Source organism: Bos javanicus, chromosome 15 (assembly GCF_032452875.1).
Source record: "Bos javanicus breed banteng chromosome 15, ARS-OSU_banteng_1.0, whole genome shotgun sequence".
NCBI classification, from domain to species: Eukaryota; Metazoa; Chordata; class Mammalia; order Artiodactyla; family Bovidae; genus Bos; species Bos javanicus.
Genome location: NC_083882.1, coordinates 48,697,391 through 48,769,479, shown reverse-complemented (window position 1 = coordinate 48,769,479; position 72,089 = coordinate 48,697,391). Strand labels below are relative to the sequence as shown.

The 72,089-nt window shown below is 38.9% G+C and overlaps 5 protein-coding genes and 3 pseudogenes across 5 annotated transcripts; all 8 read right to left on the bottom strand.

Annotated features, from left to right (window-relative positions):
• LOC133260985 (olfactory receptor 52A5-like) overlaps window positions 1–2,791 on the bottom strand; it is a 3,386-nt pseudogene extending 595 nt beyond the window's left edge.
• A 3,709-nt stretch (window positions 2,792–6,500) lies between these two features.
• On the bottom strand, window positions 6,501–7,440 carry LOC133261291 (olfactory receptor 52A1-like). Its single transcript, XM_061439794.1, has one exon. It carries the CDS (start codon window positions 7,438–7,440, stop codon window positions 6,502–6,504), a length of 939 nt encoding a protein of 312 aa, XP_061295778.1. The 3' UTR covers window position 6,501.
• A 6,336-nt stretch (window positions 7,441–13,776) lies between these two features.
• On the bottom strand, window positions 13,777–16,076 carry LOC133260984 (olfactory receptor 51I2-like; annotated as a pseudogene).
• Window positions 16,077–18,711: 2,635 nt separating this feature from the next.
• On the bottom strand, window positions 18,712–19,761 carry LOC133261290 (olfactory receptor 52Z1P-like). Its single transcript, XM_061439793.1, has one exon. The coding sequence runs from the start codon at window positions 19,759–19,761 to the stop codon at window positions 18,802–18,804; it is 960 nt and encodes a 319-aa protein (XP_061295777.1). The 3' UTR covers window positions 18,712–18,801.
• A 12,298-nt stretch (window positions 19,762–32,059) lies between these two features.
• On the bottom strand, window positions 32,060–33,061 carry LOC133261289 (olfactory receptor 51V1). Its single transcript, XM_061439792.1, has one exon. The coding sequence runs from the start codon at window positions 33,050–33,052 to the stop codon at window positions 32,108–32,110; it is 945 nt and encodes a 314-aa protein (XP_061295776.1). The 5' UTR covers window positions 33,053–33,061; the 3' UTR covers window positions 32,060–32,107.
• A 10,227-nt stretch (window positions 33,062–43,288) lies between these two features.
• LOC133226754 (hemoglobin fetal subunit beta) lies at window positions 43,289–44,914 on the bottom strand. The gene is made up of 3 exons (XM_061380628.1): window positions 44,766–44,914; window positions 44,122–44,344; window positions 43,289–43,542 (listed from the first exon to the last, which is right to left on the bottom strand). The coding sequence occupies exons 1-3, from the start codon at window positions 44,849–44,851 to the stop codon at window positions 43,414–43,416; spliced, it is 438 nt and encodes a 145-aa protein (XP_061236612.1). The 5' UTR covers window positions 44,852–44,914; the 3' UTR covers window positions 43,289–43,413.
• Window positions 44,915–53,270: 8,356 nt separating this feature from the next.
• Window positions 53,271–61,518, bottom strand: LOC133226752 (hemoglobin subunit beta-like; annotated as a pseudogene).
• A 6,473-nt stretch (window positions 61,519–67,991) lies between these two features.
• Window positions 67,992–69,405, bottom strand: LOC133260983 (hemoglobin subunit epsilon-2). The gene is made up of 3 exons (XM_061439600.1): window positions 69,314–69,405; window positions 68,966–69,188; window positions 67,992–68,120 (listed from the first exon to the last, which is right to left on the bottom strand). The coding sequence occupies exons 1-3, from the start codon at window positions 69,403–69,405 to the stop codon at window positions 67,992–67,994; spliced, it is 444 nt and encodes a 147-aa protein (XP_061295584.1).
• Window positions 69,406–72,089: the final 2,684 nt, after the last annotated feature.

The window sequence follows — 72,089 nt, the reverse complement described above, 5'->3', positions numbered from 1 at the left end:
AGGGCCATCACCAGTAAGACACCTGATTTAGTTCCCTGGAATGAATGAAGAAGCCACATTTGTAGAAGACAGGTTTCAAAAGAAATTTCTGTCAACTGAAACCAGAAGATGCCTAACACTGGGGAGAATAAAGTGCTAAGTGCATGCCTGTGGCTCCCAACATGGCTAATATATATATATATATATATATATATATAGAGAGAGAGAGAGAGAGAGAGTCTGTTTTTATATTTGATTATCACTGTAATTAGGAAATTCCCAATCACAGCCACAAGGTACATAACACAGAATGAACCCCGATCTAACAGTGCGCTGACTCCAGGCCAAGAATCCCAATGAGTGTTAGTACAGAGGGCATTCAGACTGAGCCATTGGATATGAAATATGAGCATAATGACTTGTTTAGTAGATTTAAGAAGTGATATGGTACTTAGCAGAAGGAGCAGCATGGTGTGTCATCTTCTAATTCCTGTCAAAAAGTGATGAATTAAAGAGAAGAAGAAATTCATTTATTTTAGCTGAACATACTTAAGATTAGGGTTATACTTCCCTTGTAGCTCAGTCTTTAAAGAGTCTGCCTACAATGTGGGAGACCTGAGTTCGATCCCTGGTTCAGGAAGATCCCCTGGAGAAGGAAATGGCAACTCACTCCAGTATTCTTGCCTGGAGAGTCCCATGGACAGAGGAGCCTGGCAGGCTGCAGTCCTTGGGGTCACTAAGAGTCGGACACGACTGAGCGACTTCACTTTCACTTTTCACTTTCATGCATTGGAGAAGGAAATGGCAACCCACTCCAGTGTTCTTGCCTGGAGAATCCCAGGGATGGGGGAGCCTGGTGGGCTGCCGTCTATGGGGTCGCACAGAGTCGGACATGACTGAAGCGACTTAGCAGCAGCAGCAAATCCAAACTACAAACACCCACAAATATTCTCCCTCTATGAATTCTCTGACATTCCCTCATTGAGCTCAAGTCCTCCACTGATAGAGAACTCTGTTTCCTGAGATAGCTTGCCATGTGGCAAGAACTCCAAATATCACATAGGCTGTCTTTACATTGAGTACCAAAATGTCTCCTTCTTAATTTTTCATAAAAATCCAGAATCCATCTTCCAAAAAATACCATCAACCATGGATCATGATGATTTATTGAATGGGATCTGAAATTAGTCAAGAGAGTTTAAATCCTGGATGCCACTACTTACTTTGCAAAATCTACAGCCAGTTATAGAACTTAACTTCAAATTGTCTCCATTTTTTTGTTGCTAAAACAATGCTCACAGATTGAAATACATTCTAATGTGATTACAAGGAATCAATGACTTAGTTCATGTAAATAATTTGTAAAATATATAGGAGAATGTATTTTTCTGTCACTAAATGCCAAATGCTAATCCATAGAAGTTCATCCTCTCTTTCCCATAACTTTAGATACATGATGAGCATGTCACATGAATGACTTCAAGGGCCTCCTTCCCCGTGAATCTTTCCTGGCCTAAATGGGTATTATTTGCTAACCTGTTAACAAATAAGCTTTTCATCCATTTATCTGCCCAGAATATTTTCTAGAGGTCCTCCCAGTTGTCAACCTCATTAAAATGTAACACCCATTATGTCATTAACTGATTTAGAAACCTTCTGGAAATCAGGAGACTCAGTCTTCCTAGGTTTGAACACTCAACTGAACTGTAATATTCTACAGATATTTTAAAATCATCTTGGCTTTTTATTGGATCACATGGTATTTGTGTTCTCCATTTCCCAACACTCAGTGCAGAGTTTCAAGCCCAAAGACTTACCAATTATCACCTGTGGTAATACCCATAGAAGTAATAGAGTCAGAAACTTTTTGCTGCTTCAGCTAGTAAAGATGAATATTTCATAGTACATGGTGTACCTGGACAATTCGTTTCACAAATTCCTGGTGAGTTCTTAGGTTCACCTGTGAAAAGGGTGAAAAAAAGAAAAGCATCTTATGGTTCAGAATATACAAGATTCATTATCAGTGTTTGTGTCTCTAAAAAAGAAATTCTTAAACTTTGCTTTCACTTTGGAACTGGGAACCAAAATGATCCCCCTTTTAAAATTTTCTAAAAGAAGACAGTGCCCCAGGAGAGGACAAAACAAGTCAATGGTACTTATTTATAAAAATAATAAACCAATATAGGAACATAAAAACATCTTGAGATATACAGACTACTCAGTATAGACCTGCTGACCGAGAAAAAAGGAATATTTCTGTAATTTAATTCCAATCTGAGAAGCACTCATTTTTAAGTTTTGGACCCATGAAAAGGGATGACTTGGGAAATTTCACCTCAGAACCCTCAATCATCTGTTGTTTTCTGAGAATCTTCCATGTGAATTTGTTGAAACGAGTCGTTCCTGTATCCAAACCAGCCCTCATCCAATTGCCTCAGTTATGTTCAGAATTATCATGAAATGTTGATATACATTTTCAAGGATTTTAAGATCATTTGCAATATCTATAGTAACTTCCCATTGGGATCTATTGTTCATGGCAGGTATTTATTTAGTTGAGTTAAGGCACAAAAGAGTGTGCCTTAGATAAAGGATTTTAAGATTTAGTAGCTAGAAGATAAAGGGGGAAACCTCCCGTTCTCTATTTCATACAAAGAAAAGTCTCACAAGACTGTATTATTTGTGTTTACCTGGGGGCCAGTGTGATTTTTCTTGAAGTCACACTGGATTTGTTCTGTGTAATTGGGTCTGGCCCTGTTTCATAGTCCTGTTCTGTTTCCATTGACAAAGGCTCTGACCCCATCTTATCCATAATCCGTCCTTGAAATAGTGTAGCATTGAGGATATTTACATGTGAGGCTAGCTCACCCTGCATTAGGAGAGCTGGTTGTGTGCATCTTTTCCCAGCTGGGCCCATGGTGATTCAGGTCAGCTGATTGATATCAGCGAACAGGAAAAAAACAATGTGTATCACAGTGTCAACCACCCACCAAAGTAACAGAGTTGCCCTTAGAAATAACTACATTCAAAGGCTTTTGCCACTTTAACAAGAATTTAAATTTTTAATTTTTACTCAAATATTTTAAAATAAGATTTTGCTTCTCATTACTTATTTTGGTGGAAATATGTCCCTTTGTCCTTAGTATTTTTACAAAAGTGGGTTAGAGGCGTAAACATTTAGACATGAGGCCTTTCTAAGTATTAAATTTGTTTTTATGTGAAAGTAAGTGATCTGAATCTTTGTGGTTTTCCCTCTTACCGCAGCACTGTATAGGGATATGCATTGAAAAAGCAGTTGGTCTCAGGGGTTGAACAAATAGACAAAGCAATTAATAAATGACAAATGTTACATGGGAATCTGACTTTAATAGAAAAGGATTAGTATACCAAAAATAACGTGAAGGTAGGAAAAACAGCAGTGGGAAGCACAGTGCATCAATGAGAGAGGAGGCATGCAGAGGATGGGTAGTGTGTGCAGTAAACGGTCACGTTAATGTTAACAGGTCAGTCTGTCAAGTCTTTCCTTAAACGTTTCCTCCTCCTACAGGTAAAGGCCCTAAAATAATCCAGGAATTCTAATACTATCAGAAGATAATGTAAAAGTTAATGGCAACTGTTTAAGAACAATGCAAGCCCTGACTTAAACATTATTGTATATTACCCTCTAACAGCTCAGGAGACACTATCTCAGGAATGATTCCACAGAAGATCATAGTTTTGTGACTTACTTAAGTTTTCAGAGTTAATGGAGTCAAGATGGACTGGCTGAGTTCATCTCAAATAGTCTTGTCAAAGTCCATCTAGGCTCTTATTGTGAGAAATTGTTTGATTATAATGTTTCTGTATGCAGATGAATGATAGTTGTTCGCCTCTGGATTTGGCTGAAAACAGCAAATTTGGAACCATAAAATATCAAGCATCAAAAGTCAAATGATTTCACTTACTCTGACATAAAAACTGTTCTGGAACAGTTGTATTATGGTTCTTTACTATGATAGGATGGACATTTTAAGGCTGATATTAGTGTTTATTTCATATACAAGAGAGTGTAGAATTAGTGCCTTCCTGATGTCTCCTCATATTTTGTTTTTTTGAGAATTCTAATATAGTCTTTCGGCAATTTTAGAAATTATACATAGAAATGGAGATGGAAGACCAAATGTTATCTCAATTTTTATTGACGTATAACTCACATATAACACTACGGTGTACAATTTAGTGATTTGATATTTAAATGCATTGTGAAATGACCTCCATGATAAATCTAGTAATCATCTGTCCCCATATAAAATTATTAAAGTGCTACTGATTATATTCCTTACACTCTATATTACATCCCATGACTTTATTCATTTATAACTGGATGTTTCTATTTCATTATTCCCTTTATCTATTTCATCCAACCCCCTAATCCATCTCCTCTGGCAACCACCAGTTTGTTCTCTGTATCTATGAGTGAGTCTGTTATTGTTCTGTTCTGTTTGTACATTTCTGATGCTTTTTTGATTCCACATATGAATGAAATTATACAGCAGATATCTGTCTCTCTGACTGTATTTCATCTAGCATAATATTCTCTGGGTCCAGCCATGTTGTCACAATTAGCAAGACTGCATTTTTTTTTTTTTGTCTGTATCTTTATACTGTTTAAGTGTAAGGATATAGCTTAGTATGAAAGCAAAATGGACCTGCTCACTAAATCCCAAAAGAGGCTGATTTTCCCATCAAACCAGGATGATATGAATGTCAGGACAACTTTCCCTGACAACTTTCCCAAGTTGTCAGGACAACTTTGGAGTACATACCATGCCAAGAGGGTCAACACAAAAGATCTGAAGCCTATGGACGGTTCTCTACCAAGAAGAAGAAGAGGGAGGAGACATGCCAAATATTATTATTCTCAAACTGAACATTTAGCTGAGGAACTGCAAATAGCCAGAAGGGTCAATGTATTTTGCTACCTTACCTGAAAGCCTCCACCAAGTGACAGAAGAAGCAATTCTTGCCACTGATGGCTGAAAAATCACCATCATCAGATCTCTTCCTCTATCTGAATTCAATCCTACCAGAAAATACCCAGGGCCTACTAGAAATGTTGTCTCTTGTGGAGTCCTGAGTAACAAAACCCATAAAAATATTAATGCCAATTACAAATTCACGAAACTGAAGCACAGTGTAAATTTACCATTATGCCACTCTTCTCTACCATAATACTTATCATATGGTAGGTGTTGGATAATCCAGTGAATTAAAAGATAACCTTAGAGGGCTCAGAAAAATGATTGATATGTAAAATATAACCCCTGAGTTTTCATGTTTTTCATCACTCCTGAGTAACTCTGAAAATTCATTGAAATTTTAAACATCATAATCTCATCATATCCATAAAATTTGTTTTTATTTTGTTTTTGGTAAAGAACATGTTAAGATACACTTTCTCTGATTTTTTATGACCGACATCTTCAAGAAACAAGAGTAGACAACTTGTTTTCACTGAGTACCTAGACACTATAGAACACTAATACTTGGGTGTATTTAAATTCTGTGATAAATGCATAATTTTTGAATTATCTGGAGAAGACTTCTTAGAGGAGGAACCTCATCCAGAGTCTAAAAGGAAAAAAAAGAAAAAAGAAAAGGAAGTAAAATATTGTTCATTATTTTGCACTTTCTACACTTCTCATTCTTACTACCCTGATAGGATCCATAATCCTATTCATTGATAGTTTTCATGGGCTATGAAGATGTGAGAACTAGCTGTCACCCTGGCAGATTTCATAAGACAACTTTTGATAAAACTTAAGCATCTCAAATTACATGCTTTTGTTTTATTTTTATTTGAAGTAACACAGATGGGAAAACAGTGGAAACAGTGTTAGATTTTATTTTTGGAGGCTCCAAAATCACTGCAGATGGTGATTGTAGCCATGAAATTAAAAGATGCTTACTCCTTGGAAGGAAAGTTATGACCAACCTAGATAGCACATTAAAAAGCAGAGACATTACTTTGCCAACAAAGGTCTGTCTAGGCAAGGTTATGGTTTTTCCAGTAATCATGTATGGATGTCAGAGTTGGACTGTGAAGAAAGCTGAGTGCTGAAGAATTGGTGCTTTTGAACTGTGGTGTTGGAGAAGACTCTTGAGAGTCCCTTGGACTGCAAGGAGATCCAACCAGTCCATCCTAAAAGAGATCAGTCCTGGGTGTTCATTGGACTGACTGATGCTGAGGCTGAAACTCCAATATTTTGGCCACCTCATGTGAAGAGTTGACTCGTTGGAAAATACCCTGATTCTGGGAGGGATTGGGGGCAAGAGGAGAAGGGGACAGCAGAGGATGAGATGGCTGGATGGCATCACTGACTCGATGGATGTGAGTCTGAGTGAACTCCAGGAGTTGGTGATGAACAGTGAGGCCTGGCGTGTTGCAATTCATGGGGTCACAAAGAGTCGGACATGACTGAGCGACTGAACTGAACTGATGGTACAAAGAGGAAACAACAAAACTATAAATTATGGTGAATTTTAAGAAGAGAACATTTTTACCACATGAATGCGAATCTGCTTGGTTTTTGCACCATAGACAAGTGGATTGAGAAATGGAGGGACCAGCAAGTAAATGCTAGAAAAGAGGATGTGGATGTAAGGGGGGATGTGAGAACCAAACCTATGTGCAAAGAAAGAGAAGAAGGCAAGGAGGTAGAATTGGAGGAAGACACAGATGTGAGCGATGCAAGTATTGAATGCTTTCAACCTAGCCTCCTTCTGGGGCAAACGAAAAACTGTGGTAAATATCTGTACATAGGACAATGAGATGCATATGAGGTCAAACCCAGCAACAGTGAAAGCCACAAACAAACCATAGATTTTGTTGACCCTGGCATCTTCTGCAGCCAGTTTCACAATGGCCATATGCTCACAGTAGCAGTGGGAGATAACTTTTGTATGAAAAAAGTGCAGCTGGTATTTTATCAGTACTAGGCTGGGGGTCACAAAAATGGTAGCCCTGAGTGTTACCATAGCTGCTATTTGGGTGACTAGCTGGGGGGTGAAGATGGAAGCATGTCTCAGTGGATAACAGATGGCCACATAGCGGTCGAGGGCCATGGCCAGGAGGAAGCCTGACTCAAAGCCTTCAAATGTGTGAATGAGCCACATTTGAAGCAGGCAAGAGTCAAAATATATCTCTGGTATATGAAACCAGAAGATTCCAAGCATTTTGGGCACAATGCTGGTGCTAAGAGCAATATCTGTGACTCCTAGCATGCCCAGGAAAATGTACATGGGTTCATGGAGGCTGGGCTCCGATTTGATGATGATCAGAAGCAAGGCATTTCCGATTACAGCAGTGAGATACATGGCACAGAATGGAATCCCAATCCAGCACTGCACAGACTCCAGGCCTGGGATCCCTATTAGCGTGAACACAGAAGGCATGAAGACTGTGATGTTGGAAATGGACATAGTGTCTTTGCATTTCCAGATGCAAACAAATTAGTCTGTGCTATTGTACTATCTATTTTTATGCCAAGTCTTCATATTTTCTGATTTTAGCTGAACTCTGAGATCATATCATCCATCTCCTTCATATAAGTGAAGGGAAAATACAGATTCACAAGCCACATCACTGTTTAGGAAGTCCATCCACAAACACTACACCACAATAAGACGTTATGTTCATGGCCAGCCAACCTCAGTAGCACCAACCAAATCACATGGGTAATGGAATAAATTGCTGACTTGTTTTTTTCTTTCCAGACCTGTGGACAAAGAAAAAATAATAGACTTGTTCATTTTGTTTGTAGATTGCATTTTAATCAGTTTGATGAATCCCTCCATACTGTACATTCTAGCTACTGCTCAATCACTCTATTATCCTCAATTGTCTTTAAGTCAGGAACAGTTTGCATGAACAGATTCTCAGACTCTGATTAGTATTTTATTTTAAATGGCTCCTTGTGAAAGAAAAATAGAGATAAAAACAGTTGACATCAATGAGCATAATGTACTTAGTTATTTATATTATCTCTTCTGTATAAGACTGGATGATTTTTCAAAAGAATGTAAAGAGTTAGAAAAGACCATTCAGATTCACATATTTGTGGCAATCCTGGTCAAAGTTCTTTGCTACTTTCTACATTTCTAATAAAGCTGTGTTATATTTTGCTTATATTTCTTCAGCTGAAATCATTAAAATTAGTTGTGTGCTCAAAATAGTTGAAGTTCTATAATACACATTAGTGCAGAAGGAGGAATCTCTGGGACTCAAGAAAATCAGCAGCAGAAATGATTGGGACAGGAGGGCTCATTCTTGACTACAACATATGAGAAAATGAGTAAATGTGTAACATAGCCGAATTGAGGCTAATGTCTTGCGTTTACCCTGGTCAGAGCTCCCATAAGCATGAGATTTGTCCACTTTAGGTTCATTAACTCTTAATGCAGTATGGATAACTTGGAAGAGGAGTCTTTTTTTTTTTTTTTTTAGTTCAAGCAAAATATATTAATTAGAAAATAAAGGATGAAGGAACAGGATTTTTAAAAAGAGTCAGATGTAAAGCTAGTTACTTTATGTCAGCAAGCTCCTAAGGTATCATCTAACCATATACTTAACATCAATAAACATACCAGTAAATGCTAGGACAGCTGTGATTTATGTTGCTAAACATCAAGTGAAAGAATGATGTCAGTCGGGCCATTTTATGGCAGAAACCATGTATTTGCTGACAAATAGCTGGAATAGACTTAATGAATTAACTACTTTGATTTTGGCAAGTTTTATCCCCAGTGCTTCAGAGAAGGCAATGGCACCCCACTCCAGTACTTTGCCTGGAAAATCCCATGGATGGAGGAGCCTGGTAGGTTGCAGTCCATGGGGCCGCTAAGAGTCGGACACGACTGAGCAACTTCACTTTCACTTTTCACTTTCATGCATTGGAGAAGGAAATGGCAACCCACTCCAGTGTTCTCGCCTGGAGAATCCCAGGGGTGGGGGAGCCTGGTGGCTGCCGTCTATGGGGTCACACAGAGTCGGACACGACTGAGGTGACTTAGCAGCAGCAGCAGCAGCATTCCCAATGCTTAGTTCAGTGACTCTCCAACCCATAGATGGCCGACTCCTTTCTAATAAGGGTAAAGTTTTTCTTCAGAAATGATCAAAATGAGAATAGGACTCCTTTAAGTATAAACATAGTATCTGACTTTTTCAAAGGTAAAGAACTGTCATGTGACCATCACATGATAGTATGGACAGTGGGATGACAGGCGGGTGTACATAAGTGAGTGCAGGACTGATGGGATGCAGTGATTATTGTGAAAGAGCTGATAATGGAATATTATGAAAGTTAATTTAGAAATAGGAGGACTTACTTGTCAATAGCTATTGGAACGCGTTGCTGCTCTTGCCTGACACCTGAAAAGTACTGTTTGTTCTTCACCCACGAGTTCTCATTGCTCAATTCTTTCTTCCACCTGAGATTACAGTCTCATGCCCTCGTGTTCTGTTCTGCAGTGCCTCTTATATCTGTCCCCTCTACATCAGCACAGAGTCAGTGTCATGCGTTCTAATCCACTTGGTGCTGGGGCCATATGTAACATGTGAAAAACTGGAATATTTCTTCATATTTTATTTTCACTCTGGATACAGACACTCTTCTTCTCCATTTCTGCCTGAGATGATGTTTGTGTGCTCATTGCCCAACCAAACTCTGAGCAAAGTCTGAGTTATTCTTGGCTACAGCATAAATTTATTGATTCAAATTGGGGAGGAAAATTGCTAGCCACCAATTTTAACACCCCCTAATAAATGTTTGGATAAAGCAGAGTTGGGAACTTGGAATCAGGGATTTATTAGCCACTAGAGTAACCACAAGGGACCCAACAGATTTTAATTAATTCCTCTTGGGTTCATTCACATGTAATATTCCCTGAAATCATTTCTATAACTTGCAGATAAGATACCTTCTCACTCCCCTCTTTTCTCTCACAGGCTAAAAACAAAAAAAATTATATATATACAAGTTTTCTTTCAGTTAGTTGACTTTCTTTCTGATGTTCTCATCTGCAAATTAACCTCAAGTCCACTTAAATGTAGACATGTTGATATTCTTATAGATTATACACCAAAGGTTTTATAAAATATGAATGATATTTCCTGTGCTGTAATTTATGTCCTTGTGCTTTTTCACTTTATAACTGGTACTTGGTGCCTCTTCATCTCCTTCACTTATTCCGCCCTCATCCATTTTATACTCCCTACAGTTCTATCCTGGATCCTTTTCAGCCTCAAACTACGCAAATATGTTTGCAATCCTATCTACTTGAGATAATTTATTTAGCACCTTCATTATGCCAACTCATATAACAATTTCTCCAGCTGAGATGTTCTCACTCAGTCCAGGTTCATAGGGCCAAAATTTCATACTGAAATTTTAGTTCATACTATGGTAAACTGTTCCTGGGCATGTCATTTAACTCCAAGATGGGTTAAAAAAAAAGTTATTTCCAACTTTACTGTAATATTTGCAAATATCTTCATGCGTAGGTCTATACCTATCTAGATTTTGGGGGTGGTTAGGCTACCGGATATGTTTTAAAGGATCATAAATTCTAATTTGTTTACCAAAAGTACAGATATGCATTCATTATCAAGCATACACCAATCCAGCAGTCTTGGTCTTCAGCAGAGTAAAACCAATTAGACTTATTTTCTGGTCATTTAGACTGGTGTTAAGCAGAGACTCATTTTATAATGATCCTCTTAAAGAATCATTTGGATATGATCATTACATGACCATAATTAGAGGAAACAGAGGTCAATAAATGTTCTTATGAATATCAAAGGAGAAAATGGTCTATATAATTTCCTGATACTCTTCATATTTCATTATTTAAATTGGACTTGAATTTAATGATATTTAATTATTTTATGATATTCCTCATTATATGATTGGTTAAAGAATGTGTTTTTGAGTTGCCTAGTTTTTAATCTGGATTCTGCCACTTACTATTTCTGTGGTATGAGGGATATTTGTTGTCCATGTTTCCATTTTTGTAGCTGCACCATGTAAGAAAAACTAGCAGTGGCTTCATATCTTTTTCTATAGATTAAATTATCTTAATCTATGTAAATCACATAGTATAGTATACTGTATGGAGCTTTTTTCAAATTTATGACTTCTAGAAGGAAATGGCAACCGACTCCAGTGTTCTTGCCTGGCAAATCCCAGGGGCGGGGGAGCCTGGTGGGCTGCTGTCTATGGGGTCGCACAGAGTCGGACACAACTGAAGCAACTTAGCAGCAGCAGCAGCAGCATTGTGATATTACTGAACCTAAAAATCAGAATATATAGGCATTGTGAATTTTGGCTGTGTGATTCACAGACTTTTATCAGATTTGGTGGGAAAGTAATGACTACAATAAATTTTAAGTACTTTTTGAGCAAATTCTACCAGAAACTATGCTTACTGCTTTATACGAATCATGTAATCTTTAAGCCATCAAAGCTAAACTGTTTTATATTCTGTTTACAAACGAAAAAAAAACTAAATTCAAACAGGTCAAGTCACTAGCAACATTCCATAGATATTAATAGTGAAAAAATTAGATTTTGGACTTAAGTCTGATTCAACTGTTTAACACAAAATTGCAGACTTGTTTTGGCAAGAACAATTTTTCACTGTGTGGCTTTGAAAAATTTACGTAAATTCTCTTAGATTCTTGATTTGTATAATGAGATTAATAATAGTATCTAATTTATGGGATTATCATGGGGATTACCAGTATTTACTACTGTGGAATGTTGTTTCAACTACATTGAAAATTTAAGGACTAAGCTATTAAAAATATCCTATTCCATTTTTATGATTTCACTGAATTGAGTACTTTTAAAGACAGATATTTGAAAAATGGGAAAAAATACATTGAGTAAAGTATACAAAAGCAGAAAATATACATATATAAATGATGCCACATGTCACCTTTTACACTTAACTTTTGTTATAAGGACTTCCCTCGTGGCTCAGATGGTAAAGCATCTGGCTACAATGCAGGAGACCCAGGTTTGATCCCTGGGTTGGGAAGATCCTCTGGAGAAGGAAATGGCAACCCACTCCAGTACTCTTGCCTGGATAATCCCATGGATGGAGGAGCATTGTAGGCTACAGTCCATGGGGTCGCAAAGAGTCGGACACGACTGAGCGACTTCACTTTGTTCTAAGACAGTAACCCCTCTTAACTGACTGGTTATCATTCAAGACTGAATTATATATGTGGGTACTCACTGTAGTTTGTGGAAAGTCAAAATCATCTAGAGGGAAAAATATAAAAGCTGAGTCATACAGGCCCTGCCTGAGGGGACTGCATCAGCTTGTTTCTTCTCTATGTACCTTCCTGTTGATAAGGAGCCAGTCTACTACTAAATTGGAGAAGGAAATGGCAACCCACTCCAGTATTCTGGCCTGGAAGACTCCATGGACTGGGGAGCCTGGCGGCCTGCAGCCCATGGAGTGGCGAAGAGTCAGAGGTGGCTGAGGACACACACCCTACTACTACATAATTCAGGTGAACAAATCCACTCTCTCTGCCATGCTTCAGGAGTAAGCAAGCATGGGTGCACTTGCTCCTCAAGAGCAGAGTCCAGGCTTCCCACAGCCATCCTGTTAGTCCCACCAGCCCTCCAGCCAGCCAAAGAGACTTGTCTTTCTCCTGGTGTCAGACTTCAGGGCTGCAATTGGCAGTGCCCAATATATGACTCAAACCACTCACTCCCCAGGAAGGGCTTCTGCCCACTTAATCCCCCTCCATGTCCCTTACCGTGGCACAGGTCCTGACTTCATTTCATGTGTCCTCTCTTATTACCCACTTCCATGTTTCCATGCAATTTTTCTTAAAGCCTCAATAGCTACAAGAGTCTTTCTACCAGTCTGCAGTTAATTTTCAGCAAGAATTGCTCCACATGTAGATATATTTTTGATTTCTTTGTGGGAGAGAGGTGAACTTTATTTTCTCCCACTCCACCATCTTGATAGAATCCTCCATTAGTATATTTAAAAAAAATTATAAAAATTGCAAACATAGAGAGTAAACAGACTATTATAATGAACTTTCATCTACCCATCAACCAGCTTCAACAAGTTTTCATTGTTATATTAACAATATACCATTCTCATACCTTTCCATAATTTCACCCACTGTGCAACCCAATTATTTATTGTTATTATCTTTTTATCATTATTGTCTAGAGGTTTACAAGTAATTTTGACATACACTAAAGTGCACAAGGCTTAGTTTAGCTATACCATTTTGACAAATGGGTACATGCATGTAACTTATATAAACATAACATAGATCATGTATATCTTCCCAGAGATTTCATCATATGTTTCCCCAGTCATTTTCTCACCTCTACATCCATCAGAAGTAACCACTGTTCTGATTTTCTTTACATTAAGTTAGTTATACTTATTCTAAAGCTTTATATAAATGAAATAATACAATTCATACTCTTGTGTCTTGATTCTTTTCACTCACAAAACATGTAACTAAATTACATGTACCGGGAAACAAACAAACAAAACTCCTAGTACTTATCTACCTATTTCCAGGGAGAAAAACAAATGAATAAAATATTCAAGGATTCAACAGTAAAATGATGTCCTCACAGGAAAAAAAAAAAGACATACCCAGATGCCATACGTCCTTCTGTAGTATACTTCAGAGTAATGGTATATATCTATTATCAGGAGGAAGTTGAGCTATGTCTCTTCATCTACTAAAGTTTATAGTTCACTCACAAGAAATCATAAACTGTATAATTTTCCCATTTGAAAGTCTAATATCCAGGCAATAGCTCTGATCCAAGTTCCTGTGTTTTCAGAGTATCCTCTGAGATACCACACCCCTCTTTTTAGACAGTGTCGAACAATGCTCATGAGAACTTCCTTGGTTTTGATGCTATAAACAATGCGGTTGGCCACAGGTGGGAAGAAAAGGTAGACACTGGCCATGACGGTCTGGAAGAAGAGAGGTAAATGGTGCCCAAAGCGATGTATCAGGGAAAGAATGATTATGGGCACATAGTACACAAGCACAGCTGAGGTGTGTGACACACAGGTGTTCAGAGCCCTCCACTGTCCCACCCCAGAAGCAATACCCAGTACTGTATGAAGAATCAGCATGCAAGAAATCACTATCAGCAATGAGTCTAGCTCAAATGTAAAGGAAATGACAAAGAGACCCAAGATGCTATTGGGGTGGGTATCTCCACAGGGCAACTTGATCAGATCTGAGTGGAGGCATAAGAGTGTGTGAGGGTATTGTGGCTGCAGAAGAGCAGATGCTTCAGGAGAAGAAGCAGTGGGAACACGAGCACCGTGAAAGGCAATGGTGACACCCATCCTGCTGATGTGGAGAATTGTCAGAACGATGGTATATCGCAGCGGGCTGTATATGGCCACAAAGTGGTCTACAGACATGGCCAGTAGGACGCCTGATTCCATGAGGGTAAAAGAATGCATGGAAAATATCTGTAGCAGACAACCACCAAAACTTATATTATTAATGCCAAAAAGGAAAATGCCCAACACAGTGGGCCCGGAAACAGAGACACCAAGTTCCACAAAGGCCAACATGGCCAGAAAGAAGTACACAGGTTGGTGCAAAGCAGGATCAAACCGGACGATGTGAAGAATGATGCCATTTCCTAGGAAAATGATAGTGTACATCAGGCAGAATGGTATAGATATCCAGATGTGCTCTGCTTCAAGCCCTGGGATCCAACAAGAGTGAATGTTGCAGGTGTGAACTCAATGGAACTATTGTAAATGTCATGATGGGACTTCATCCAAGGATACTGAGAAGCACATGGACACTGGAAAATAAGTTGTTAGTTATTATACATAAAATCCTGAGCTCCTGACAGTCATACTGAGGGTATTTTCTTACAAAAGAGATGGAAAGCTTATTTCTAAAACAAGAGCATATGCAAACCACAGTATATGGAAGATAAATCTGACTAGATGTGTGGAAGAGTGGCCCTACATGAACTACAAGCTAAACACTTCTTTGTTTAATAGAAATCTGTGCATTAATAGAAATATCAAGCAGGATTATTTATAGCGGTAAAAGGCAATGATAGTAAGCATAGAGATGACAGCTTCATGTGGAAATTGATAACTGATGGATCTGTTAGGTTTCTGTAGTTTGAGCAAGATTGAATTAGTAGCAAAATTAATGCAAGAAAATAATAAAGATAATTCACAGTTCTTTTAATAGACTTATGGCCTTGGGAAAGTCACTTAAGTTATCTGAGATCCAACATTGTGATATAAACACTGTAATAATAATAATACAACATAATATATGCTGTTTACTATTATATTTGGATTATTTGGAACATACTAAATGATTCAGATGATAAAGAATCTGCCTGCGATACAGGAGACCTGGGTTTGATACCTGGGTCAAGAAGATCCCCTGGAGAAGCGAACGGTTACCCACCCCAAATTCTTGCCTGGAGAATTCCATGGACAGTCCATGGGGTCACAAAGAATTAGACACAACTGAGTGACTAACACTTTCAGTTTTCAAATATTCAACACATGAAATAAAAACAATTTAATATATTAGAAAAGAGGGACAGTTTCTTCCAGTTCTTAATATTTTGCAATGTCTTTTTTTAAATTTACCATTTCATTCCTTCTCCACCTGCTATCCATGGACAACAGGGAGCGCTTCTCTGTATTTTGCAGGAGGGTCAGTGTCTCTTGTTGAAATCTGGGATCCAAGTTGAGAATATCACCAAAGCTATCAGGATATCACAAGCTGAGTATGATGGTGGTACTAGGGCTCAGGACCAGGGTTCTTTATCTAGGAACAAGTTTATACACACTAAAATTCTTCTCACTTGTAACAGAGCCTTGTGTATTAAGATAGCGGTCAAAGATAGATTTCAGGATTGGCTCAAGGATGGGTGTGGTGAGTGAGGATGAAGTCTTCCTCTCCTATTGAGCTAGCACTTTTTGTAAAGTATAACCACTTGAATGATGGTAAATGTTTACCAATCACTTCTCTGAATAAAAATGCCTTGACCTGTACCCATTGCCAACTTCTTTGAATACTCCCATGCTGAGCAATTTCAAGCAACAAACATGGTACCACTGAACGCAGAGCCAATATGTGATATGTTTGTAACCAGCTTCCTCAAACTGGTACAAACCAGAACCAGCACAACATTGGGCTTAACTACAGCTGGTCCCACATATCAAGTGGAACTGAGAGCAGGCACATCAATCCATGCATCCCTCTCCTGCTGTTTCCTTCCCACTGGGCTGTGGATATATTTGCTGCTGCTGCTGCTAAGTCACTTCAGACGTGTCTGACTCTGTGTGACCCCTTGGACTGCAGCCCATCAGGCTTCTCCGTCCATAGGATTTTTCCAGGCAAGAGTACTGGAGTGGTCTCCCTTTGCCTTCTCCGTGGGTATAGTTGCTACCTCTCCTTATATGTGCTTAATTGATTGGCAGGGGAGGCAAGATGAGTCAGGACTCTTCCAGGAGCAATTAGCCAAGATGACTATTCTTAGAAACATCAAATATGTATTTCAATATGTACTTAATTGGGCTTACATTACATTGAATTTATAGATCATTTCCAAGAGAATTATTAACCTAATAATGAACAATACACAATGAGCAAAGACCCCTTCAAACATTCCAAGACAACAGTGCAGAGATGAATTTAGGAGAGAAGCACAGACAACAATATCCTAATTCTTTTCTAGCATCTACAAACACCCAAACCCTCAAGCTGAAAGTTTCTTTAACATTGAAATATTTATTCAAGTGTTTTTTCTTAATTCTTATCATATTTCATACATTCTAGATGTGAAATTGGCATTTTCTTATTTCTCCACTGCTGTAATCAAGTAAGAAACCTTGTGTTTTAAGATTTATGCCACTTAAACAAATATTTTGTCATCATGCTGGAATCTGTTTATTCTCTTCCTGCCCTTCATTCCTTGAAGAGCTTTCCACTGAACCAGAAGTGTCTTTGTTGCAACTCTTGTCAAGATTTTATTTAATGTCATTTTCTGTGAAGTCATTTTTCTATAGATTATTGGCAGTAGGGCTAGATTCAGTTTGGTGACTTGAGTTTTTAGTGTCTATATTCATAACAGTTATTATCATGCTCCAAATTAAAAATTAAATGCTAAATCCCTTATATGATGTATTTATTTAATTATCAAACCAATAAGAAAGATACTAAAATATCATCCCTAAAATATACTCCCTTGCTGAAATTAAAACAAATATAATATATGTCAAATCATAATTTAGGACTTCAAAGGTCAAGGAAACATCCTTTCATTTCTTATGTTGACTACTATATATAGGTGTGTTACAGAAAAAGAGGAAAAACAACTGGAAATTTTGCAAATATTCAAAAGAATGCCTCAAAGCTTTTATTTAGTTATTTAAGTGTAAAACTGAAAAAAGTGTGAAAGTGTTAGTTGGTTAGTCCTCTCTGACTCTTTTTGACCCCATGGACTGTAGCCTACCAGGCTCCTCTGTCCATGGGCTTCTCCAGGCAAGAATACTGGAGTGAGTAGCCATTCCCTTCTCCAGGGGATCTTCCCTATCCAGGGAAGGAACCCAGGTATCCTGCATTGCAGGCAGATTCTTTACTGTCTGAGCCACAAGGGAAGCCCCAAGTAATGTCAAATTTCATATTCTCATGACAGGATATTAGGTCTTGAAAAAGCAGAGACTATAAAAATGTTTAATAAAAAAGAAAGAATTAGGTGAAATCTAGACACAAGTGTCTGCCTCCAATGCGGGAGACCTGGGTTCGATCCCTGGGTTGGGAAGATCCCCTGGAGAAGGAAATGGTAACCCACTCCAGTATTCTTGCCTGGAGAATCCCATGGACGGAGAAGCCTGGTAGACTACAGTCTACAGGGTCACAAAGAGTCAGACACAACTGAGTGACTTCACTCACTCACTCAGACACAATTTATAGATAATTACATTTGGTGTGTTTAAAGCCTTTTTTATACAAGATTCTGGGTAAATATTCTGATCTTTAATTGCCTTTGTTTTTTTTTTTGTTTGTTTGTTTGTTTGTTTTGTCCTGGGTATAAACCTTTCCAATCTTCTAGTCCCTCCATGAAATCTTCATTGATGATTTGGGCCTAAAATCCCCAATATGTAGAAAAATTGACTCAAAATATACCATGTACCTATTTTTTATAGTGGACTTTATAGGATATTAGTGAATTAGAAATTATCTGATTTCAGAACTCATGTTTTAGCTTAAGAAGTGGGTACAGACAAAAATAACTATAATATGGTGGCTTCATGCTATTCATCCAAGTATTTGCTGACTTTAGCAGGAATGTTTTGTATTTCCGCTGAATTTATTTTATCAGAATTTCAGCGGAATGTTTATAAAAAGTGTACAGCCTCTCACCACTCCTACTCCCCCGATCTATACAGGAAAAGCCCGTCTGGGTTGAGTCCTAAAATATGTTTCTCTTGTTCACTGTTATCTTTATGTGTCCTTAAGAATAAGTTAAAAGACATGATAATAGAATGTTTAGCTTGGAGAATTGAAAATGACATTAATTTAAAATATTGTTTTTTAAACTCTTTAAGAACTTTAGGAAAAATGCACTGGCATTGGCATTTTGGGGCAGATCCTAACAGTTTTTGGTGTATTTTAATGTTTTCGTGAATTTCATTTATTCCCATTCCTCACTGAAACAGACTTTTAGGCAGTGAGTGTTTTATTCAGAAATAACCAATATTTAGCCTTTTTTTTTTTTTTTAACGACATATGCTGATGGGGGAGAAAAATAAAATCACTTGGTCCTGAATCTGTTTGGTCCTTACTCCATAGATAATGGGGTTGAGCATTGGGGGCACCACCACGTAGAGGTTTGCTACTAAGATATGGATGTGATGAGGAATGGTTTTACCCCCAAAGCGATGGGCAATAAATGAAAAGAATGCTGGAGCATAGAACATAAGTATGACACAGATGTGGGAACCACATGTGCTAAGGGCCTTAAATCTCGCAGTCCAGGAAGGTATCTGAAACACTGTGCAAAGGATCATTGTGTAGGACATAATGATGAGCATTATATCCAGTCCTGTAGACAGCAGGGCCACAGTCAAGCCATAAATGACGTTGATATTGATATTGTCACAAGCCAATCTGGCAATGCCCATGTGCTCACAGTAGGAATGGGGAATGATGTTTCTCCCACAGTATAAAAGTCGATGTACCAGAAAGATGAATGGAAAACATACAATAAAGCTCCTGACCACAGCTGCTATGCCAATCTTCCCAATGGCTGAGGAGGTTAAGATCGCAGTGTATCTCAGTGGATAACAGATGGCCACATAGCGGTCAAATGCCATGGCCAGGAGAATAGCAGATTCTGCCACAAAGATGAAATGTATGAAGAACATCTGGGATACACAGCTACCAAAGGATATATTCGTGGAGTGGAACCAGAAGATGGCCAGCATCTTGGGGGCTGTGGACGTGGCGAGCAGGACATCTGCTAAAGCCAACATGGAAAGGAAGAGATACATGGGCTCATGGAGACGCTTCTCGGTCACAGTTAGGAAGATCAAGAAGAGGTTACCTACAAGAGCAACAATGTACATAACACAGATGGGGATGGAGATCCAGGTGTGCACATCTTCTAGTCCTGGGATTCCAATTAGGAAGTACCACATATCCTGAGGACTGGTGTAATTGTAAGAGGAAGGAGCCATCTGTGACTGCTTATTCCAGACCCAGGACCTTCAGGGAAAGACCATAGGGCTGAGCTCAGGTTCATGTGCACCACTTTAGTCCCTGTGATGTCTGATCAGATTTCTTTTCTCATCTGTTATTATGAAAGGACAGCAAGATAGATTAACTAGCCTAAAATTGCACTCTTGATTCCCTCCATGGAATAACTGAATCTTGTATCTTGAAAAAGATATCAGTTAATATTTAGTAAAAGTGTAATATGTGTCATAATACTTTACATATATTAACTTATTAAGTTTTCACCTTAACCTGTTGAAAATACCTTTATGATAATCCATAACATGGCTGTTGTTATCCCTATAAGATGGAAAAAAAAAATTTCCAAAGCTTTTAGACTCTTGCTCTAGGTCCCACTGGATTTAAAATCAGCCAAAGTGAATTTGAAAGCTTTGAACTAAAACACCATCTAACACAATCTATCAAAATAAAACTAGTTACAAAAACATGTTATCAAAATATTCACTGATCATGTCTCTGAGTAAAATAGACAGATGTTAAATTGAAGTATACAGCTTATGGAGGAGGGAAGGAACTAGAGTTTGACAAAATAGGTTTCAAGGTATATGCCCTCTTCAACATTAATGAACCACCAGCTTGATGCTAAGCCCTATGCCAGGCACTGAGGATACACAAGTGAATCAGAGTGATCCTGATCCTCCAATGCATTTCTTAAAATTGCAGGATGCACATTGAAAACTCAAACTATGTACAATGCCAGACTGAGTTGGCTTCTTAGATGGACTTGCCTAGCATTTGGTAAAGGAAAAAATATATTCTATCTCACTTCTATCACTGTTTGAAAATTAGACTATATATTTTGTATTTCTAAATATCACCACAGCAGCAAACCACAATGATTTCACATTATAAAGCAAGAGTCCACAGTTCTTCAGAAAAAGAGAAGGACTTATTTGTTTATTGATCAAATTTATTTGATTTGTTTATTGACTTATTTATTGATTGATCAAAATTTTCTTTAGTTCCAAAGGAGGGTCGATAGAAACAAGGAAGATGCTGAGTCAAAAGGCAGGCTGGGAGACACAGTATGTGTGTGTGTTTGTGTGTGTATACACATAAACCTATAGCTGCAAGTACAGTTATAGACACATGTATAAAATAAGCAGATTACACTCTTCCCTAGTCCCTATTCTCAAATCAAAGTTAGTTAAATTTCTTATTTTCCGAGAAGGCATGTGAGCTTTAGAAACAGATTCCTCTTCACTCCTTGATTCTACTGCAATTCAGTATATTAATTAATGAACAGTATGCTTTACTATGTTTATTGTTTATTAAGTGTTGCATATTCTGACCTATTGCTTTATACTATTGGAATGTTCCAATTTAAACTATTGGACTTCCCTGGTGGCTCAGATGGTAAAGAATCCACCTGCAATGTGGGAGACCTCGGTTCAATCCCTGGGTTGGGAAGATCCCCTGGAGAAGGGAATGGCTACCCACTCCATTGCGTGGAGAATCCCAAGGACAGAAGAGCCTAGCCGGCTACAATCCATGGGGTCACAAAGAGTCGGACATGACTGAGCAACTTTGTGACTGACTGATTAGAATGTTCAGACCCCTGTTTCTTGAGTTACAACTTAGAAGATAAAATACTCAAATAGTCATCCCCATTAGGCCTTTTCTTAACTGATATGTGATTTTTTAAAAATGCTGGAATAAAATTGAGATTCTTATGTCTGTGGATCTACTTTTTAATTTAATAAACCAATTATTCCACCATTTAACATATAGCCAAAATTAACTGCTTGAAATTTCTTTTAAAATAGATTTATATATTTCAGAGAGTGAGAGTAAAGGTTAATTTTGAAGTGTGTCTGGCACATATCTATGCCAGAGCCCTGTATATGAGTGAAGTATAATTATAGGGTAGGGGTTTAGAGTTGGGCTTCATCAGGACATTAGAGATGGGGGAGAGAAGAGGAATGTGATTGAAGGAAACACTGAAATGAAGATGGGAAGGAAGGAAAACAAATTTTCCTATCTTTCTTCTAACTGCCCTGGTGATCTTTGGGGACATCCATGACCTGCTTTAACTGTAGTCTTATAACCTGCAGTTATTAATTTGTAGGTCTGGGGATCAGGGTATTACTCTGTAATATTACTGATGGCATAATCTGACTGGGCCTGAACATGTGCACACAGACAGCATGTGGTTAATGGAAACAGTGTAGTTCTAGGGCCACATAGAATTGTATTCAAGTACTGGTGAAGTCATATTCTAACTACATGACTATTAAACAAGTTACTTAATTTGAAGTTTAGTAAGATATCTACAAATAAACATCAATTAAAATATGAGTCAATCACAGACTCAGAAAATTTATGATTACCTAAGGGGAATGAAGGGCAGGGGTGGGGGCAGGGGGAGTGGGGAGAGATAAATTAGTAGTTTGGGAATAACATATACAGAATACTATATATAAAATAGATAAACCAAAAAGACCTACTGTGTAGGACAGGGAACTATACTCAACATCTTGTAATAACCTATGATGGAAAAGAATAGGAAATATATATGTATATGTATATAAAACTGAATCACTTCACAGTCCATTTGAAAATAATACAGCATTGTAAATCAACTATACTTCAATTTTAGAAATGTGAATAAATTCTGTAGCTAGTATTTTATGGTAGTTGATATATAACTCAGATATATTTTTATCCTCAAAACATGTAACTAGGGCACATGCAAAATTATTATCATTAAGACCAAGACAATTGTTACTTTGAAGAAGCTTAATTTTCTAGACTTCAGTCTTATGATCCACTAAACAGCTACTCAGCTGGTTTAAGGTACCCAGAAAGACCAAGACTTATTTTCTTATACTAGACATATGGTCTCAATTGATAATTTTCACTCCAAATCTGGCATTTTACTTTTGTAAGGTGAAGGTCGTTCAGCATAGTCATGAACACTTGGGCTTAGAAATGGAGTCTTATTCTTGTTCCATCGCTGATGCAACATCTTTGTTACATACAGAAGGCAGTTACAATCTCTGTTTCAGTTTATTAATCTGCCTAGTCCAGAACCTGACATACATTACATATTCACTAAATTCTATGGAAAAATCTATGCATATATTTACATGCATGTGCATATATACATTATAGTTAATTACTAAGCTTGTTTAACTAGTGAACCTTGTTTTTAACTTTTGGAATATAAGCTTAATCTTCTAAACACAACATTCAAATCTTCATATCAAAGAAAAATGACATCAACAGATTTTAAAAGAAAAAAATATATATTTCTGCTCTTTGCAGAGTGCCCATTTAATAAAACACACACACACAAACACACACACACAAAGAAACTGCAATTGCAGGTCACATACAATTAATGTCTAATATTTCATAGGTCAGAGTTGAAAGAAATGCAAGATATTTAAGTTCTGGAAAGAATGAGCTGTTTCTGCAGTTTGCTGGCTTTTTTTTCCTTCTATCTTTTTCTACATGTTTTAACTAAACATTACTCAGTTTACTTACCTATACTTTCTAAGCTCCTGAAGATATTTAACTAGTTGAGTTGCCCCAAATCTAAATAGGAAATCTGGAAGTGTCTATTTATATTTCCTTCTAAGCATATCTCAGACCCAAGATCATCACCCCCGGGGGACTGAATTTAACTCCTGTCACAGAGATAATTTGGAGCTGGCTCTGGTACATAACCCTCAGGGAGAAGCCCTCTTATTTTCTCTTGCTTTACAATTTGTGTGGCTTTTGCTCTGGCAAGAACTCCTGGACACCCTAGTTAATACATACTGTTAAATATCCAAGTTTCCTTTATGTATCAGAGACTCAGATCACAGCAATGATATCTTGTCTCCATGGAGGCATCTGAAAATTTGAGTTGTCAATGCCACATATTGAAGAACTATACACTTTCGAGAAGGCATTTAAAATTGGATTTTGTCATCTTATTTACCTTGAAAATTGAAGGCTCTTTGGCTTCATCCCTCTTTCATTGGTCGCATGGTAGGACTTGTCAGCATCACAGAGAATCTGCCAGCATCACAGGTCCAGAAATACTATTCAGCTACTGCAGAGATCCCTTTCACCCTTTGAGGGATCCAGATGGAGGAAAGAAGAGGTGAAAACAATTCCTTGATAGATGGGACTCAAAACTGACTCCATGCATATAAAAGATATTTGTGGAGGAAGATGTTTTCTCATTACCTTCTTCAAGTGGATCTTTCCAAATACCATTATATGCTGATACTTAGCAAGGACTTCTGGGAAAATTTTTTTACCTATATAAGTGTAAATTTCCTATAGATATGATGCTTGACCATTAGCTGACTTTAATTGGACAGTCAATGCTAAACTAGTACCTGAATCATCGAATAAGTTACCTAGACATTTTGTACTCACTGGCTAAGAGAGGCTATATCTTATTCAGTCATTCAGTTCAGTCACTCAGTTGTGTCCAGCTCTTTAAGAACCAATGGACTGCAGCAAGACAGGCTTCCCTGTCCATCACCAACTCCCAGAGCTTACTCAAACTCGTCCTTTGAGTTGGAAATACCATCCAATGATCTCATCCTCTGTCATCCCTTTCTCCTCCCACCTCCAATCTATCCTGGCATCAGGGTCTTTTCTAATGAGTCAGTTCTTTGCATTAGGCGGCAACAGTATTGGAGTTTTAGCTTCAGCATCTGTCCTTCCAATGAAAATTCAGGACTTATTTCCTTTAGGATTGACTAGTTTGAGCTCCTTTCAGTCCAAGGGTCTCTCAGGAGTCTTCCCCAACACCACAGTTTAAAAGCATCAGTTCTTCGGTGCTCAGCTTTCTTTATAGTCCAACTCTCACAGCCATACGTGACTATTGGAAAAACCATAGCTTTGACTAGATGGACCTTTGTAGGCAAAGTAATGTCTCTGCTTTTTAGTATGCTGTCTGGGTTGGTAATAGCTTTTCTTCCAAGGCACAAGCGTCTTTTAATTTCATGACTGCAGTCACCATCTGCAGTGATTTTGAGCCGCCCAAAAATAAAATTTCTCACTGTTTGCATTGTTTCCCCATCTATTTGCCATGGAATGATGGGACCAGATGCCATGATCTTAGTTTTCTGAATGTTGAGCTTTAAGTCAGCTTTTTCACGCTCTTCTCTCACTTTCATCAAGAGGCTCTTTAGTTCTTAACTTTCTGGCATAAGGGTGGTGCCATCTGCATATGTGAGATTATTGATATTTTTCCTGGCAATCTTGATTCCAGTTTGTGCTTGAAAATATGTTATTACACAAGTGTAAATGCTGTTTGGAAGGACAGACACTCAATGTTCCCAGTATTTCAAATACTTTCCATAAAAAGGTTTTGAAACCATAAATGACAGTTAACGGAATAGTTTCTCCTTGACGGTTTGGATGTAAAAAAAGAACAGTACTTATCTGCCCACTTGCCCTTGGAAAACCAATTAAGGGAACCAAAGCATGTTAAAGGAAAAGATATTGAGGAAGAACAATGAGGAATTACGTGACCATAAGAATTGGCCTCTGCATCTGAGTATCTGGTGGTGATCAGAAGAATAAAGACTATAATCCAGAGGAGGAGGCTATAGGCTCTACTGATAATTTATTTTAATATTTCCAAATTTTGGAAATATATAGATCTAGTTGTCCCATTTACTTGAAAAGTTATGCATTTTTGGACCAAAAGCTTTTCTTAAGTAATGATTTCAGAGATATATAATCTCAAAATAGCAGTGAGCCTTTACTAGTTTAAAATCCAGCTCTACTAATATCCTACACAGATGAATTAATCATTATTAATGACCTTCAGTGTGTTCAATCTCTCATAGATATCTATGTGGCTTCCCTGATGGTTCAGTGGTAAAGAATCCGCCTGCAATGCAGGAGAGGTGAAGAAGCAGATTTGATCCCTGGGTCAGGAAGATCCTCTGAAGAAGGAAATGGCAATGCATCTCATATTCTTGCCTAGAAAATCCCATGGACAGAGGAGGCTGGTGGGCTCAAGTCCATGGAGTCACAAAGAGTCGGACACGATGAGCGACTGAGCACTCACACACAGGTATCTATAGTCTGTTACCTGGACTCTTGGGGCCGTGTGTTTCAGGAAAATAATTTTCCAGAGTTTAGAAAAGTTACAAGATCATATTCTTGATGTTATATAATCATATCACTGGGATCTTGATGATTACTTCATAATTCAATAGATTGACATTATTTCAAAGAGCCTATGAATATTTAGCTATGCAGAATAAATAAAGATGATAAATATCCTTACATCAGTTCACGTCAGATTTTGCCATCACTTTAGATCAAGTCGTGCAGCCGAAAGCTTCAGGTATCAAAATTCTGTGGATTTCAAGAGACAGATAAGGGTTCATGGTTTTGTAACTAAGGCAGTGATAGAAATTCGTTGGGCTTAAGCTTTTATGTTGATATTGAACTGATGGGCATTTTAGCCCTAAATCTGTTTTAGCATTTAAGACGTTCAAAACTGATTCTGGGGAGCTGTTTGATAGGCAAAATAGAGTCCTGAATGCTAGTTCCTCAGTTAGAAAGTGAGAGAATTCTCATTAAGCTTTCAATTTCCTATAGGACCTAAAAAGGAAACGGTTAGAAAGGAACCCCAGATAGTCCTTACTTGGGACAGCTAATGTGGACATAACTGGATACCTTCCTTCTTTTCATTCTTAAGACAATGCTGCTGGGAGTTTGTATTAAACAAAAAAGCATAACTATTTCCTTTTCCTTAGTAGGATGTATCATTTCTCAATGATTGGGAGCAGTAATTCAGAAGCCTTGAACTTTTCTCAAAGTAATTTGTTCTGACACATTGAAGAATACGTTTACTGACAGCAACTATTCTGTCCACTTATTCTTTGTAAATCACTTTCCTGAGGATCTTTATCTGGGAAGAATCACTAATGTAGTATCTCTTAGATTTGTTACTATAAGGAACTTAAGGTTATTAGGTAACTTGTTCTGAGGAAAAATATACAAGGACTATCTGTAAGGCTTAAGGAGGTTTGTGCTTTTTCAAATACATCGTAAAATTTAGGCTTTACATAGACAAACTAGCATAGGGGCCAGTGCAATTGCCTATATTATAAAGAACAAATTTCAATCCTTTATTCTGTCTTTTTTTAATTTAGTATGTTTTGTTAGATTTTGTTTAATTAAAAGAGTGATGCATGCTCATTATAATAAATCAAAAAGCAAATGTTACTCATCTGTTTTTCCTCCTTCCGATGATATCCAATGTGATCAGGATGGAGACATTTTACCCCTTTGTCTGTGCTTAGAGACATGAAAACTTTATCCAAGCATGTTATCCCAGTTGGGAGATACTACATGTCTTATTTAGTATCTTATTTTTTCACAGAAGAAATCATAGATTTAAATTAAGAAATCAATTTGGGATTTAAGAATCCCTAAATCAATGAATATTGATCTATATCCTTGTTTGTAACAGTTACATAATAATAAGCAGATGTATGTATGGATAATTTATTGTCAAACATAAATTATGCACTATTTCTCTTTCCTTGAATGCAGGTTTTCCTGGCACTGCTCCTAGATGTTAACTAACTGTGTCCTGTCCCAAACAACGCAGGGCTCTGAGACACTCGTGCTTGCTTGTATTTCCAAGTGCCTTCACATCCAGAATGGTGGGGTTCACTCTGGTTACATCCACCTCTGTATGAGAGTGTTCCTTTCCCTTTTTTCTGTTTTGCTTAAGCAAAGGAAGCTGCTAGAGGAGAGTCTGAGCCTTTGATCCGCCATAACTGCTCACTTATAAGCAATATGAGGGCTTCCTTGGTGGCTCAGCTGCTAAAAAATCTGCCTGCAATGCAGAACTGGGTTCAATCCCTGGGCTGGGAAGGTCTCCTGGAAAGAGAACAGCTACCCACTCCAGTATTCTAGCCTGGAGATTTCCATGGACTACATAGTCCATGGGGTCACAAGGAGTCAGACACGACTGAGTGAGTTTCACTTCACTTGTCTTTCCTTGAGTACTCAGATTTGAATGAGGGAAAGTTATCAGGGGAGAAAAATGTAATGAAATACATTGGTGTCTGTTTTTCAGTAGCAAGATAAGATAGACTGACATGGTAATAGGTGGAGAATGAAGATCACAGCTAAAGAAAAATGCATTTATTAAGTAATGCACATATAAAATATATTTGATTAATAGTTTTTCAAATTTATAGTAGTGTGTTCATACAGCATGGGGAATAACTGGTATGTTATTTGGTAGAAATAAATACATAAAACTTAAAGACTGAACAAAACATGGCTTGATATGATATATGAAAATATAAAAAACACCAGAAACAAACTGTAATCTGACATAATGAGGTTTATCGACCCACTGAAAAGAGGAAGACAGCATACCAGAAGAACCAGAGGACATTTCCCAAAGAAATTACTAAAGTCATTATAGGATTCTGGGGAAAGTTGGGACAGCTAAAATTTAAATAAATCCATTTTTTCACAGTTTTATTGAGGTATAATTGCTATACAAAAACTGCACATATTTAATGTTTGCAGTTTTACAACATGCTGTTTTATGCCTAAGAAGGTAAATCTCATATTGTGTTCTTATAACAAAATGAACAAATAAACACACAAAAGATACAAAGAAACTTTTGGAGGTGACAGACATGTCTATTACCTTGACTGTGGTGATAGTGTCATTGGTGTCTGATATATATCCAAACTCATCAAATAAAGCCATATTTTAATAGACAAAAGCAAGCACTCATAGAGATTCTGATTCAGTAGGAAGACTGCTACTGCTATTGCTACTGCTAAGTCACTTCAGTCGTGTCCGACTCTGTGTGACCCCACGGACTGCAGCCCACCAGGCTCCCCGTCCCTGGGATTCTCCAGGCAAGAACACTGGAGTGGGTTGCCATTTCCTTCTCCAATGCATGAAAGTGAAAAGTGAAAGTGAAGTTGCTCAGTCGTGTCTGACTTAACAACCCCATGAACTGCAGCCCACCAGGCTCCTCTGTCCACGGCGTTTTCCAGGCAAGAGTACTGGAGTGGGGTGCCATTGCCTTCTCCAAGTAGGAAGACTAGAGCCCAAGATTCCACATTTCTTATGAGCTCCCAGATGGTGCTGAGGCTACAGGATTAGAAACCACACTTTTAGTAGAAAAGTTTTAAGATATAAATTCCCACTGCAAAAGAGTTCTTGGTTGAGTTGGTATTATTTTTAAAGTTTTAATCAGAAACATTCTAGAAAATGATGCATTTTCATTTTCCTCCTCTGGAAGTTTCTATTTATTACTCTATCAGATTTTTTTCCTTTTTCAAGTAATGGTCACAAAGATCCCAGGGAACAGAAACATAGCCTTCTGTAGAAAACCCTTTGTATATTTAACAGTAAGATCATTTTAGGAAAATTAGGAGGTACAGTGTACAGTGAGTATCTGATTATGGATTTATTATAGCAGATTATTTTTTACTAAAATCACATTTTGAATCTTTGGCCATGTTCTGTCACTTGTAAGAATCACTGATCTCTCCCATTCTGGACCTTAACTTTTTGATATGAGAGCTAAATGAATACCAGCTGAGCTGAGACTTTCTAATTTCCTGCACCCTACTTCTGTCACCATACTCCAGCTCTTTTAGCTTTCTCATGATTTGTTATGATTTCACTTTAGGGAGCAGTGCAATGACATGGCAGTCTACCTATAACAAAAGGAAAAAAGAAAACCTTTTTTTTTTTTTTTTTAACTCACTGTTTTAGAAGTATTTCTTACCCAAGCTGGATTATATCTTTTAGGCTTTATAATAAAGTCATGTCAACTCCTAAAAGGTAATTGTTTCTCATTGGCTCTTCAGGCTACCAGACTGACAACAGCCCCAGGGAGGGGCTGCTGAATTCATAGATAACAGGTTTTTTAGTCCTTGGAAGCTAGGTTTCTAGATTCTATGGAATAATAGCTCTGATCCCTCCTAAGAGACTATAGAATTATTGAACTAATCGTCCTCTTTGTCTCTGCACAGATATCTAAGTGATTCTTGTGTTCCTTCTTTTGAAAACAGAACTAAATTATTTAGAAGGGAACCTGTGTTAATTTACATTTGAACTCAGAATCAGTGGTTAACAGACAGTTTCACATTCACCTCTTTAGATTTAAAGATTCAAAGCAAAATCAGTTTCTAGCCCAAAGGCAGTGAAGTCTGCATATAAAATGTAACAAGTAAGTCTGCATATAAAAATAACAAGCGAGCCAGAAAGAAAAACACCAATACAGTATACTAACACATATATATTTGGAATTTAGAAAGATGGTAACAATAACCCTGTATTCAAGACAGCAAAAGAGACACTGATGTATAGAACAGTCTTTTGGACTCTGTGGGAGAGGGAGAGGGTGGGATGATTTGGGAGAATGGCAATGAAACATGTATAGTATCATATACGAAACAAGTCGCCAGTCCAGGTTCGATGCACGATACTGGATATTTGGGGCTGGTGCACTGGGACGACCCAGAGGGATGGTACAGGGAGGGAGGAGGGAGGAGGGTTCAGGATGGGGAACACGTGTATACCCGTGGTGGATTCATGTTGATATATGGCAAAACAAATACAATATTGTAAAGTTAAAAACTAAAATAAAATAATAAATAAATATATATATATAACAATTTAAATTAGATATGGTACAAGTTAAATCCAAAGTCATATTTTGCTATATGCCCTCTTTACATTCTAGATCTACACTGTTTAATGCAGTAGCCACTGCATTGTCCAATGTAATGGCCTTTTAACATTTAAATATATATAAAACACAATAAAATGGAGCTTTCCCTCAGCAGGTAAAGAGCCACCTGCAATCCAGGAGACACAAGAAACATGGTTCAATCCCTGGGTCAAGAAGATCTCCTGGAGGAGGGATTAGCAACCCATTCCAGTATTCTTGCCTGGAGAATTCCATGGACTGAGGAGCCTGGTGGGCTGCAGTCCTAAGGGTTGAACAATCAGACACAACTAAGTGATTAAGCACATTAACCACAATAAAACAGAGTTGAAAATGTAGTTGCCCAGTTGTACTACCTGCATTTCAAGTGTTCAGTAGACATATGCAGCTAGCAGTCTACGTTTGTATTTATTACTCTATTTTAGAGAACATCTTTATCATTTTAGAAAAATTATTGTTGCTGTTCAGTCACTAAGTCATGTCTGACTCTTCACTGCCCCATAAACTGTAGCATGCCAGACTTCCCTGTCCTTCACTATCTCCCAGATTTGGCCCATGTTTATGTCCATTGCATCAGTGATGTTATCCAACCATTTCATCCTCTGTTGCCCTCTTCTCCTCCTGCTTTCAATCTTTCCCAGCATCAGGGTCTTTTCCAATGAGTCAACAGTTCGAAGCAGGTGGTCAAATTATTGGAACTTCAGCTTCAGCATCAGTCCTTCCAAAGAGTATTCAGAGTTGATTTCCTTTTAGGTTGACTGGTTTCATCCCCTTGCATTCCAAGAGTCTTCTCCAGCACCACAGTTTGAAAGCATCGATTCTTTGGTACTCTGCCTTCTTTATGGTCCAGCTCTCACAGCCGTACATGGCTACCGGAAAGACCATAGCCTTGACTATGCAGACCTTTGTTGGCAAAGTGATGTCCTTGCTTTTTAACACACTGTCTACATTTTGTTATAGCTTTCCTGCCAAGAAGCAACTCTTTTCTAATTTCATGGCTGCCATCACCATCTGCAGTAATTTTAGGGCCCAAGAAGAGAAAATCTGTCACTGCTTCCATCTCCTCCCCCTCTATTCACTATGAAAAATACTAGTGGACAATTCTGGTCCAGACAATCTTTACAAAATTTCTGTCCGTTGGTATTTTCCCCATTTTAAAGATTAAGTAACTGGATCTCAGATAATCGAAAATGCTTCAAGTTACCCACTTTTGAAACTTAAAGACCAAGTTTTTGAATCTGACTTTGTTTCCATGCAAAAAAGTGCTCAAAAAGCCATTCTGGGCATGTTAAATAGGTTTATACATTTTTGAATATGGTCACAATTATGGCATTATCTATGTCTGTCTTGTTTACACAAATTTAGAAGAAATCCATGGAATGCTTCAGATAGAATTTCCTACCTCCATCCCTAAAAACAGCTGACTTCCAAGTCATAGGCTAGGATGGAACTTGTTTGAGGTGATTATCTACATTTAAAGTGTGTTTTAAAATCAAGGATCATGGGTTCAGGGCTAAAGTCTTAATTCCTGTATTTTTGTACTGATATTTGCTTGTTTATTTTTATTGTTGCTATTTTGGTTTTTGAACACTGTAATATCTCAACATATTTTTAGAGAAAAGAGTCTGAGCATTCTGCTACGAATCTGCTGGATCTTGACACTATAGATGATAGGGTTCATCAGAGGTGGAAAAAGGATGTAGATGTTGCCCATAAGGACATGGACCACTGGGGAGAGATGCTTGCCAAATCGGTGCACCATTGTAAGGCTAATGATAGGAATGTAGAACACGAGGACAGCACAAACGTGGGAGATGCACGTCTGAAATGACTTATGCTGTTCCTCCCGAGAAGCAATTGCCAGAACTGACTTAAGAATCAGGACATAGGAGAAGAGGATAAGTACAGCATCCAACAATAGTGTGCAAATAACCAGCATCAGGGCATAGTAGCTATTGAATCGAATGTCTGAGCAGGCTAGGCGGAGAAGGTCTTGGTGCAGGCAGAATGAGTGAGAGAGGATGTGGGGACGGCAGTAATGGAAGTATTTCAAACAGATAATAGGGGGTGTAATAAAGAAGAAACTCCTACCTAAAATGGTGAGTCCGATTTTGATAATTCTGGAATTAGTCAGGATAGAGGAATAACGCAGTGGATTGCAAATTGCAATGTACCGGTCAAAGGCCATAGTTAGGAGAACAGAGGATTCCATGAAAGACAGACCATGGATGAAATAGGCCTGGGTAATGCAGGAATCCAGGCTGATCTCTTGAATTAACCCCAACAGGATCCCTAGCACTGTGTTCACTGTGGACAGTCCCATGCACAAATCAGTGACAGCCAGCATGGCCAGGAAGTAGAACATGGGTTGATGCAGGCTAGGTTCAGTCCAGATTACATACAGCACCAGGCAGTTACCCAAAAGAACAACAGCATAAATGGTGGAGAAGGAAACAGAAATCCAGGGATATTGCTGCTCCAGACCAGAAAATCCAGTGAGAAGGAAGGAGGAGGAATTAGTGCTGCGGCTTACTAAAGCTATCATTCTGGATCTGAGATAATTTTTCGAGGCAGCCAGAAAGTATTTTTCAATGAGAATGATCAGATGAGGTAGAATTTCTAAGTAAACAAAATTATGCTAAAAGTTAACTAACTTTACATAATGTGGTCAAGCAACTCTGTCCTTTAGAGGCATATTATCTGTCGGCTGGAAGAGAATGGTGCTCTCCTGATGTCACTTAAGTGTCGTTATTCATCCACTGGCGGACCTTAGAAGACACCTGTAACGATGAACAGACTGGAGCAGGAAACTAATTTTCGGAAGGATATGTTTTCTGGGACATTTTCCCAGGGATGCTGGTGAGATGGTATACCTATAAAATTGAGAGAGAAGATTCTCAAAAGAATTCTTAGTTTTCTCCTTCCAACTCATAAAGCATTTAGAATGAAGAGTACTATAGTCACTCTGCACCCATACTTTTCCATTTGTGTTGTTTCCAAGCATATTTTCCTCCAAATAGTGGAAATGTTTCTGTTTTCTCCCACTCTAAATGACATAGCCAGAAATTAGTTTTTCAACCTTAGTGATAAGCCAAGAGGAATATTTATGCATGAAACCTGTGGCAAGAGATTTCCCATGGGAGCTCTTACCCTCTGGGATGTTCAACCCATGTGTGCTCCTGTGACTTGGAGACTCAGGTTGAAGACACTTTGCCTCTGACATCAACCCAGAGTTCTCCACCCACTATTCATTCATGCCATCAGTTGGCTAAGTATTCATTTAATAGGCACTATTGAAAGGATGAGCAATTATTTTCTCTTCCTTAGAAACTGCTGTTCTAAAGATCAGAAAGCCAATGTTGAAAAACTAAATCTAAAGGCCTCTTTGCAGCAGAATTGATTGGCTTGTTTTTCACATTATTATCCTGATTTGAATTCTGGCCCTGGAAGTCATTACAAAGATTTAATGGCTCGTATCATGTAGGCAGGTGCTTAAAACTTTATATTGACTTTCACATTTGATTATGAAACACGTTGATTATTCCAACACGTTAAAGTAGCTTCAGATTCTGGCTTCCATTTATAGCCTATCCTTCATCTTTATCGTACCAGTCTCATCAGGCAGCTTCTTTTAGGAGCCTATCCATTTTTATTTCTTGTTCTGAGCTTCCCCCACAGCTCAATGGGTAAAGAATCCACCTGCAGTTCAGGAAACACAGGAGATGTGGGTTCAGTCCCTGGATTGGGAAGATCCACTGGAGAAGGAAATGGCAACCCACTCCAGTATTCTTGCCTGAAAAATCCCATGGACGTAGGAGCCTGGTGGGCTACAGTCCAAAAGGTTGTAAAGAGTTGTACAAGACTGAGCAACTAGGCATAAGCACAAGCAAGCCCCTCTCAGTATTAGATAACTTAGTTCACTATTTGTAGTACATTTTCTTCATTGAGTGCCTGGACTTTCTTTGAACACATTTATTTTTCAAAACCACCACTGCTTTTTTTTCACAAGATTTTTCTCTTGATGTTCTCTCTGCCAAGATGTGTTTCTCCATCTTCTCTCCAACCTCTTTCTTCTCTTTTTCAAACAATCTTGCATTTTTCCTCTTCATCTGAAACATCACTTTTCAGGAAGCCCCTTAACTTGGACAGATTTTCTACAAGTACCTATTATTTTGGTAACATACATTCATCTTTATGTAACTCATTCAATTTATATTTTGATATTCATTAGATGACTTATTTCACTAAGGTTTCTGTTACACAGTAAACTGTAAGTTTCCTGAAAGTGAAAAGAGCGTCAGTTTTTACTCACTATAGTAGTCTGAAATTTACAAGGCTAAGTTTTCACCCCTTCTGTGATTTTAAACTCATGGATATAATTGTCTCCTTGATATCTCCACTTCGGTATTTAATCTAAAAATTATAATTATGGCAATTAAGTACCTCATCCTCCCCCTAAATAATTATCTCCTTATTTCCTCTGAATATCACAAAATGACTCCACCAACCACACAATTGTTTACAAAAATTCTAGAACCATTCTTGCTATTCCTCCCCTTTCCATCAAATCCTTTATCAGTTTCTATCATTTCTACCCTAAAACACACCCTGAACCTGCACACTTTTCACCAGTAGACCTGTATATTCCCAGTATCTTGGTTCATAACATCTTTTCCGTGGTTATTGTAATAATTTGCTAGCCAGCTTAATTGTTTTTGCACTTGTCTCTAAAAAAGCAAAGGAGCCAGACTGCTTTTCTACAAAACTCTACTAGATAGCATAAGCCTTTGTTTAAAAAAATATTCTGGTGGATTCTTATGCTCTTAAAATAAAATGCAACTTATTTATCATGGTATCATGATCAGAAAACTTTACATGACCTGGCCCATCCACATCTACTTCTACATCAAGGACCATTGTTGGCTTCACTCCCTAATCTCTAGACATCTTTCTCTTCCTCAAAGCAAATTAAGAGTATTCCTGTCTCAGTATCTTTGACCTTGATCTTTTATCTGTTTAGAATTATTTAATTCCAGTTTTTTGTGCAAAATCTCCTTTAATCTTTCAGGCTTAAGTTCAATGTTGCTTCTTTAGGGTGATTTTTGTAACCCTGTCATTATTGGTTCTATTTTCTCAAAGAAGTCACTCTCATTGCAATATCCTGCTTGATATTTATACTATTTGCTATACGCTGATTGTCCTTTAGATCTACTGGAAGTTCTAGAAGACCAGGAGTTATGCGTGTTTTGTTTTGTTTTGTTTTCCTGCTGCTCACTGCTATATAAAATGAGATTTAGAATAGAGTGATCATTTATCAAACAAATATTTTATTAATGAATTTTATCTATGAAATAAGAGCTGCACCTTATAGAGGTATTAAGAACAAGACAAGTTTGCAAATAGTGGCCATAAGACCTAAGCACTCATATCTTAAGGTACTCATATCTGATCCCTGTTGGCCACACATTTTAAATCTTGGGTCATCATATGTAAGATTTATATGATATATACAACAGATGCCATCCTAGAAATTCTTGCTGATCTTGGTCATAAAATGCAAAATTTGAGTATGATTCCTATTGTGCCCAGTGCGATCCAGACATATAGGCTCGACCCTGGGACTGAAATTGAAGAAAGTAGGGAAAACCACTAGACCATTCAGGTATGACCTAAATCAAATCCCTTATGATTATACAGTGGAAGTGAGAAATAGATTTAAGGACCTAGATCTGATAGATAGAGTGCCTGATGAACTATGGAATGAGGTTCGTGACATTGTACAGGAGACAGGGATCAGGACCATCCCCATGGAAAAGAAATGCAAAAAAGCAAAATGGCTGTCTGAGGAGGCCTTACAAAGAGCTGTGGAAAGAAAAGAAGCAAAAAGCAAAGGAGAAAAGGAAAGATATAAACATCTGAATGCAGAGTTCCAAAGAAGAGCAAAAAGAGATAAGAAAGCCTTCTTCAGTGATCAATGCAAAGAAATAGAGGAAAACAACAGAATGGGAAAGACTAGGGATCTCTTCAAGAAAATCAGAGATACCAAAGGAACATTTCATGCAAAGATGGGCTTGATAAAGGACAGAAATGGTATGGACCTAACAGAAGCAGAAGATATTAAGAAGAAATGGCAAGAATACACAGAAGAACTGTACAAAAAAGATCTTCATGACCCAGATAATCACGATGGTGTGATCACTCACCTAGAGCCAGACATCCTGGAATGTGAAGTCAAGTGGGCCTTAGAAAGCATCACTACGAACAAAGCTAGTGGAGGTGATGGGGTTCCAGTTGAGCTATTCCAAATCCTGAAAATGATGCTGTGAAAGTGCTGCACTCAATATGCCAACAAATTTGGAAAACTCAGCAGTGGCCACAGGACTGGAAAAGGTCAGTTTTCATTCCAATTCCAAAGAAAGGCAATGCCAAAGAATGCTCAAACTACCACACAATTGCACTCATCTCACACGCTAGTAAAGTAATGCTCAAAATTCTCCAAGCCAGGCTTCAGCAATATGTGAACCGTGAACTTCCTGATGTTCAAGCTGGTTTTAGAAAAGGCAGAGGAACCAGAGATCAAATTGCCAACATCTGCGGGATCATGGAAAAAGCAAGAGAGTTCCAGAAAAGCATGTATTTCTGCTTTATTGACTATGCCAAAGCCTTTGACTGTGTGGATCACAATCAACTGTGGAAAATTCTGAAAGAGATGGGAATACCAGACCACCTGATCTGCCTCTTGAGAAATTTGTATGCAGGTCAGGAAGCAACAGTTAGAACTGGACATGGAACAACAGACTGGTTCCACATAGGAAAAGGAGTTCGTCAAGGCTGTATATTGTCACCCTGTTTATTTAACTTCTATGCAGAGTACATCATGAGAAATGCTGGACTGGAAGAAACACAGGCCGGAATCAAGACTGCTGGGAGAAATATCAATAACCTCAGATATGCAGATGACACCACTCTTATGGCAGAAAGTGAAGAGGAACTCAAAAGCCTCTTGATGAAAGTGAAAGTGGCGAGTGAAAAAGTTGACTTAAAGCTCAACATTCAGAAAATGAAGATCATGGCATCCGGTCCCATCACTTCATGGGAAATAGATGGGGAAACAGTGGAAACAGTGGCAGACTTTGTTTTTCTGGGCTCCAAAATCACAGCAGATGGTGACTGCAGCCATGAAATTAAAAGATGCTTACTCCTTGGAAGGAAAGTTATGACCAACCTAGATAGCATATTGAAAAGCAGAGACATTACTCTGCCAACAAAGGTTCGTCTAGTCACGGCTATGTTTTTTCCTGTGGTCATGTATGGATGTGAGAGTTAGACTGTGAAGAAGGCTGAGCTCTGAAGAATTGATGCTTTTGAACTGTGGTTTTGGAGAAGACTCTTGAGAGTCCCTTGGACTGCAAGGAGATCCAACCAGTCCATTCTGAAGGAGATCAGCCCTGGGATTTCTTTGGAAGGAATGATGCTAAAGCTGAAACTCCAGTACTTTGGCCACCTCATGCAAAGATTTGACTCATTGGAAAAGACCCTGATGCTGGGAGGGATTGGGGGCAGGAGGAGAAGGGGATGACAGAGGATGAGATGGCTGGATGGCATCACTGACTGGATGGATGTGAGTCTGGGTGAACTCTGGGAGTTGGTGACGGACAGGGAGGCCTGGTGTGCTGCGATTCATGGGGTCGCAAAGAGTCAGACACGACTGAGCGACTGATCTGATCTGATCTGATCTGGGATTGATGCCAAAAGATGCAACTATTCTGTGAATGTAGGCCTGCACTGAAAGAACATACTCTTCTTCAAGCTTCTTCAGAGAAGCCATGAATGTTAACGGTACTGCCAAAGAGAATATCAACATTACAGCAACAGAAGAGTAATAAATGTTGGAATTTTTTTTTTTTAATTCTGTTTGAGATGTAGGATTGTAGCCAGGAAAGTACAGTGTTAATGAGAATGATAAATGAAGATTCCACGGGGAAAGTATTCAGAGATGTCAGATGCTTTACCTGTACCAAGAAGAAAAAAAGAGACCCATTATTTCCCCAAACATCATGCTGTGTTATGTAACCATCACAAAGTCAGGGTGCAGAATACTTCTTTCTGAATTTTGGGCAACCAGAATACTGTCTGACATAAAATAAACAACTGGAGAGGACAAGCATAGGTGAGTTTCCATCCAATGTAACGATAGGATCATGGTCTTCCTCTGAGCACTTGGTCTGGAATGCTGATTTGGAAGCATATCTGGGACTGATTAAACAGAAACCTTTTTTCAGGGCAGTCTTTTCTTATATTCTACAGTTTAAACTGACTTATGTGTTCAGACACCTATGGTACTTTTTTTCTGTCCTTTGGAAATGATTCCCTATGTGATTACTTCATGACTTTTTTTGGAATAAGTAATGACCAACAATCCTTGACTAACCTAAAGGCATAAGTGTTAGTCGCTCAGTTGTATCTGACTTTTTGCAACCCCATGGACTGTAGCCTGCCAGGCTCCTCTGTCGATGGGATTTTCCAGGCCAGAATATTTAAGTGGGTTGCCATTTCCTACCCCAGGGGATCTTCCCAACCCAGAGATGGAACCTAGGTCCTTGCATCTCCTGCCTTGGCAGAAGGATTCTTTACCACTTGCGCCACCTGGAAAGCCAAAGGCACAGAGGGAGAGTGTTAAGTCTAAAATTCAGTATCTTTATAATTACATTGAATAAGAACAACTCTGTATTCCAGGACAATCCAGATTTTTGTTCGTACTTCAGCATAATTATTTAATGGCACCCACACTGGACCTGCCTCGAAAAATTCATGATAGTGTCACTCTTAAATAGATGATTCTTCTCATGATGTCAGCAGGGGGCAGAGCAGGCTGTGAAATTTTCCCTTTCTTCCCTTCCCTGTCAAACTCTTTGTGACCCCCATGGACTATAGCCCGCCAGGCTTCTCTGTCCATGGGGATTCTCCAGGCAAGAATATTGTACAGGATTTCCATGCTCAACTCCAGGGGCTCTTCCCACATCTTTTCCAGGGATCGAACCCAGGTCTCCCACTTTGCAGGCAGATTCTTTGCCATCTGAGCCACCAGGGAAGCCTCAAAGATGAATAAAATGCATAAGGCAGATTTGTTCTGAATTGAGTAAATATAGGTCAGGTCAAGTATTTAAGAGTTTTGAAAAGACTGAAAAGATAAGAACCCTTTATAAGCCTAGTCCAGAGAACTAGATGTTCAGGGGTTGTAAATACATTTGCATCAGAGACAGCTTATTTGCCACAAATCTAGAATAGTCTTAAAATCACAGTTTATGTGAATGACTATAACTATTCATTTCTTGAATGTTCCCCTTTATTATGTACTATCTTTATGTATGTTTACATACCTATACATATGTATGTTTACATACCTATATGTATATTTACATATATTTATGGTAGTTCCACTGGTAAAGAATCCACCTTTATCCAGGAGACTCGGTTCCATTCCTGGGTTGGGAAGATCCCCTGCAGAAGGACATGGCAAGCCACTCCAGTATTCTTGCCTGGAGAATCGCCATGGACAGAGGTGCCACAGTCCATGGGGACAAAGATTCAGACATGACTGAGTGACTAAGCACAGCATATTATTTTACTTACTATGTATTATATAAGGTATCTATAAATAATATTTTTATAATGAATGAGTATTGAAAAATGACTATCCATTTCTTAGACAGCATAATAAAAATTTATGTTGCAGGGTGGTCATCTGGGTGTTTGAGAAGTTCCCATCAGGATTTGTATGATCTCATTAGACTTAACATAAATGAGCATCCATGCTCTTGTTAGCCATCCTTGAAAATACTCAGCAACAGCAAAATATAAGAGGGCATTTGATGATCTATGCATCAGCCAACTGATTAACATTTTTATATTATTTGATATCTTTGTCTCTTTTTTGTGCCCTGTGTTATTTCAACTGGACTGTTCTCAAGCTGCTTCCTACCATCACATTTTCATCTCTGATTAGACCCCCTAAAACATTTGTCTTAAAAATAAGAGACTTTTAATTTGTTGATTCCAGACGTACATAGTAATTCAACTTTCTTCTAGACATAGACGCTGCTAGCATGGTTGCCTGTTGTTAAGATCCATTAAAAAAAAAAAAAAAAAAAAGGCCCCCAAATTCCCTACTCTTCAATATTGCCACCCCGGCCTGAGATCTTTTGCATTTAGGAAGAGATGTTAAATGAGTCAACTTACTCTTTGTAAATTCTCACCTGACATTAACTTTTGTTAAAGGTCAAAGTATGGAATTGTGTTGAGACTTTTATTTTTTTTCATTTTCCTGCAAATCTTAAAGACGACATATTTATATACCAAATTGACAGCAGATTTTTCACAAGGTCAGAGCTAATAAGTAGTAATGTTTTTTCAATCCTTGCTGTCTGATTTCAAAATGATGTTCTAAACTGTTAAACTATCTTACTTTACTTGTCAATTGGCTGTGCAAACATCTTGTGAGTAATGGCTGAATTGTATCCTCTTGTCTGTGAATTTTTAACTTTAAGAATACGCTCCACTGTGTTCACCAAAATTTATAATCTATTCTATTCTATCTCAGGCAGTTTTGCTTCAGTTATCTTTCCTGTTTACCTGAAATTCTCAGAATACACAAACACATTATTCATCAGTGACTTGACCTCCTTTTCTTTTCTGACTTTTGTCTTCTTGTCTTCTGGACAATTGTCTATACTACTTATCTTTACCACCATTTCATACCAAGGGCTTCATCCTCAGATCTCATAAAAGCCTTGTATATTCATTTATTAGATGCGTTATTAGATAGTCACTTGTTAGATGCGTTACTTTCAGAACCTCCCCAACTAGATTCAGAATAGGGAAAGGAATGCGTCAAGGCTGTGTATTGTCACCCTGCTTATTTAACTTCTATGCCAAGTACATTATGCAAAATGTCGGGCTGGATGAAGCACAAGCTGGAATCAAGATTGCCTGGAGAAATATCAATAAGCTCAGATATGCAGGTGTCACCCCCCTTATGGAAGAAAGCAAAGAGGAGCTAAAGAGCCTCTTGGTGAAAGTGAAAGAGGAGAGTGAAAGAGCTGGCGTAAAAGTCAGCATTCAAAAAACTAAGACCATGGCATCTGGTACCATCATCTGATGGCAAATATATGGGGAAGCAATGGAAACAGTGAGACACTTTATTTTGGGGGGCTCCAAAGTCACTGAAGATGGTGACTGCAGCCATGAAATTCAAAGATGCTTGCTTCTTGGAAGAAAAGCTATCACAAATCTAGACAGCATATTAAAAAGCAGAGACACTACTTTATCAACAAATGTCCATCTAGTCAAGGCTATGGTTTTTCCAGTAGTCATGTGTGGATGTGAGAGTTGGACAATGAAGAAAGGTGACCGCTGAAGAATTGATGCTTTTGAACTGTGATGTTGGAGAAGACTCCTGAGAGTCCCTTGGACTGCAAGGAGATCAAACCAATCAAACCTGAAGGATATTAGTCCTGAATATTCATTGGAAGGACTGATACCGAAGCTGAAGCTTCAATACTTTGGACACGTGATGTGAAGAACTGACTCATTGGAAAAGACCCTGATGCTGGGAAAGATTGAAGGCAAGAGAAGGGGATAACAGAGGATGAGATGGTTGAATGGCATCACCAACTCAATGGGCATGAATTTGAGCAAGCTCCAGGAGTTGGTGATGGACAGGGAAGCCTGGCATGCTGCAGTCCATGGGGTTGCAAAGAATTGTACACAACTGAGCCACTGGACTGAACTGAACAGAGATTCAGAATTAGGATGCAAGAGGAAACAAGGATTACTAAAAATTCATACATCATTTCCAGAATCAAGTATCCGGATAAGCGGTTATTGAAGGAGAGGATTAAATTGGCATATGTTGCTTCTGGTAACGCTATGCTAACGACTACAAAGGCAGAGAAGCCATCAGAGACCAGATAAAGAGGGCAGACCTCTAGTCACTTCCGTGTGTAGATGCTAAAGCATCCTGGGGAGAATGGAGTTCTGTTTAGTGGAATCCCACGAAAGGATTGCAAGACAGGAGTGACTATCAAGCCACAAAAGTCCCTTTTTACATTCTCATCAATCCAATATTTATCACAATATTATAGTACAAGCAAAGTGAGAGCAAAACTACCTCCCCCTGAAGTCCCTGGGATCGCAAAGAATCACACACAACTGAGCCACTGAAGTGAACTGAACTGAGATTCAGAATTAGGATGCAAGAGGGAACAAGGATTACTCAAAATTCATATGTCATTTCCAGAATCCAGGACAGAAGGTTCGGTCCTTCAGGCAGATCTTTGTAAGATGGCAGAGAAAACAAGGATAAAAAGAAGTCAGGGGAGAAAGAGCAATGGGACAGTAAAGTGCCTAAAGAAAATTTTAAACAGTGGTGTCCTTAGGCAGAAGAACCTAATGGATTTAAGTGAGGTTCTGGACAATTAAAGAGAGAGAAGTCATTTACAAAAAAGGCTAAATAACATAATTTATTTTAATAAAACTTAGCAATGATCTAACTCACAAATTAAGCTGCAACTTGAATTCTTTAAAGGAAAGTAAGAGTAAGGAGCCGAGCCTGTTTTCCAATAACATCAGCTGTTTACAACCACTCCTGTCATGGGGTCCAAGATACTGATGTATTTTCTCAAAGTCTCAACTTAGGCCTTCATTTCTTTATGTCTTCAGTGCTTTGCCCTCCCGTGTGCCCATCTGAGTAAGAGACAGTGAAATAATTTAAATACACCAGTGCAATGAAAATAAATGTCTTTATTAGGCAGAGGCAAGATGCACAAAACGCTTCATAATTTTTCCATATTCAGTTTTTGGGCTCTGAGGATGAAAAGACCTTTCCTGAAAATCAGGAAGGGGAGCTTAGTGATATCTGTGGGCCAGGGCATTGGCCACACCAGTCACCACCTTCTGAAAGCTAGCCTGCAGCTCCGGGGAGAATTCACTGCCAAAGCGGCGAGCCAGCACAACCACCAGCACGTTGCCCAGGAGCTGTGTGGAAAAGACATTAAGCAAGGGCAGGGTTAGTGCAGGTGCCCAGGTTAGATTCAGAGTACTTCAGATTCATCCCAAGCTGTGCCCCTAGGGTATTAGCACAAAGATGACTGAAGTATAGATGCTACTGCTGATGTGAAGCTACCCATAGCAGGCTGAATTTACATTTAGAAATGTTTCTCTCTTTCTATCTTAATTCAGAACTTGTTATCATTTTTATTATTTTGAATCACTTCGAAAAGCAATACAACATTTTATCCCTTGAAAGGAACAGATAAGGGGAAAATATTAGATATTATGTTTAAAGTAGATGAAGAAATCTTTTTTTCAAATTGAACACTCAAAGAGTATAATTAAAAAGAGAAGACATTGCAGACAACAGAGAACAAGAATGAATCAGAAGAAATGATTATTGTGAGCAAAGAGGTTAAAAGAATCTAAACGGTTCTGAGGAGTCCTTAGCACTTTAACCAGAATACATCTTCTCCATTCTAAACTACGTCCTGCCAGTCAGCCCTCTCCCCATGACACAAGCTTGACCATAAAAAGAGAATATTGAGGATTCCACAAACTCACCCTGAAGTTCTCAGGATCCACGTGCAGCTTATCACAGTGCAGCTCACTCAGCGAAGCAAAGGCACCCTTGAGGTCATCAAGTTGCTTCAGGCCCTCACAGAAGGAGTCCAGCACCTTCTTGCCATGGGCCTTCACCTTAGGGTTTCCCAAAATGGCATCGGCAGAGGACAAGTCCCCAAAGGACTCAAAGAACCTCTGAGTCCAGGGGTAGACAACCAGCAGCCTAGGGGGAGAAAACAGCACAAGGTCAGAGGAAGTCAGCAGCTTTCAGAATCTCAGGGACGGCTTTGTCCTCACACGCCCAGGTGCATTTCACTCTCCTTAAACCTGTCCTGTCGGAGAAGGCAATGGCACCCCACTCCAGTACTCTTGCCTGGAAAATCCCATGGACGGAGGAGCCTGGAAGGCTGCAGTCCATGGGGTCGCTGCAGTCCATGGGGACATGACTGAGCGACTTCACTTTCACTTTTAACTTTCATGCATTGGAGAAGGAAATGGCAACCCACTCCAATGTTCTTGCCTGGAGAATCCCAGGGACGGTGAAGCCTGGTGGGCTGCCGTCTATGGGGTCGCACAGAGTCGGACACGACTGAAGCGACTTAGCAGCAGCAGCAGCAAACCTGTCTTGTAAGCAGGATACCTACCTGCCCAGGGCCTCACCACCAACTTCATCCACTTTCACCTTGGCAAATAGGGAGGTGACGGCAGCCTTCTCCTCAGCGCTCAGCATGGTGTCTGTTTGTGTAGTTGCTAGTGAACACGGTTGTGTCAGAAGCAAGTGTAAGCAGCAGCTGGCCCAGCTCTTCCTTTTATGCTTAGCCCTGCCTCCTGACCTCCCTGCTTCTGTGAGCAGATTGGCTCAGGCCAAGGTGTGGTTCCACAGGGTGAGGCTTGAATGATGACAGTCATACCTCTCCTTAGTCTTCCTGGCACTGACTTTAAACCTTCAGCCCTCTTTCTGGGCATCTCTAGGTCTCAGTCATTCCAGCAATACAAACTGCTACTAAAATCATCTTCCTTAGCAAGTTTGCTTGTAGAGATTTTAGAATCACAATGAAGTAACCTCTTGGAAACCACCTCCTCAATTTTCTTATTATACAAATGAAGAATCTGGGCTCCAGAAAGTGGAAAGGATTTGTCCACTATGATTCAGCTTAAGACGATGTGGATGGATCATCTCCTGTGCCTTCAGAATATGCAAAATAATTACAAGGACAGCATGGATGAAACCTCTGCCCCTGTTCTAAATACGCATCTCTTTTGTTTGCTTGTTTGGGATTAAGTCGTTCTGGTATGAAAACAAATATTCATTTGCTTATCTACTCATTCAACTTTTTCTTAATTTAATTTATGACCAAATAAATAATGATAGAAAAATAGAATAAGTATGGATCAAGAATTCCTATGAAATAGCTACTCCATTAACCCATAGATGAAAACATAGAGACCCCTCCATGTAGTAAGAAATACAAAGTAAAAATTCAATCAAACTCCCAAAGTTTCAATAACCCTGAGATAGGCAATGTGTTCAAAGACTAAATCAAGGCATATAAATTGTTTCCTCATAAACTGACCTGGGAAAGTGTCTTCAAGAACAGAGAAACTTCTCTGTGATTTAAAAGGAGGGATAAAATTTTGTGGAAAGACATTCCAGTTTGAATCAGATTATTTGGTTTTCTCCCCTAAACCTCTAAGAGTACTGTGTGCATAAAAATTTCTTCTATTTCAGTTCATCTTTAATTCTGTTTTCTCTATATACTTTGTTTATACCTTCTTTTACTAAAATGTATCCTTTATCTACAGCTTTTCAAATATTTCTTCTCTATTTGCACCTCCTCCAACCCATGTAATAAATCCTCTTAACCTTCTTACGGAAGAAGAACTTCTGAAGTGTAGAGGTCTGCTTCTTACTACTAGAAGATTTAATGAAAAAGCAAAAGCAGAAAGCATTTCTGAGCTCAGCATTAGATCTCAGAGTTCCCTGAGGTTCCCCTACTTTCTATGATCTCTACTTTCTGCATCTTCCCTTCTTCTTGAATTTCCACTTCCTTTCAGTAAGGATAGGAGCATATATATTTACTTCCCTTCTCTCACCTTAGAACCTTCTCCTGATTCAGACAACTTGATGTCTAGAATCACCTTTCTCTCACCTTTGCCATCACCGGCAAAACATGTTTTTAAAAAATCTCTCATTCTTTCAGCTCTATGTCTCTGTAACTCCAACTAATATATTTTTAGGGGAACTAGAAGGAAAGGACGTCTGCATTTCTAGTTGTTACAAAGAAATTCATAAATGTCCAGTTTTAATTACTCCAGCCTCCAAAATATTTTTTTCCATCATTGCTAGGTAAGTGAAGATTCCTCACCCCTTTGATCTGGCCCATTCCCATTCAAGTACTTGTGAACAAATTCATTCTGATATTTTCAGACATGTAGAAAAGTGTTGGCTCTTGCCTGGCTGTCTGGAAGTTAGGGTAGGATTATATGCCCACAAGATTATAGGGGAAAAAATATAGAGTTTAAACATTTTCAATTTTTATCACTCTTTTCTGCAACCTTCAAAGAAAGAAGCTCTAACTATTGGTCTATACTTAGAAAAAAATTTCCACATGTTGACTTCTGGGAAAAGAAATCTTTCAAATATTTTAAATGTTAAAAACAAAAAGCTACATTTGATTTGACCTTGAGTTTTGATTTTCAATCGATTAAACTGAAATCTCCATTAGCTTTATCATTGTTTTATATCTGTACTCTTTAAAAGACCTATTTTATATCTCTGATATCAGAGGTCAGGCATATGTGAGTTAAAGGACTTCTTCTGGAAAACTTTGGACATATCTTTTCAGGAACTCTGTGTTATGGAAAACTCACAGAACTTACTAAATAATAGTATAGTCCATTTCTATATTTTCTTGTAAAGGAGCCAAATTGCCAGGGCTACAATTTTGCCCTCTTGACTGACAGAAATTAGCATGTACTTAAAGACTTCCCCTATCCTTTTCTGTTTTCAGAAATGATTTCCCTAATTCATTTGATTTGAATTAATTATTTTTAAATATTTGATCTATAATATTATATTAGTTTCAGATATACAACATAGTGATTCAGTATTTTTAAGGACTATGCACCATTTAAAGTTGCAATAAATTATTGACTATGTTTTCTGTTCTGTACAATATATCCTTGTTGCTAATCTATTTTGTACACGGTAATTTGTATCTTTTAATCCCCTACCCCTATCCTGACCCTCCCCTCCCCTCTCTCCCCATGAGTAACCAGTAGTTTGTTCTCTATATCTGTGAGTTTGTTTCTGCTTTGTTATATTAATTTGTTTGTTTTGCTTTTTATGTTCCATATATAAGTCACAATAAACAAGATTTTGTCTTTCTTTGTCTGACATTTCACCAAGCATAATATCCTACAGGTTCATCCAAGTTGTTGCAACTGGAAAAATGTCATTCTTTTTTATACCTGAGTAGTATTACAGTATATATATGTGTGTGTATACACACACACACACACACACATATATATTTACAAATAATTCTACTGTGTCTTCTTTTTTATGTCTTTCTTTGCCATGAATGGTCTATGAGCCCCTCTTTTGTACTGACTGCTGAAGCCACCATCATGCAAGTCTCAGGGCAAGAGTTGTTGTCTTTCACCATTGCTGCTGCTGCTACTGCCTAAGTCGCTTCAGTCTACTTGGTATGATTAAAGAGTGAAACAGGTTTTTCTTTCTATTACCATAACTCTGCAGGGATAAGGCTGCAAGTTGTTATAAGACAATCAAAAGTTCAGGCAAAAAAAAGAAAGCGTGAATAGTTATATAAGTAGGGTTATGTTCAGAGCCTAAAGTGCAAATCCAGGTCACCACTAAAAAAGTTTTGGAATGCTTCTTAGGCCCACTACCATCTTCACCATCATGAGCTTTCTTGTACTCTGTGAAGGGATCCACAGCATGTCTGCTCTACTTTGATTCCAGCCCCACTGGGCACTGAACACACACACACACACAAGCACACACTCATACAAGTCCACACAGAGAGAAATAGACAGTTTTGGTTTTTTTTTTTCCCCTTTATTGCAGTCTGGCAAGGTGACCTAATTCCTAATGTTCTATACCAGGATGGGCCTAATCTGAGTATTATTAAGTGGGTGAATATTGACTTTCTTCAAGAAAATCATGAGATTCATCCAGAGATGTGTGGTTTCATCATTTGGTTCAAAAATTTCACTCAGCTAGAATTCTTTTGTACATGCTTTGATGTTCAATTTTTAATTACCCAAGTATAATATTTCACCAAACTCATCTGTATTTTTCTGGGTATAGTAGCTATTTATTTGATTATTTTCCATTAAAGTTTATTACAAGATAAAGTGGTTATCACTTAATCTTCTTCCCCAGATGTACAATATCTTAGTTACCTCAGTTTTAGCATTGTTTCAAAAATAAAGCAGAATAAAATAAACAAAAAATGAAATGAAGTAAATTCTTCTTGAAGAGCAGAACTCATAGAAACAGAGGTCATAAACAGAATAGTTTAGAAATGGTGCGATTTAACTCATGTTTTAAAAGGTCATATTTTTTTTTCTAAAAACAGTCAAGTCAATATAGTAATAACTTTAATAAAATATATCCTAATTATTACAGGACAGTTAATGTCTCAGTTTATCAATTGTATATTAATACTTCCTCCACTGGCCTCAGGTTTGAATTCATTCAGAATTAGCTTTTATTTACCTCAAAAGTGGGCTATGATATTGATTTATCAAGAACAAAGGGGCAGTCTTTCTCAAGTGAAATTTGAAGCTGTATGTCTGGAAAGGCAGAATCATGGATTCAGACTGGGCACCCTTGACAAATATATAAGGCATTAACTCCCAAAGCCAACTTTCAGAGCACTGCTCTGAGGCTTAAGAGATGGAAAATCTAGAATAGCATTCTAAATTCCCATGACATTCAACTGGCTGATTTTAAAATGATTATGGAAATCAATGCACAACATTACTTACTTCTCTCTCTCTCTCCTCTCCTTCCCCCTCCCCCCTCCCCCTTTCTCTCTCTTTGACTCTCTGTGTCTGCCTCCCTGTCGTTGTCCTTCTCTCCTTGCCTCTGGTCTCTTTCCATCTTTCTTTCTTCTATATATATACCATTTGCATTAACACATACTGAACATGATCTATGAAGCAACATGATAGGATGGAACTAGAAGTAACTATTGGGTAAATTATCAAATAAAATGAAATATTAAGGAATTAATTTTACTTTTAGACTTTTACAGAAGCTCCGCTTTAACAAGGAATCAAAACATATAACAAGCTGCCAAGTCTCTTTCCATCCTTTGACTCCCTCACTCCTAACAGAGAAACCAACACCAACAATACAGCAACTGTTTGAACTTGATCCAAATCCCACCCCAGTGATGTTCTCTTGAATTCTCCAGCATTGGGATTTTCAGTCCCAACTTTTTATCTAGATTCATTGGCCAGTTCCAAAGGTGAAGGAACGAAAGACAGTACAGTAAGTTCCTCAGATATTCTTTCATTTTTTTATGAACATTTAGAAGGAAGAAGGGTACTTTGCTTTCTCATTCCAAATTGTGAAACACACAGTCTCTCTTACCCTCTTTAAAATCTTTTGAAAATGTCTAATTCTTATGATGACTTTTCTGTGCTCAGGAGTGTGAAAGGAAACTTGCTAAGATTTTCCTGAGATGTCTCTGATTCTGGGATGTGACCCTGTGGTTATTAAACATAGTGTTGGGGTGTAAAGGATTCTCATTGCCTACTATGTATAAAAACATGAGAAGAAACAAATAAATATTTAAAAGCTCATTTGCCTTCAGACAGTTCAAAATACAGTGGTGAAACAGTAAACTTTAATGCACTGCCAATAACCTGGCAGTAAGATAAAATTATTCTGAATGCACATTTTATAGAAGGAAGCAACATGTTCTGTTTCAGGTAGTCAAGTCTAAATTTAATCAACAGGAGCATGATATAGATTTAAAGAAATGCATGCAAGTTAGAAGGTTCCTGAAGTCCTTCCAATTTTATATATGACAAAAATAATTTCACAAGGGATAGTTAGTTAGGAAGTTTGGGATGGACAAGTACACACTGCTATCTTTAAAATGGATAACCAACAAGGTCTTACTGAATAGCACAGGGAAGTCAATCAATGATATGTGCCAGCCTGGATGCGAGGGAGTTTGGGAAAGAATGGAAACATGTATATAAATGGTTTAGTCACTTTGCTGTGCACTTGAAACTATCACAACTGTTTTAATTGGATATACTCCATATTAAATAGTTAAAAAATTTTTAAAGTACTATCTATAATCAGAAAGCAAATATCTAATCAGTGAATTACTTTCCTGTGTGCTTCCTCATTGTATATTGTAGCACTAACACCAAAGAAACACTATGCAATAGCATATTTTTCAGATTGTCCTCTACTCCCAGGAGTTTTGGGACAAGAAATAATTGTTCACTCATTGATTACTACACTTAGTAAACATACACTTACTGTCTATGGAGGATCTGCTATGTAAGACATGGTAATTATGTAGGATAGTACAAAAGGCAGAAACACTTATACAGCACACAGGGTGTGCTAGACAGGAAGTATGCTAGACAGGAAGAAATGTGAAAAGTTTGGAGTGGGAGAGTTTGGAAGAATTTCCTTAGGCAATACTGGAAATTTCACTGATGCCAAGGTCAAAAGATTCAAGCAAGTGTTATGTGAGCACTGAGCTTTACCTGAAATCGGAGGTTGGGGTTAATTTTGGAGGTGTTTTGGGGCAAATGGGAGAGGGAGATTATACATTAGAATAGGAACACCTGGTTTAACATAGCATTGTTGCCTAAAATGTGCAGGCAAGGGAAGTAGGAAAAAAGGAAACATTAATAACAGTTTCTCGAGCAATCATTTTGTCTCTGAGCACATTATTTCTTGATACTTAGTGGATATGGATCAGAGTGTTACCCTGAAGTTTGTGTCTAAATTTGAAGTTTCCCATGAGCCCCTGTAATGCTAGTATCCTCACTATATTTTAAACCTTCTTATAGTTCTTATGCTTTGAGACAGGAATGTCATCCGTTATTGACTGTGTGGTCCCCTTACTTTTCTCATTTCCCTGTTCTCTCTGTATAAGACACAAAGCCTTTCTATCTGTAGACCTCAGGGACTTTCCCATATCCTTAGCGGAAAGAAAAAAAAAAATGAGTAAAATGAATCAGGAAATTGAGCTGAAAGTTCTTTATTAGGAAGAAGTCATATCATTGAGGGTGGACATTATTTCGCCAAGTTCAGAAGATAAAATCTGGGGAAATACTGGGACTTCTGTGACAGTCTAGTGTTTAAGGCTTGGTCTAATGCAGGGGGTGAGAGTTCTATTCTGTTCAGGGAGCTAAGATCTGACATGTCTTGTGGCCTAAAAAACAAGAACATAAAAACAACAGGAACAATATTGTAACTCAAAAATGACTTTAAATTTTTTGAATTGTTAAACAATAGAAGAATGTAGGGAAATAGGATCTTCCAGTTGAGAGAGTTAACTCTTAGGTAGATTGATAAGGAGTCCAGGGCCATCAAGGGGTCTGGAGCTCTCAAGGAGGAGAAAAGGACAAACTATTTTTTTCTACATTACATTGTCTTAGTCACATAAGAAATTTTTTCTTAAACTTTGAGTTGTTTTGACAACAGTCTGAAGATTAACTTTCTTTAAGCCCAGAGCTAATGATTAAATGATGCTTACTCCTTGGAAGGAAAGCTATGACCAACCTAGATAGCATATTGAAAAGCAGAGACATTACTTTGCCAACAAAGGTCCGTCTAGTCAAGGCTATGGTTTTTCCAGTGGTCATGTACGGATGTGAGAGTTGGACTGTGAAGAAAGCTGAGTGCCGAAGAATTGATGCTTTTGAACTGTGGTGTTGGAGAAGATTCTTGCGAGTCCCTTGGACTGCAGGGAGATCCAACCAGTCCATTCTAAAGGAGATAAGCCCTGGGTTGTTGTTTGGAAGGAATGATGCTAAAACTGAAACTCCAGTACTTTGGCCACCTCATGTGAAGAGTTGACTCACTGGAAAAGACCCTGATGCTGGGAGGGATTGGGGGCAGGAGGAAAAGGGGACGACAGAGGATGAGATGGCTGGATGGCATCACCAACTCGATGGACGTGAGTCTGGGTGAACTCCGGGAGTTGGTGATGGACAGGGAGGCCTGGCGTGCTGCGATTCATGGGGTCGCAAAGAGTCGGACATGACTGAGTGACTGAACTGAACTTAACTAAATGATTAAACAACAAAACAATTCATCTTGCTCAAGATGAATTTAAACTTTATACTAATGATTGAAAGAAAGTGAAAGTGAAGTCGCGCAGTCATTCCCGACTCTTTGCAACCCCATGGACAGTAGCCTGCACCAAGCTCCTCCATCCACGGGATTTTCAAGGCAAGAGTACCGGAGTGGGTTGCTATTTCCTTCTCCAGGGAATCTTCCCAACCCAGGGATCGAACCCAGGTCTCTCGCATTGTAGACAGAGGCTTTACCTTCTGAGCCATCAGGGAAGTCCACTAATGATTATAGAAAAACAATGGATGTTGCTTGAGGACATGGTTCTCCTTCTTAAGAACCTTCTGACTAATCCTGTTATTTTAGGATTTAGGGAGAGGGTTTGATAAGACCTTTCCATTGTTAGTAACCAACTGAAAAATTATATAAGGTCTTGATGAGACTAGCTAGTGGGACAGTCTCCTGTTCCCCTTCTGATGTCTATGTCAGAAGCTTTCTCTGTCCCCTTTTCACTGTAATAAAACTGCCACGCAAAAGCTCTGAGTGATCAAATTTTGTCTCTGGCCCCGGATCGAAACTGTCTGCTCTGGAAGCCAAAAATCTGACACCATTCAACATAAGCTATCACAATGGTCATCAACTCAAGGAATTCGAATGGGAACTCTGTAATAACCTAGAGGGGTGGGAATGGGCCAGAGGTGAGAGGGAGATTCAGCTGGGAGGGGAAATACATACACCTATGGTTAATTCATATTAATGTATGATAGTAATCAAACCAATATTGTAAACCAATCATCAATCAATTAGAAATAAATACTCATTTGAAAATAAAAAATAGGACAGGATCTCAATGGTATTTGTAGGTGAGAGCATTAACCACACCAGCCACCACCTTCTGACAGGCAGCCTGAAATTCTGGGGTGAATTCCTTGCCAAAGTTTCAAGCCAGTGTACTCACCAGTATATTGCCCAGGAGCTGTGTGGTAGAGATAAAAATCAAGGACAATGTTAGCAGAGGCACCCAATTTGGACTTAGTATTTCAGTCTCATCTCAAGCTGTGCCCCTAGAATATAAGCAGAAAGATGGCTAAAGTGTAGATGTTACTACTGATGTGAAGCCACTCATATAAGCCTGAGTTTATACTTAGAGATGTTTCTCTCTTTCTATCTTAATTCTGAACTTGCTATCATTTTTTTTATTTTTTTGAACTGTTTCAAGAAGCAATACATCATTTTGTCTTCCTTGCTTAAAAAAGAAGAGATAAGGGAAAATCATGAGACAAAATTTTTAAGTGACATAAAAGAAGAAAGTCTTAATACTCAAACACTTAAACAGTCAAAATGTTTAAATATAAAGAAGATACTGCAGAGAACAAACAGAGAAAAACAAGAATGAATAAGAGGAAACGATGCCTGGAAACAAAGAAGGTAAAACATTGCCCATAAATCAGCAAAGGACAGTCCCCAAAATAGTCAAAGAACCTCTGAGTCGAGGGGTAGACGACCAGCAGCCTAGGGGGTGAAAACAGCACAAGGTCAGAGGGGGTCAGTGCCTGCCAGAATCTCAGGCAATGGCTCTGTCCCCACACACCCAACTGACATTCACTCTCCTTCAGCCTGCCTTGTAAGTTGAATACCTGCCTGCCTACAGTATCCGGACCAACTTCAGCCACCCTCATCTTACTCCACAAGTCAATGACAGTAGCCTTCTTCTCAAGAGTCAGATACACCATGATGTGTGTTTGTGCAGCTGCAAGTTGTGTCAAAAGCATGTGTAAGCAGTAGGGGCCCTGGTCTTCCTTGTGAGCCCCACCCAGCCTCCTGCCCTCCCTGCTTCTGAGAGCAGATTAGCCCAGGGCATAATACAAGTTCATTGGTTTGGGGGAATGTAAGATGAACTCTTGTTGCTCAGTGCTCTTCATCTGTGATTGGCTGATTCAGTGTGTCTAAACTCAGAAACTCTACTCTCCCTGTTCTTATCTCTTAGCTTCATTTCCTTCATCCATCCATTCCCTCTATAAATATATTCCCAGTCCCATTTATGCATAAATATTTTAGTCGGATCTTGTGTAATGTATCTTACAGTTTAAACCCATGAATTAAATTTTATCTATGAATTTAAAAAGTTAAATTCATAGATATGAAAACTAAGACTTAGAAAGCAAATATTTTATCAAGTTGACTTTATATGGAGCTTCACTGTGTTTCTGGAAATATTTATAAGAGGTTGAAATGGATAAATATTTTGTCTTAGATTTATTGCTTTCTTTCTCCTTGTATAAATACTTTGGGCCACAAAATTCGATTTTCACCCATCCTGTCATTTAAATAAAGCTCTATCAAGTTAATGAAAAATAATAAATATTGTCTTTCTAGCAGCTACTGAACTAGGTTTATGGAGCATGCATGATAATGGGAACAATTTAATGAGAAACAAAAAAAAATCTGATACTTATGATGTGACTGTAGAGAAAATGCAGAGAAATTTCAAATAAGATTTATATTATTCAGCTTGATAAAGTCTGACAGGATTTCTGGGAAAACAAGAAGTGCAGAAATTTCCAAATCTGTGTCCTCAAGAAAAAAGTGAAAATGGACCCAGGAATGAACATTCAAATCAAACTTCATTCTTCTCAATTCAAATATTACTGCAATGATATACAAATATATACCCACCAGCATACCTGGAAAGAAGGAAAGAAGGATGGAAGAAAAGAAGAAGAAATGGAGGAAGGAAGGATGGATGGAAAAAGGGCCTAGGAGAAGGGAAAAGAATGTAATGAAAGGGAAGGGAAAAGAAAAGAATATAAAGAACAAGAGAGCTTGACAATTCTGAAATTTTGCAAACCAGTAAAGAAAAATGTTCATACTTTGCTAGTGATAATGTAAAACAGTATAAATGATTTTGAAAATATTTGATGATGTCTACTGAAGCAGAGGTATGACCTAAATCAAATCCCTTATGATTATACAGTGGAAGTGAGAGATAGATTTAAGGGACTAGATCTGATAGACAGAGTGCCTGATGAACTATGGATGGAGGTTCATGACATTGTACAGGAGACAGGGATCAGGACCATCCCCATGGAAAAGAAATGCAAAAAAGCAAAATGGCTGTCTGAGGAGTCCTTACAAATAGCTGTGGAAAGAAGAGAAGCAAAAAGCAAAGGAGAAAAGGAAAGATATAAGCATTTGAATGCAGAGCTCCAAAGAATAGCAAGGAGAGATAAGAAAGCCTTCCTCAGTGACCAATGCAAAGAAATAGAGGAAAACAACAGAATGGTAAAGACTAGAGATCTCTTCAAGAAAATTAGAGATACCAAGGGAACATTTCATGCAAAGATGGGCTTGATAAAGGACAGAAATGGTATGGACCTAACAGAAGCAGAAGATATTAAGAAGAGGTGGCCAGTATACACAGAAGAACTGTACAAAAAAGATCTTTATGACCAAGATAATCACGATGGTGTGATCACTGACCTAGAGCCAGACAACCTGGAATATGAAGTAAAGTGGGCCTTAGAAAGCATCACTATGAAAAAAGCTAGTGGAGGTCATGGAATTCCAGTGGAGCTATTTCTAATCCTGAAAGATGATGCTATGAAAGTGCTGCACTCAATATACCAGCAAATTTGGAAAACTCAGCAGTGGCCGCAGGGCTTGAAAATGGATAAAAACTCTCCAGAAACCAGGAATAGAAGGAACATACCTCAACATAATAAAAGCTATATATGACAAACCCACAGCAAACATTATCCTCAATGGTAAAAAATTGAAAGCATTTCCTGTAAAATCAGGAACAAGACAAGGGTGCCCACTTTTACCACTACTATTCAACATAGTTTTGGAAGTTTTGGCCACAGCAATCAGAGCAGAAAAATAAATAAAAGGAATCCAAATTGGAAAAGAAGAAGTAAAACTCTCACTGTTTGCAGATGACAAACAGGTCCTATATATAGAAAACCCTAAAGACTCCACCAGAAAATTACTAGAGCTAATCAATGAATGTAGTAAAGTTGCAGGACATAAAATCAACACACAGAAATCCCTTGCATTCCTATACATTAATAATGAGAAAATAGAGAAATTAAGGAACAATTCCATTCACCATTGCAATGAAAAGAATAAAATACTTAGGAATATATCTACCTAAAGAAACAAAAGACATATATAGAAAACTATAAAACACTGGTGAAAGAAATCAAAGAGGACACTAATAGATGGAGAAATATACCATGTTCAGGGATCGGAAGAATCAATATAGTGAAAATGAGTATACTACCCAAAGCAATCTATAGATTCAGTGGAACCCTATCAGGCTACCAATGGTATTTTTCATAGAGCTAGAACAAATAATTTCACAATTTGTATGGAAATACAAAAAAACCTCGAATAGCCAAAGCAATCTTGAGAAAGAAGAATGGAACTGGAGGAATCAACCTGCCAGACTTCAGGCTCTACTACAAAGCTACAGTCATTAAGACAGTATGGTACTGGCACAAAGACAGAAATATAAATCAATGGAACAAAATAGAAAGCCCAGAGATAAATCCACACACCTATGGACACCTTATCTTTGACAAAGGAGGCAAGAATATACAATGGATTAAAGACAATCTCTTTAACAAGTGGTGCTGGGAAAACTGGTCAACCACTTGTAAAAGAATGAAACTAGAACACTTTCTAACACCATACACAAAAATAAACTCAAAATAGATTAAAGATCTAAACATAAGACCAGAAACTATTAAACTCCTAGAGGAAAACATAGGCAAAACAGTCTCTGACATAAATCACAGCAGGGTCCTCTATGACCCACCTCCTAGAATATTGGAAATAAAAGCAAAAATAAACAAGTGGGGCCTAATTAAATTTAAATGCTTCTGCACAACAAAGGAAACTATAAACAAGGTGAAAAGACAGCCTTCAGAATGGGAGAAAATAATAGCAAATGAAGCAACGGACAAAGAACTAATCTCAAAAATTTACAAGCAACTCCTACAGCTCAATTCCAGAAAAATAAATGACCCAATCAAAAAATGGGCCAAAGAACTAAACAGACATTTCCCCTAAGAAGACATACAGATGGTTAACAAACATATGAAAAGATGCTCAACATCATTATAAGAGAAATGCAAATCAAAACCACTATGAGGTAACATTTCACACCAGTCAGAATGGCTGTGATCCAAAATTCTACAAGCAATAAATTCTGGAGAGGGTGTGGAGAAAAGGGAACCCTCTTACACTGTTGGTGGGAATGCATACTAGTACAGCCACTATGGAGAACAGTGTGGAGATTCCTTAAAAACTGGAAATAGAACTGCCTTATAACCCAGCAATCCCACTGCTGGGCATACACACCAAAGAAACCAGAATTGAAAGAGACACGTGTACCCCAATGTTCATCACAGCACTGTTTATAATAGCCAGGACATGGAAGCAACCTAGATGTCCATCAGCAGATGAATGGATAAGAAAGCAGTGGTACATACACAAAATGGAGTATTACTCAGCCATTAAAAAGAATACATTTGAATCAGTTCTAATGAGGTGGATGAAACTGGAGCCTATTATACAGAGTGAAGAAAGCCAGAAAGAAAACACCAATACAGTTATACTAACACTATGCCAAAGCGTTTGACTGTGTGGATCACAAAAAAACTGGAAAATTCTGAAAGAGATGGGCATACCAGACCACCTGACCTGCCTCCTAAGAAACCTATATGCAGGTCAGGAAGCAACAGTTAGAACTGGACATGAACAGTCGTATGGACTCTGTGGGAGAGGGAGAGGGTGGGAAGATTTGGGAGAATGGCATTGAAACATGTAAAATATCATGTATGAAGTGAGATGCCAGTCCAGGTTCAATGTACAATACTGGATGCTTGGGGCTAGTGCACTGGGACGACCCAGAGGGATGGTATGGGGAGGGAGGAGGGAGGAGGGTTCAGGATGGGGAGCACATGTATACCTGTGGTGGATTCATTTTGATATTTGGCAAAACTAATACAATTATGTGAAGTTTAAAAATAAAATAAAATTTAAAAAAAAATAAATTCAGCATAAAAAAAAAAAAAAAAAAGAACTGGACACGGAACAACAGACTGGTTCCAAACAGGAAAAGGAGTACGTCAAGGCTGTATATTGTCACCCTGCTTATTTAACTTATATGCAGAGTACATCATAAGAAACGCTGGGCTGGAAGAAGCACAAGCTGGAATCAAGATTGCCGGGAGAAAGATCAATAACCTCAGATATGCAGATGACACCACCCTTATGGCAGAAAGCTAAGAGGAACTAAAAAGCCTCTTGATGAAAGTGAAAGATGAGAGTGAAAAAGTTGGCTTAAAGCTCAACATTCAGAAAATGAAGATCATGGCATCTGGTCCCACCACTTCATGGGAAATAGATGGGGAAACAGTGGAAACAGGGTCACACTTTATTTTGGGGGGCTCCAAAATCACTGCAGATGGTGACTGCAGCCATGAAATTAAAAGATGCTTACTCCTTGGAAGGAAAGTTATGACCAACCTAGATAGTATATTGAAAAGCAGAGATATTACTTTGCCAACGAAGGTCCATCTAGTGAAGGCTATGGTTTTTCTAGTGGTCATGTATGGCTGTGGGACCATGAAGGAAGCTAAGTGCCAAGGAATTGATGCTTTTGAATTGTGGTGTTGGAGAAGACTCTTGAGAGTCCCTTGGACTGCAAGGAGATCCAACCAGTCCATTCTAAAGGAGATCAGTCCTGTGTGTTCATTGGAAGGAATGATGCTGAAGCTGAAACTCCAGTACTTTGGCCACCACATGCGAAGAGTTGACTCATTGGAATAGAATCTGATGCTGGGAGGGCTTGGGGGCAGGAGGACAAGGGGACGACAGAGGATGAGATGGCTGGATTGCATCACCGTCTCAATGGACGTGAGTTTGAGTGAACTCCGGGAGTTGATGATGGACAGGGAGGCCTGGTGTGCTGCGATTCATGGGGCCACAAGGAGTCGGACACGACGGGGCGACTGAACTGAAACTGAACTGAAACTGAAGCAGAGGGGTTTCCCGGTTATCTCAGCTGGTAAAGAATCCTCCCGCAATGCAGGAGACCCCAGTTCGATTCCTGCATCGGAAAGATCCCCTGGAGAAGGGAAAGGCTACCCACTTCAGTATTCTGGCCTGGAGAATTCCATGGACTGTATAGCCCATGGGATCGCAAAGACTGGGACACAGCTGAGTGACCTTCACTCACTAAGGATTGCAAGACAGCAGTGACTGTCAAGCAACAAAAGTCTCTTTTTGCATTCTTGTCAGTCCTATGTACATCACAATATTATCATACAAGCAAAGAGGGAGCAAAGCTATCTCTCCCTTGTTTCTTTCCTTCATGTAGATCTGTATAAGATGACAGAGAAAACCAGGATAAAAAGAGGTTAGGGAAGGTGGAGCAATCGGGACAGTAAAATGCATAATCTTAGAACAGTGGTGTCCTTAGGCAGAAGAACTTAATGGATTTAAGTGAGGTTCTGGACAATTAAAGAGACAGAAGACATTTACAAGATAGGCTAAATAACAATTGATTTAAATAAAACATACCAATGATCTAACTCTCAAATCAAGCTGCAACTTGAATTCTTTAAGAGAAAGTAAGACTAAGGAGCAGAGTCTGTTCTCCACTAACATCAACTCTTTACAGCCATTACTGTCATGGGGTCAAAGATGCTGATATATTTTCCCAAGGTCTCAAGTAGCCCTTCATTTCTTTTTGTCTTCAATACTTTGCCCTCCCATGTCCCCATCAGAGTGAGAGACAGTGAAATAATTTAAGTACACCAATGCAATGAAAATAAATCTTTGTATTGGGCAGAGACCAAATGCTCAATATTCTTCATAATTTTTCCATATTTGGTTTTTGGGCTCTGAGGATGAAAGGACCTTTCCTGGAAATCAGTTAGAAGCACTTAGTGGTATCTGTGGGCCAAGGCATTTGCCACACCAGCCACCACCTTCTGAAAGGCAGCCTGAATTTCTAGGATGAATAACTTGCCAAAGTAATAAGCCAGCACATTTATTAGTAGGTAGCCCAGGAGCTATGTGGAAAACATGAGAAGCAAGGGCATGGTTAGTGCAGGTATCCAGATTCAGTCTCATCCCAAGCTGTGCCCCTAGGATATAAGCACAAAGATGGTTGAAGCGTAGATGTTACTACTGATGTAAAGCCACCCATATCAGCCTGACTTTATATTTTAAAATGTTACTCTCTTTCTACCTTAATCCAGAATTTGTTATCATTTTTATTCTTTTGGATTATTTCAAGAAGTGATACAACATTTTTTCCTTTGAAAGGAACAGATAAGGGGAAAATATTAGATAACAACTTTTAAAGTGAATAGGGAAAGGTTTTTTTTTTTGCATACTCAAAAAAAGTATAATTTAAAAAAAAAGAAGACATTGCAGAGAACAATAATGAACAAGAGGAAATGATAGTTGTGAGCAAAGAGGTAAAAAGAAACTAAATGATCCTGAAGAGTCAGCCCCTAGTACTGTAATCAGAATATCTATTTTCCATTCTAAACTGTGTTGTGCCATTTGTCCCTCTCACCATGAGAAGAGTCTGGCCAAGAAACAGAAGAACATTGAGGGTCCCATAAACTTATCCTGAAGTACTCAGAATCTACATGCAGCTTATCACAGTGCATCTCACTCAGCACAGTAAAGGTGCCCTTGAGGTCGTTGAGATGTTTTATGCCCTCACCAAAGGAGTCTAGCATCTTCTTGCCATGTGCCTTCACCTTAGGGTTGCTCATAATAGCATCAGCAGAGGACAAGTCCCCAAAGGACTCAAAGAGCTTCTGAGTCCAGGGGTAGACAACCAGCAGCCTAAGGGGTGAAAATAGCACAAGGTTAGAGGCAGTCACCACCTCCTAGAATTTCAGGGGATGACTCTGTCCCCACACTCCCAGCCGTCATTCACTCTCCTTAAACCTACCTTGTAAGCTGAATACCTGCTTGCCTAGGGTTTCAACACCAACTTCATCCAACCTCATCTTGCTCCACAAGAACATGAAAGAAAACTTCTCCTTAAAAGTCAGTTTAACCATAATGTCTGTTTGTATAGTTGCAAGTTGTGTCAGAAGCAAGTATAAGCATCAGGGACCTGCTCTTTCTTTAAGCCCTGCCCAGCTTCCTGCCCTCCCTACTTCTGAAAGCAGATTAGCCCAGGGCATAACACAAGATCATTAGTTTGGGGGAAAGTAAGATGCAGTCTTGTTCCTCAGTTCCCTTCATCTGTGACTGGCTGATCCAGTGTGTCTAGACTCAGAAACTCTGCTCTCACTGTTCTTATCTCCCAAACTGATTTCCTTCATCAGTTGCTTCTACAAATTTATCCCCAGTATTATTTATATGTCAATATTTTAGTATGATATTGAGAGAGTCATTTCCTAGGCAGGTTGATAGGGAGTCTAGGGGTCCCCAAAGAGAGAGGGGTCTGGAATTCTCAAGGAGGAAAAAAGGACAAACTTTTTTTCTTTCTCCACATTCCTTAGGATTATATACCAATAATGTATCCTGCCTAAGGACAGTCTTTGGATTCAACCTTCTGTTATTTTAAAAAGTTAATTATGGGAGTATACCTGGTCTTTACAAGGATGTATCTTGCCTGAGGACAGTGTTATCTTAAAATGTAAATTATGGGAGTAGGTCGGAGGAGGTCTTTACAACCTCCAGACATTCTTTGGATTATATAACCTCATTATTAACACTAGCAAGGGGGTACTCTTTCTGCCCCCTTCTGATGCCTATGTCAGAAGCTTTCTCTATCTCCTTTATACTTTAATAAAACTTTACTACACAAAAGCTCTGAGCGATCAAGCCTCGTCTCTGGCCCCGGATTGAATTCTTCTCCTCCGGGGGCCAAGAATCCCGGTGTATTCGCGTGATTCAACAACAACCTTTCAATATTGTACAATGTGTCTCTTACAATTTAAATCTATGAATTATAGTTTAAACCTATGAATTACAGAATTACTTACATAAAGTAAGATGTAGAAAGCAAAAATTTTATCAAGCAGTTTCTAGAGGGAGCTACACTTTGTTTCTAGAGATATTTGTAAGAGGTTGGAATCAATAACTATTTTGTCATAGATTTAACTTGCTTTCTTTCTTGTATAGATACTTTGGGTCACAAAATTCTATTTTTCTCCATCCTTTATTTGAAATAAATGTCCATTAAGTAAGTGAAAAAGAAGAAATAATGTCTTTCTACCAACTACTGAAGTAGACTTAATGGATTTTATAGGGAAAAATTAAATGAGAAATAAAGAAAAATACAACTATGATATGACTATAGAGAGAATGTAGAGGAATTACAAACAAGATTTATCTTATTCAGCCTGATAAAGTCTGAGAGGGTTTCTGGGAAAACAAAAAGTGAAGAAATTTCTATAGTGTTGTCCTCAGGGGAAAAAAAAAAAAAAGGTGGATTGGACCCAGGAATGAAGATTAAAAGTAAATGTCACTGTCCTCAATTCAAAATAATACTACAATTATATACAAATATATTCCAGTGTAGCTGGAAGGAAGGAAGGAAGAGAGGGAGGAGGAGGGAAGGATGGAAGAAGGGAAGGAGGATCTAAGAGAAGAGAAAATAATGGAATGAAAGGGAAGGGGAAGGGAAATAACATAAAGAAGAGACTGACAATTTCAAAGTATTGCAAGGCTGTAGATAAACAAAAAATTTTATACTTTGCTAGTGATAAAGTGTGGCAGCTGTGAAGCTCTGGAGCTGTGCCTGCTTGACACTGCTTGTGGAACGACTGTGAGGACATACGTCACATCCAAGGGCAAAGGAGAAGCCCCAGCAAGACTGTAGGAGGGGTGAAATCACATTTAGAATCAACCCCATACCCGCCAGAGATGCTCAGAGGACTCAAACATACCTTGTGTGCACCAAGACCCAGATTCCCCATAGAGACTGAGACAGAACTGTGTTTGAGCATCTCCTGTGGACGTACTGGTCAGCAGCAGACTGCTACAGGGGCAGGGGCTCTGGGTGCTGTAGACCTGGCTATGGCATAGCCCTTTTGGAGGAGGTCAACATTAACCCCACCATAGAACCACCATAACTTACATAGGACTGGGGAAAGATTCTTGGAGGGCATTAAAAAAAAATGCACCAGGACCCAGTAGAAAGGAGCAGTGACCCCACAAGAGACTGCCCCAGACTCGCAGTGAGTGTCCCGGAGTCTCCAGAGGAGGTGTGGGTCATTGGTGGCCTGCTGCAGGGTTTGTGGGCACTGAGTGTAGTAGTGTGTGCAGGGGACATTTTGAAGGAGGTCGCCATTATCTTCATTGAGGTCGCCATTCATGGATGTCGCCAAACCTCCACCATAGTTTGGGCTCAGGTCAAATAACAGGAAGAGAACATTGCCCCGCCCATCAACAGAAAATTGGATTAAAGGTTTACTGAACATGGCTGAGAGGAGTTATTCCATGTTCAAGGTCAGGAGGGGCAACCGTGAGGAGATACCCCTCATCCAAAGAAAGGAGCAGAGGCTGCACTTTGCTGGGCAGGTCATGGTGGAGAGGTCTGACAGAATGTGGTCCACTGGAGAAGGGAATGGCAAACCACTTCAGTATTCTTGCCTTGAGAACCCTATGAACAGTATGAAAAGGCAAAATGATAGGATACTGAAAGAGGAAATCCCCAGGTCTGTAGGTGCCCAATATGCTACTGGAGATCAGTGGAGAAATAACTCCAGAAAGAATGAAAGGATGGAGACAAAGCAAAAACAATGCCCAGTTGTGGGTGTGACTGGTGATAGAAGCAAGGTCCGATGCCATAAAGAGCAATATTGCTTGGGAACCTGGAATGTTAGGTCCATGAGTCAGGCGCAAATAGGAAGTGGTCAGATAGGAGATGGCAAGAGTGAATTTCAACATTCTAGGAATCAGAGAACTAAAATGGCCTGGAATGGGTGAATTTAACTCAGGTGACCATTATATCTACTACTGTGGGCAAGAATCCCTTAAAAGAAATGGAGTAGCCATCATGGTCAACAAAAGAGTCCAAAATGCAGTACTTGGATGCAATCTCAAAAATGACAGAATTACCTCTGTTCGTTTCCAAGGCAAACCACTCAATATCACAGTAATCCAAGTCTATGCCCCAACCAGTAACACTGAAGAAGCTGAAGTTGAATGGTTCTATGAAGACTTACAAGACCTTTTAGAACTAACACCCAAAAAAGATGTCCTTTTCATTATAGGGGACTGGAATGCAAAAGTAGGAAGTCAAGAAACACCTGGGGTAACAGGCAAATTTGGCCTTGGAATACAGAATGAAGCAGGGCAAAGGCTAATAGAGTTCTGTGACAAGAATGCACTGGTCATAGCAAACACCCCCCTTCCAACAACACAAGAGAAGACTCTACACATGGACATTACCAGATGGTCAATATTGAAATCAGATTGATTATATTTTTTGAACTCAAACATGGAAGCCCTATACAGTCAACAAAAACAAGACAGGGAGCTGATTGTGGCACAGATCATGAACTCCTTATTGGCAAATTCAAACTTAAATTGAAGAAAGTAGGGAAATCACTAGACGATTCAGGTATGACCTACATTAAATCCCATATGATTATACAGTGGAAGTGAGAAATAGATTTAAGGGACTAGATCTGATAGAGTGCCTGATGAACTATGGATGGAGACAGGGTGATATTGTACAGGAGACAGGGATCAAGACCATCCCCATGGAAAAGAAATGCAAAAAAGCAAAATGGCTGTCTGAGGAGGCCTTACAAATAGCTGTGGAAAGAAGAAAAGCAAAAAGCAAAGGAAAAAAGAAAGATATAAGCATCTGAATGCAGAGTTCCAAAGAATAGCAAGGAGAGATAAGAAAGCCTTCCTCAGCCATCAATGCAAAGAAATAGAGGAAAACAACAGAATGGTAAAGACTAGAGATCTCTTCAAGAAAATTAGAGATACCAAGGGAACATTTCATGCAAAGATGGGCTTGATAAAGGACAGAAATGGTATGAACCTAACAGAAGCAGAAGATATTAAGAAGAGGTGGCCAGAATACACAGAAGAACTGTACAAAAAAGATCTTTATGACCAAGATAATCATGATGGTGTGATCACTCACCTAGAGCCAAACATCCTGGAATGTGAAGTCAAGTGGGCCTTAGAAAGCATCACTACAAACAAAGCTAGTGGAGGTGATGGAATTCCAGTTCAGCTGTTTCAAATCCTGGAAGATGATGCTGTGAAAGTGCTGCACTCAATATGCCAGCAAATGTGGAAAACTCAGCAGTGACCACAGAACTGGAAGATGTTAGTTTTCATTCCAATCCCAAAGAAAGGCAATGCCAAAGAATGCTCAAACTACTGCATAATTGCACTCATCTCACACACTAGTAAAGTAATGCTCAAAATTCTCCAAGCCAGCCTTTGACAGCACATGACCCATGAACTTCCAGATGTTCAAGCTGTATTTAGAAAAGGCAGGGGAACCAGAGATCAAATTGCCAACATCCGCTGGATCTTCATAAAAGGCAAAGAGTTCAAAAAAGCATCTATGTCTGCTTTATTGACTATGTCAAAGCCTTTGACTGTGTGGATCACAACAAACTGGATAATTCTAAAGAAGATAAGAATACCAGATCACCTGACCTGCCTCTTGAGAGACCTGTATGCAGGTCAAGAAGCAACAGTTAGAACTGGACATGGAACAATAGACTGATTCCAAATAAGGAAAGGAGTACGTCAAGGCTGTATATTGCCACCCTGCTTATTTAACTTCTATGCAGAGTACACCATGAGAAATGCTGGACTGGATGAAGCACAAGCTGGAATCGAGATTGCCAGAAGAAATATCAATAACCTCAGATGTGCAGATGACACCACCCTTATGGCAGAAAGCAAAGAGGAACTAAAGAGCCTCTTGATGACAGTGAAAAAGAGGAGTGAAAAAGTTGGCTTAAAACTCAATATTAAGAAAACCAAAATCATGGAATCTGGTCCCATCACTTCATGGCAAATAGATGGAGAAACAGTAAAAACTGTGACAGATTTTATTTTGGGGGGCTCCAAAATCACTCCTGATGGTGACTGCAGCCATCAAATTGAAAGATGCTTATTCCTTGGAAGAAAAGCTATGACCAACCTAGACAGCGTATTAAAAAGCAAAGACATTACCTTGCCAACAAAGGTCCCTCTAGTCAAAGCTATGGTTTTTCTGACTCTTTGCAACCCCATGGACTGCAGCCTGTCAGGCCCCTCTGTCCATGGGATTCTCCAGGCAAGAACACTAGAGTGGGTTGCCATTTCCTTCTCATCTGGACCCTCTAGCAGGTTCTATAATTTTATACTACCCCACCGTTATTAATTTATCTTCTTTGAATTGGATATGACATGATGGATCTTGAATTTGTCATTTTTCCTCATAAATGGCCTTTATCTCTACCAAAGGCTTGATAGAATTAAAAATGTGTTCCAGGTTGCAGAGCTCCCAAGTAATATAGCATTAGTACCATGGCATGGCAAACCCTTCAGTATCTTTGCCCAAAGAATCCCATGGACAGGTTATGTAACCTGGCAGGTTACAGTCCATGGGGTGGCAAAGAGTCAGACATGACTGAAGGGACTAAGCATGCCCCATTGAAGATGCAAAGAAAAAATTGAGAGCAGAGTGCTTGACTGGGTGTCTAAAATACCATCTTCATTGCACTTATCAGATCAGATCAGATCAGTCGCTCAGTCGTTTCCGACTCTTTGCGACCCCATGAATCGCAGCACACCAGGCCTCCCTGTCCATCACCAACTCCCGGAGTTCACTGAGACTCACGTCCATCGAGTCAGTGATGCCATCCAGCCATCTCATCCTCTGTCGTCCCCTTCTCCTCTTGCCCCCAATCCCTCCCAGCATCACAGTCTTTTCCAATGAGTCAACTCTTCGCATGAAGTTGCCAAAGTACTGGAGTTTCAGCTTTAGCATCATTCCTTCCAGAGAAATCCCAGGACTGATCTCCATTGCACTTATAGCTGCTAAAAGTATGACTCATATTAAATAAAAGTAGTCCAGAAAGAGCTCTATCCAGCATTTATACAAATAACAGACTATACAGGTCCCTTACTTTGTGTCCTAACAGCTCACTATTAACAATCATTTTGCATCTCTCAGGAGTAACTCCATTTCTTTCCTTTTTCTAAAGACCTTCCCTGTTTCAGGAGTCTAACTCCCCCTCCTAGGATTAACTACCCACTGAAGTCACTTTTACAGAATCTTATTAGGGTTCCTTCTATAACCTCCCCAAACTGTCAACCTCCAATATTCCCAGTTCCAATAGTAAAGCTTTTTTTTTTTTTTTTTTGGCTGAATCAACTTAGAAAAGATAAAAACAAAGAGAAAATACAAAGATATTCATTATAGACCCTGACTTTAATTTCATTTGTATTATATTGGAGTTATGTCTGGAATTAGAGCTCTCTCGCTCTGTCTTCAGGAGATGAACTGCTGGGACACTGGGCCTTCAGAGAGGCAAAAACATGGTTGGCCAGGCATCTAGTGGTACTTGTGGGTCAGAGCATTAGCCACAGCATTTGTCAGCTTTTGCCAGGCAGCCTGCATCTGTGGGGTAAATTCCTTGCTGAAGTGGGTTGCCAAGACAATCAATATCATGTTGCCTAGGAGCTGGGAATAAAAAGAAGATAGTACATAATGAAGAGAAGGTCTCAGGCTGCCCTTCCAGTAAATAGATGCCACATCCATTTCCTTCTTCATAAGAGGTTGAGCGACTTTCATGGCCATGTTCCCACAAAAGTGCATCATTATAGATCTGGCATTGGCTTTAGTGACTCCCAGTCTGAACCCCCACTGTGTTATATCATTCTCCCATTTTCTCTGTCAACTTCCAACCCCAGAGCATTGCTATGGGTACCTTCTCTCCTTTTTTTTTTTTAAATAAAATTATAGTGCTGAAAGGGGACTTCATATGCATATTGTATCTTCAGATATTACATACATTCAGATTGTTTGGACATCCATTTGACAAGGAATCCAGCACCTTGTATACAAAAACATTTCATCTTTGCTAGAGATGAGTGAAGGAGGCACAAATTGTGAAAAGTTGCTCTTATTTTGCCCTGTTTAGTTCTGGTTCAAAACTCAAAAATCATAAAGAAATGTATTCATCAATTTTCATAGAAAATTTCAGTTTCAAGGCAAGATATTCTTCTGCACTGCTCAGTTTGTATTCTCCAGGCCAAAACATACAGCTCAAGTTTGTTTAGTTTTCTTCACAACATGTTTTCTTTTTTCAGAGTTATCAGATGACCAGTGACCTCCACTAGCCATAGAATAATTACTTGGTCTTATCTTTGACCTCTGGAACAACCTATCAAAATCAAGCCTTTCTCTGAAATATTACCTCCAAAAAATATATTTCTATAGCATAAGACTTGAGTCAGTGTTCTCATTATAACCACAGCACAGAAACCTGGATGAAAGAACAAAGCACAGGCATGCCCAGAACTCACCCTGAAGTTCTCGGGATCCACGTGCAACTTGTCACAGTGCAGCTCACTTAGATCTGCAAAGGTGCCCTTGAGGTCATCCATGTGCTTAATGGCATTTCCAAAGGAGTTCAGCACTTTCCTGCCGTGGACCTTGACCTTGGGGTTGCCCATTATTGCAGACTCAGAGTATAAGTTACCAAAACTGTCAAAGAACCTCTGGGTCCATGGGCAGACGATCAGGAGCCTATGGGATGATTATAGTCACAGAACAGATGAGAAGTCAGAGTATGTAAGAAACCTAACCAGTCCCTCTTTTATGGAACAATTTCAGCCTTTCTACATCCTCTCCTACCTGTGTCCAGTGCTTACCTTGCCAGGCTCTCACCGCCGACCACCTCCACATTCACTTTGGCCCACAGACTAGCAACAGCAGCCTTCTCCTCGGTAGTAAAATGCACCATGGTGTCTGGGAGCTTACTGGTGATCCTAATGGGCCAGAAGCAAGTCTGTGCTGCCTCTTCACTGTGTGGCCTTTTATTCCTCATCTCCTGTCCCAAGGTCCTTCCTTCCCCCAATAAAATGAGACTATTGGTCAAAGGTAGGGGGCCACCACCAGGGGTGGGACTTGGGCAAGGGTGGGTCAGCAAGATGGACATTTGTGTCTCTGATAGTGTTACCGGCTCTATCAGGGATACTCCGCTGTTTTCCCCCCTACCCTCTACTGTGCAATTCATATCTCAAGCTCCCCACCACGGCTCCTGAAGTGACCAGCAGGCTGACCATGAAGCATAGCTAGAGTTAGGAAGAGCAACATTTAGAACTCTGTTGAGCACTGTGTCAGGTGTTTATAAGACACTGTTCTGCTGTTCAGCCAGGGTATATTAATAGATGAAGCCACAGCTCTTCTTGGGTTACCAACGCTTCTAAAGCTTATATGGGCTCATACTTTTATAATTCTCATAAACAAGCAAAAATGATCCCAATCCAGCATCAATTTAGAAACAAGATAGGTAAGAACTCGGTAATTTAGAGAATTGAACATCACCCCTTTGTTACTGAGTTCTATCAGTAATATGTGTACTTGTCTGAATAATTTTTTTTCACTCTGATTATATGGAAAGTGTCTCTAGCCAGGACATGTATCTATGCATTCATATAGAGAATACATTATTAAATGTTGGGGAATAGGTGCTTCTATGTTTAATGAAGAGAGTATATGAATTCCTCTTGGCAATGGTACTGGATGAACTGAGTTGTCTCATGTGCTGGGTCCACACTCCTGGCCGAGTGTGACTTTTCTTCATATCTAATCAGTCAGAGGCAATCATCAATGACAGTACTCCACACACCACTGCCACTGTGATCTAAGGTACTTTGTTCTCATGCATCCAAATAAGCATTTACAAGATTGTCAAAGGCACATTTCTAGTGGGAGAGGGAATGATTCATTTTATTTCAGAATTTATTGCTCCCACATTTTGACCTCCAGAAAGCTGGTTTGTTTCTCCCTGAGATCACTCTTACAAGTATATGTATATATAATAAGAAAATAATTTTCATGTGTATTTACAGAGGGACTCTAAAATTTAGAGTTCAACCCAATATATTATATTAATAGCAAAATTTCTACTATTAGAAAATAAATCCTATTTGATATAGTGAGACACTTTTATGGATTCAGCCTTGAAAAGACTTAAATGTAAAATGTGGATAAAAATTTCTGTTTCTGGAAGCTTGTTTACCATGACAGAGTGGATAATCTGTGAGCACTGTTTTATGTGAGCACTTTGGTACAGAGATTAATTTGGATTAATCTCAAAAGAATTTGCTTCAAGAAAATAAGTCAGAGAAATAAAAGAAAAAAGCGGAAACTATGACCACAGCCAGGAACCTCACTTACACTCAGCTGGGGTCTGGCCTGCAGGGTTGGATCTGGGTACTTTCTATCTCTAGCTCTGATGTCCATCTTCATCAGAGTATGTGCCCCTGCAAGGCCCCAGACTCAGGGACTTCTGCAGCTCTGAATGTTGGGGAATACTTCCATCCTTTCAGCAAAGCAGGCAATGATTCTTGAAGTTACCTCTAACTCCTGATTTTCTCTCTCACTTTTTTAGACAGTCCCTCTCTCTGAGCAGTTTACAATGGTCTCTCCTTCTTGAAATGCTGTAGCTAGCCTGCTCACATAGGTCTCCTCATGGCAACAATTAATTTAAAATTCCCTCCCTGGTGGTCTGGTGGCTAAGATTCTGAACAACCAATGCAGGGCCCCAGGTTCCAACCCTGGTCAGGCAACTAGATCCCACATACCACATTTAAAGATCCTGCATGGTGCAAAGATTAAAGACCCTGCATGGTGCAAAGACTGAAGATCCTGCACGGTGCAAAGATTGAAGATCCTGCCTGCCACAGCTAAGACGTGGCACAACCAAATAAATAAATACAAATAAATATTTAAAAGAAAAAAAAAAAAACAGTCCTGAAAAAAAAAAAAAATTAACCTTCTCAGGCAGCTCTCTTCACTTTAACCAGATAGTTCTTTAGTAAAGCCCATGGGCAGTTCTTTGGAGTTGACTTTGAAAAGAGGTATCCCCTGCTCTGACCTCCAACCTCTCCCATCCCGAGTCTCTCTTTACAAGGGCTGGGACAAGCCAGCTGCTTTTAGAAAATATGTTCTTAGAATGGAATGACATCCTTGCCTGGACATTGCCATCTTCAGACCTGGGCTAATTTTCCTGTAAAGAATCTCCACTTAGGTACTCTACCTCAGAACCTTTGCCTTCACTGAAGTCTTTTTTCAGACCCACTTAAGTGTGTGGTCCTGAGGAGCTCTTGTCCCCTGATACCCTTCCCCTCCCACCTGAATGCCTCTATATCTTTAACTGGAAAAACTCACGTGTATATATTTCTCCCAAGTGTATGTCCCAACCACATCCCTTAGGTGCTCTGTTTTTAATTTTCCTGCAGAAATTTCTACTTCATGCAAAATCTGAATGGTGACCCCCCAAAATACAGCTCGACATAGAATTTCTAATGTTTCCAAATATGTAAAAGCACATGAGAAAAGCAGACCTGAGGACAAATACTCTGAGAAGAGCTCTTAGCAGAGCATTACTGCTACTGCTATTCTTGTTGTTGTTGTTATTAT

Excerpts from the sequence above, each read along its gene's own strand:
- LOC133261290 (XM_061439793.1), bottom strand. The coding sequence starts at position 19,761 with ATGGCTCCTTCCTCTTACAATTACACCAGTCCTCAGGATATGTGGTAC.
- LOC133261289 (XM_061439792.1), bottom strand. The coding sequence starts at position 33,052 with ATGATAGCTTTAGTAAGCCGCAGCACTAATTCCTCCTCCTTCCTTCTC.
- LOC133226754 (XM_061380628.1), bottom strand. The coding sequence starts at position 44,851 with ATGCTGAGCGCTGAGGAGAAGGCTGCCGTCACCTCCCTATTTGCCAAG. Across the intron at positions 44,345-44,765 it reads GGTGGTGAGGCCCTGGGCAG|GCTGCTGGTTGTCTACCCCT; the intron begins GTAGGTATCCTG and ends TTCTCCCCCTAG. Across the intron at positions 43,543-44,121 it reads TGGATCCTGAGAACTTCAGG|CTCCTGGGCAACGTGCTGGT; the intron begins GTGAGTTTGTGG and ends TTTTCCACACAG.
- LOC133261291 (XM_061439794.1), bottom strand. The coding sequence starts at position 7,440 with ATGTCCATTTCCAACATCACAGTCTTCATGCCTTCTGTGTTCACGCTA.
- LOC133260983 (XM_061439600.1), bottom strand. The coding sequence starts at position 69,405 with ATGGTGCATTTTACTACCGAGGAGAAGGCTGCTGTTGCTAGTCTGTGG. Across the intron at positions 69,189-69,313 it reads GGCGGTGAGAGCCTGGCAAG|GCTCCTGATCGTCTGCCCAT; the intron begins GTAAGCACTGGA and ends ATCATCCCATAG. Across the intron at positions 68,121-68,965 it reads TGGATCCCGAGAACTTCAGG|CTCCTAGGCAACATGATATT; the intron begins GTGAGTTCTGGG and ends TTTTATTCCCAG.